At 38.2% G+C, this 50,800-nt stretch overlaps 2 protein-coding genes across 3 annotated transcripts; both read right to left on the minus strand.

Annotated features, from left to right (window-relative positions):
- Window positions 1-12,683: 12,683 nt before the first annotated feature.
- LOC130084066 (holocytochrome c-type synthase) lies at window positions 12,684-15,956 on the minus strand. Its single transcript, XM_056249228.1, has 6 exons — window positions 15,795-15,956; window positions 15,579-15,712; window positions 15,341-15,489; window positions 14,284-14,403; window positions 13,144-13,230; window positions 12,684-13,049 (listed from the first exon to the last, which is right to left on the minus strand). The coding sequence occupies exons 1-6, from the start codon at window positions 15,913-15,915 to the stop codon at window positions 12,851-12,853; spliced, it is 810 nt and encodes a 269-aa protein (XP_056105203.1). The 5' UTR covers window positions 15,916-15,956; the 3' UTR covers window positions 12,684-12,850.
- A 3,108-nt stretch (window positions 15,957-19,064) lies between these two features.
- On the minus strand, window positions 19,065-38,383 carry tlcd4a (TLC domain containing 4a). Of its 2 annotated transcripts, XM_056249229.1 has the most exons (7): window positions 38,300-38,383; window positions 31,709-31,878; window positions 30,142-30,231; window positions 29,937-29,995; window positions 28,619-28,713; window positions 21,455-21,528; window positions 19,065-19,933 (listed from the first exon to the last, which is right to left on the minus strand). In XM_056249229.1, the coding sequence occupies exons 2-7, from the start codon at window positions 31,861-31,863 to the stop codon at window positions 19,618-19,620; spliced, it is 789 nt and encodes a 262-aa protein (XP_056105204.1). In that variant the 5' UTR covers window positions 31,864-31,878; window positions 38,300-38,383; the 3' UTR covers window positions 19,065-19,617. The 2 variants fall into 2 exon arrangements, with proteins under 2 accessions (XP_056105204.1, XP_056105205.1); XM_056249230.1 differs by lacking the exon at window positions 28,619-28,713 and having other exon boundaries at window positions 29,968-29,995.
- Between the last annotated feature and the right edge of the window lie 12,417 nt (window positions 38,384-50,800).

Consider the following 50,800-nt stretch of genomic DNA (forward strand, 5'->3'; position numbering starts at 1 on the left):
GAGAGAGAGAGAGAGAGAGAGAGAGAGAGAGAGAGAGCAGCTTTCTGATTGGCTGAGTCTGCACACATAGTGAAATGAAGCCACTCTGATTGGTTTGTCATTGATTGTTTCAGTGGCCTTCTGTCCCCTGATGCATGATGGGAGGGCACTGACCCTTCTGACAGACATCATCTATCAGTATTAGCGTTATGTCCAACCAAAGGACTCACACTCACACACACATTTGAGTTTCCAGTAGGTGCTGAGACCTTTAACACAGATGTTGAATTCTCTCTCATGCTTAAAGGGATAGTTCAGCCAAAAATGACAATTCTGTCATCATTTACCCACCCTCATGTCATTCCAAACTTGAATGAGTTTCTTTTCTTCTGTAGAGCACAAAAGAAGATATTTAGAAAAATGGTGGGGTACAAACAACATTGGACACCATTGAATTTCATTGTCACAAATAAAAACGTAAGATATTTTACTGGAAACGAAGGCTGTGTCCCCATATACCCTTACATAGGCCACTATATGAGAGGACAGCCACTTGTAGTGGTGTCCGAAACCCTATTGGACGTTATTGATTGCACTCATTCAATCCCACAATGCACCACAATAAAGAGCGTACAACCGATGTGCGCTCAACATCTAGACTTGAGAATACCCATAATGCACTGTGCAACAACCCTTCTGGCGCACTCAATATCCGAATTCACTCACTCGTTTTCATTCACTCTATCAAGTGGACTATATTAGTGGAGTAATGTAGGGAATAGTGTGATTGAGTGTATAGAGGCGATTTTGAACACAGCCTAAGACTTTTTTATTGAGGGCTGCAGTGTTAGTTGCAAAACATAAGCCACTGTTTTATTTCAATAGAGCAGACCTTATAGAAAACATCTGACAAAAGAATGTGACATTTATGCTAATTCTCTCTAGCACACGCACGCCACAACGTTAACGCTATGTTATGAATTTGAGAAAGAAGTTTCTTATGCTCACCAAGGCTGCATTTATTTGATCGACTAAAGAGTAAAACATTATTACAACGCTACCACACTAACCAGTCCTTTTCCTCTTTATGAACCTTAGTGAGTCCATCTGGCTCTTTTCTGTCAAAGTCTTTGACTTCTACATCTGTAAACCGTTTTTCTGCTCACTTGCACTCTCTCGCAGATCTGTTCAGCGCCTGTACTCCTCTGTCCCCTCGGAGCCTGATCTCAGCTGCAAGCTCTGGGAATTACAGGGTCAAGATTTCTGGCCTAAATGCAACAGACCCAGGGCTGAGCTTGGCCATGCAAGGGCACGGTGCCAAACTAACAGAGGCCACTGCATGTGTCAGCCAAGAAACAGAGAAAGCGCAACGCAGAGAGAGGAAACACCACAATTCAATACAATTCAAGAGCCAAGAAAGATGTTTGTTGTAGCAAAACCTGAAAAAGCAAAGAACACTTAAAGGGATAGTACACCCACAAATGAAAATGCTGTCAGTAATTACTCACCCTCATGTCGTTTTAAACCCGTCAGACTTCCGTTCATCTTCACAAATAAAGTTCTTTTTGATTAAATCTGAGAGAAATCTTTCTGTCCCTCCATTGACAGCTACGCAACTGACACTTTGATGCTTCAAAAAGTTCATAAAGAGATCGTAAAAATAATCCATATGAATTGAGCGGTTTAGTTCAAATTTTCTGAAGAGGCTCGATGACTTTATATTGAATTTAGGCTTTTATTCACTTAAAAACATTCATCAACTCAAACATCAGTTGTGGTAAACGAAAGCTCAGACATTCGCTTGACATGCGACAACCAACAAAGTTCATTCTCGTGTTACGCGGCACGTTTGAGTTTACGCAAGAGGTTTGTTCTCGCACATCAGGTTTGGTTACGCTTCTGTTTATGTTCGCTGATCACTGTTTATACTGTTCATTATATAAAGCGATCGAATCTCTTCAGAAAATCCGCTTGATTCATATGGATTAATTTTACGATCTCTTTATGAACTTTTTGAAGAGTCAAAGAGTGGTAGTTGCGTGGACTGTCCTCAATGGAGGGACAGAAATCTCTCAGATTTCATTAAAAATATCTTCATTTGTGTTCCGACGATGAACGAAAGCCTTACGGGTTTGGAACGATTTGAGGGTGAGTAAATGATGACAGAATTTTCCTTTTTTCGGTGAGCCAACCCTTTAAATAATCCAAAACACAATCGAATCGAAGACATTTAACCTTTTAAAAAGTTGCAAAGTGTGGTTGATAAGAGTACAAATCAAAGCCAACGCAAAAGCGACGAATAAAGAAACGCGTGTTTGAAAAGCTTAATCAGATTGCTAATGACAGCTCGGTTAATTCGCTGACAGAAGACCCCATCACTTCATGCAAGAGTGGAGGAAGGCAGAAATAAACATTTCTACAGGCTTATACACAGTCTGACAGTAAGTGTTATTTAAAGAAGCCCAATTAAGCATAATTCAGTGCATAATGTGTCTATCTACTCTCATTAATTTGAGTTTATATTTAAAGGGACTTATGATCAGATGTGACATACATTCACCCACGCAAAGAGAAAGCGGTCACTTTGTTAAAGGGCAACGGTGTCCTCTTGTGGCGGATGAGCAACACTACAGCTCAAAGAAATAAGTTACATCGTGCACTAAAAGTCCTGAATATGCATTATTCAAAAATTGTTTTGAACGAAGTGATTTTTACATAAAGGTGCAGAGAAGAAACAGTTTTATTCATAATCTGAGGTTAAAATGCAACCTGACCATGGCATATGTCTGATTTGACTGACTTCTATACACTAAAAGGCACACTGTGTTTGATTTGACACAACCTTTGACGTTAACAATAAAATATATTGCATCCAATATATCCAGCCACATTAAGCAAATGCAGGTGCTTGTCTCGTTACAACCTGCCTCAACTGAGTGAATACAAGACATCTGCACAACATTGATACATATTTCATGAGTGCACAAGGGTGCATGCTAATGAGCTACTGTAATCTGGCTGTTTTTGTAATTAAGAAACCGTAATGATAATTTGACAAGGGCAGGGGGCTGACTTGTAAGTGCACTAAACTGCACACTACCAGTATAAAAAACACAGTGAGACTCCAAACTCTACAGAAATGCTATATTATATTTCTCAAATATTTCTAGATTATTCAAGATTTGGCTTTAAAATACATACAGTTGTTGTGAGAAGAAATTTGTAAACCCTCCAAATTGCACCTTATAGAAGAAATGTTTTCATTTACATGTTTTAACTTAAACAATGCTTTTTAAAAGCATAATTCAATCCATAATCAGGCTGACCAAAGCAATTCAGCACCATCACATTCTCTCTGGAAGCAAATTTGCTTTTTAATCCATTTTTACTGGCACTTGAATTACTTATTGAATTACTAGTGGCTCCAAAAGTGTTTGCACACTTAAAATGTATGAATTTTTATTTATTTATTTTTTTGTAAAATACATTTATTTTCTTCTTTTAAATAAATACATTTATTTGAATTAGTTTATGTGTCATTTATTTTAAAGAAAGATAGCACAAGCACATTATAAAACTACTTCTACTAAAATAGTCACTGAAAAGTTGATTAAAACCCCTTGTAAAAATGGGTAAAAGTGAAAGTCTCGAGCATTATTTGTTTGCAGCAGTGTTATTTTAGTATCATAGAGATTATTATCATTTTGATTATTAGTGTGTTTGTCATTTCTAATAGTTTTTTCTGTATCTACATGGTTTTATTAATTTTTATTTCAGTTTTAGCACATCAAATTAAACTAAATGAAACTGAAAAATGTTTTGGGGAAAAAATAGGTTTAAGGGTTTTTTGTTTTATTTATTTCGAGTAAGACATTTTTTTAATGGTTTTAGTTTTAGTTAACTATAATAACCATGGCCGTGCAATGACATCTTTACATGTTAGGCATGATTAAGTGTGTACAGATACTTCTGAGGTCACTGTATATGTAAAGGCCATTACTGCAGAAATCTAGATGATTAGTTTTTCTCACAACTTTGTTTAAAATACTTTATTCATTATGATATGTTTTTAATGAGATTAAAGCTAATAACCTAACTAATGAAGTCATGCAGAGAACTTCATGTAAACAAAATAACTTTAAAACAGTAATCACTTCTCAAGTGTTAAATAAAAAAAATAAAAAAAAACTTAATAAAGCACATTAATAACCCACCCACACCATTTTAAAGGCCATCCATCTACAGTCATTTCACAGAGAACAGCAGAAACCTACACTTTAAAGTTAAGTTTTCATTCTACTTCGATGTAGAGCTGAGAAAATGAGTTGAACCTTATCAGAAAAGGTTGGTTTTGAGTTTAAAATCGCTCTGGGAAGCCAAACATCCAGAATCCAACCTACTGACGTGCCGCAGGGCGTCCGTTCATGTACTGTATTGTCTGATTACAGTAATCTCCCCACAGCCTGTGTCTCTCACACACACTGTTATTATTTAAGACCTGCGGAGATAATAGCAGCCGTGCTCGGAAATGGCTATGTGTACATCTTTCCTCCCGGGGGCCACTGGGGCTCCTAACCTGAGGGAGCAGAAGTGTTTTTCCTCCTCTCTATTGTGCTGTTTGTCTTCGGTGGTCTATCTCTCTGTCTATCTGACTGGGTCCCTGTTGAATAGGGTCAGAGGTTCCTTCAGCCTTTACCATTTATCACAGCCACAGAGCTGATATCTGGGAAGTGGGGGGAGGGGTGTCAATCTCACGTTTCCTTTTCCTGAGAAAACACCGGCTGCTCGTCCCCTCCCGTGGCCCCCAAAATCCAGTCCAATCCAGCAGGTCAGGAGCGGATTTATCCCGCTAATGAATCCAACCTGAGCCCACAAACACAGGTAGCCTCACAGGTCACCAGCCAGTAATTGGATAAAGGATCATCATCAAAAGCTATTACCACTCATGGCCAGATAGGAGCACCATGGTCGGCCATTACAATGAGACGGGTATAATTAATCTACTGTGCTCTTCAGACACCCAAAAGAGCTCATTTTAATTCAACATCAAGGATTAATTCAACTAAAACATGCTGGAAGCTAAAAAAAAAAAAAAAGAGAGAAGGATGTGTGCGATTAGACGTATGGTCATGGGGAGATCAATGGAAAAGTAACTTTATTGGAGGTTTTTTATATGGCATTTCTTTTTTTTTCTCCACACTTTAAACTGGAAAATCAAATGTAATTACACTCACTGGCCACTTTATTAGGTACACCTGTCCAACTGCTCGTTAACACTTAATTTCTAAGCAGCCAATCACATGGCGGCAACTCAGTGCATTTAGGCATGTAGACATGGTCAAGACAATCTCCTGCAGTTCAAACCGAGCATCAGTATGGGGAAGAAAGTTGATTTGAGTGACTTTGAATGTGGCATGATTGTTGGTGCCGGAAGGGCTGGTCTGAGTATTTCAGAAACTGCTAATCTACTGGGATTTTCACGCACAACCATCTCTAGGGTTTACAGAGAATGGTCCGAAAAAGAAAAAACATCCAGTGAGCGGCAGTTCTGTGGGCGGAAATGCCTTGTTGATGCCAGAGGTCAGAGGAGAATGGCCAGACTGGTTCGAGCTGATAGAAGGGCAACAGTGACTGAAATAACCACTCGTTACAACCGAGGTATGCAGCAAAGCATTTGTGAAGCCACAACACGCACAACCTTGAGGCGGATGGGCTACAACAGCAGAAGACTCCACCGGGTACCACTCATCTCCACTACAAATAGGAAAAAGAGGCTACAATTTGCAAGAGCTCACCAAAATTGAACAGTTGAAGACTGGAAAAATGTTGCCTGGTCTGATGAGTCTTGATTTCTGTTGAGACATTCAGATGTTAGAGTCAGAATTTGGCGTAAACAGAATGAGAACATGGAACCATCATGCCTTGTTACCACTGTGCAGGCTGGTGGTGGTGGTGTAATGGTGTGGGGGATGTTTTCCTGGCACACTTTAGGCCCCTTAGTGCCAATTGGGCATCGTTTAAATGCCACGGCCTACCTGAGCATTGTTTCTGACCATGTCCATCCCTTTATGGCCACCATGTACCCATCCTCTGATGGCTACTTCCACCATGTCACAAAGCTCTAATCATTTCAAATTGGTTTCTTGAACATGACAATGAGTTCACTGTACTAAAATGGCCTCCACAGTCACCAGATCTCAACCCAATAGAGCATCTTTGGGATGTGGTGGAACGGGAGATTCGCATCATGGATGTGCAGCCGACAAATCTGCGGCAACTGTGTGATGCCATCATGTCAATATGGACCAAACTCCCTGAGGAATGCTTCCAGCACCTTGTTGAATCTATGCCACGAAGAATTGAGGCAGTTCTGAAGGCAAAAGGGGGTCCAACCCGTTACTAGCATGGGGTACCTAATAAAGTGGCCGGTGAGTGTATATTCTTGAAATTTAAACCGTTTAACTGAATCTCTTTGGTGAGTTTTTTTGAATTAATGATTTTTTTGAGTCAAATCTTTTCAGTGAATCATTGATTCAGTTCACACAACCTGTCTGAATGATTCGTTCATTAATCGGACTGATTCTATTGTCGAATTCAACTATTTTTGGCTACGTTTAAAAGTAGGTTAAAACGACATTATAGTGAGTAAACAATGACAGAATTTTAACTATTACATTAAGCCCGATGACAGGCAGTCCGGACCGCGGTGTCCAAATCAAATCACTATTAACGTCCATAATCCTTATCTCAGTTTCAGAAACGTTCACTCGCACAAAATCATGAAGCAGTGGGGCTCCAAATGTCTGGTTACATTTGATTACTTCAACAACTAATCTAAGAAATAATTAGTGTAGGTGAGGAGTATGTTTTGGGTCATGAGCAAAGCCAATCAGACAGGATGAACATCCATCCAATCGTGATGAGACAGAAAATGAGGTCACGATGGCGCAAACAATCGAAACAATTATTCTACAGCTGCTGATATTCCATCTTTTCTGAGCGCGCGATAAGAAGCCCCACATGAGGGTGGGTTTATTGATCTGGGTGGAGTGTGAGATGTCTGATCATTGCAATAGTCATTATGCATGGGCTGGTTTCCCCCCTGCACTTATTAAGCTGCTTCGTTTTCTACCCGTTTCCATCAGAGCTCATTAAAAAACAATGCGGAAGGCCTGCCTATCTCAGCGTGCTGGTTGACTGCACTATAAAAGTCAAGAACTCATCACTTCCAGTGCTGCGATAAGCCCACGGCACAAATTGAAACCGCTTTGATTAGGCCTTGCGGAAGGCTCTCTCTCCCTCTCCCTCTCTTTTTCCAGTGGGCTGCGTATCAAATCTCCCGAGGGTCGTCTGAGATGGATCCATGCCAATCCTTTGGCCACAAACTACTCGGGTCCTTTCAGAACATGACCTGTGGTGCACACACAAACTAACAGTGTGAGGTCCAGTAGTGGCGCCTAATGAATTCAAAAGCCCTCTGGCGGTGTGCTGTGTGCATAAATTATCTGAGGTGAGGAAGTCAGACTGGATGTTGAATGTTGACGTCTTTGGATTTCTGCAGCCTAAGGGCTGCTCGGACTGACTTGATGTTGTAAACGCCTTAAAGACCTCCCAAACTTTCTCGTGTCAAGGATGAATTTCTCTTTTCTAATTCTGGGGCTTTGCTTTTCCTTGTTGCATGGAACCGCACGTATTTGGCTAGAGGAAATTGCCCAATTTGGGGCAAAGCAGATGAGAAAAAATAATTCACAGAGTTAAAGCTTCACAATCACACCTCTATAAGCACCACAAACATTGTTTTGCTACACGCTTCAAATACAAGACGAAATAACAGGTCAAGGATCCCAAAAACTTCCCTCTAAGCTGGCCAATATGCACCTCCTTATTGTAAATGCCTAATTCAAAACTATTGACATCCACCAAGAAGACTGAACATCAAAAATAAAGAATAAAAAGTCAGTAATCACAATCATAAACAGTGTATTTTTCCCCACACAAAGATAAAAAAAGCATCTGAAGCAGCAGAGATGCATATATATATATTTGTGTGTGTGTGTGTGTGTGTGTGTCCGGAGGGGTTATTTGTTTTTAATATTTTGTTGGTTCTCTTGTTTTTGCACGTGTATATAATTTCTTTGTATGACATCCTGGCCAAAAAATTATGTCCGCACAATTTGGCATGTTTCATTAATTTGTGATATCCCAAATAAAACTATTAACAACTCCACAATATGCTTGTTACAAGATGTACATTTTTCTATGCCAGACATTACTTTTGGCCACTACAGTTTATAAAGTTTAGTATTTTTAGCCGTTGATCCGTTTCGTTTTAATCTGCTTTGGAACCATTTAAATAAGCTCTAAATAAATTAGAATTGAATAAATTATACCTAGTTTTATACTGTATAAATCAGCAGAGAGACTATTTACTGTAGGATTTATTGTTATTTTGACAAGGTATATTATTACTTTTGAAAGGTATTATGGCTGCCAACTTGAAAATGCACAATTAATTTGACTGAAATTCTTGAAATAAACGTTGCTTATTTAATTTCATACAATATTTTGACTACTGAAACCTTTACTGAGAACTGTAATTGAAAAAAAAAACTGATGTATAATATAACTGCAAAACAAAATGATTGATGTGTGCAGAATAAACTCACACTGATTGTACAAAATGGTAGTGGGGGTGTCATAAAATTGTCTCCATGGTTACTACATTTTACTTTCAAATAAAACGCTTAAGTGCAGTAAAGCTTCCTGTGGGACTCTTGTCTTCCTGTTGTAGGCCCCAGACTGACAGCCCTTAAACACTCTGCATGCATTCATTTAGTTTTAGCATAACGCTCTTTTCTTTATTATTATCATGTAGAAGAGCACAATTACCTATTCCAGTGTGTGTGTGTGTGTGTTTTTATACTGATGTGTGTTTACCGTAAAGTGTGTGGGAGAAGTGGTCCAGATGCAAATCATGCATGGGATTTGCATTTAAAACAGTTGCTGATAAACAAGCAATTTCACTTAAACTGGGGAGAAGACACAACATTACAAGGATTCACTGCGACAGCTTTTCTCACTGCTCCAGATAGGGCAGATACATATTTTGTATAAATATGCAGTGACCCTAAAACCAATTTCGACACTTATGCCACTTAAAAATGCATGAATGTCTGCATTATGAAAGTGTGCTTGCACTATCCTTCCTTCCAAGAAATGCCACATGGATTTATATAATTCAACGACATTTATACATTTTTAAGTGCGGCCTAAAGATTCAATAGCTTACAAATATGCCTGGTTTTCACAGACAAGCCTTAAAGCAATAGTACACCCAAAAATTTAAATTCTGTCATTACTCACCCTCATGTCATTCCAAACACGTAAGACTTTCGTTTATCTTCGGAACACAAATAAAAATCTTTTTGATGAAATCTGAGAGCTTTCTATACCTCCATTGACAGCTACGCAACTACCACTTTGACCCTTAGAAAAGTTCATAAAGAGATCGTAAAACTAATCCGTATGAATTGAGCAGTTTAGTCCAAATTTTCTGAAGAGACTTGATCGCTTTAACCGATGAGCTTAGGCTTCATGGATTTATCTTCAAACTGGTCGCTTTTAGTCAAGCTCGTCATAACTGAGCCTTTAAAATACAGTAAGTGGGACTGAATCGGCAAACCACAAGCTGCAATCAATACAGTAGCAAACACATCAGCCAACATCTGAACGTCCATGTCAGGTCAGGACCACCACTGACCCGCTAGCTAGAAACTTTCCAGCTGTTAGCCTACTCCTTCCCATTGTTAATGTTACAGTTCTGCAATCTAGACAAGGCCTGGTACTTGGCACAGCTGGGCATCTTTTGGTATGTAAATGAAACAGACTGGAAGGATTGCAGGGGGTTTGAATCCCCCGCCAGACTCGACTGCCACGGGCTGTTTGTATATCTGTTCTGTGCACTACAAGGGGCTTGTCTGGTTCCCTGCCAAACAGAACCCCTGACAAAAAAAACCCCAAATACAAACATACAGTATCTTTGTCGCCACACATACATTATTCAAAAGACTAGGGCGGCACAATGAACTCAATGGACCCCAAAATATAGTGTAATCATAGTCTAAAAACACTGGACTGCTGAGAGATCAGTCAGAATTAAAACTGCTCTCAAAACTAGGCAAAATCAGATTCTCATCTGTAAAGGACGGAGAGGTGGAAACTTACCCCAGAGGATGAGGTTATTCTTGGCCGCTAGTGGAGATTTCTTTCCCACACCTACTCACAGATATGAGGAGCCTCTGCTTCTCCTCTTTGGGGCTTCAAACAGCTCTCACAGGATTGACTTCATCACCTTTAGGGTAAATATACTGTTAAACAACAAGTGGCATCATCTGAAGCTGCTGTTTTTGTTTCCATCAGTATTTTACTATGGACAAAGGATTCAAGGAGGTCTACCAGGTGCAAAAGCACAACTAACAATAAAAACTGGTGGGAAAAAAATATCGTGTGTTCTTTGACCTTCTTACTATAATTCTAAATGTGGTCACATATATATTTTCATCCAGTCTAGATTAGAAGCCTGTAGTTTTAGGCATTGGCAAATCTAACTACTTTTCTCAGAAATGCTCAATGTAGCATCATGCTAACCCCAAAACAAACTTAAAAATTAATGACTCATTGTAAACTGTCAGTGTACAATACACATTGGACTATAGAAAGCCAAAAGGGTCTAAATTAAGGGCTTTTTAAGATACAGTAGGCTTACATTGACACACTGGCTCGGTTTACAAACAAGATTAAGACAGGATTAGGCCTTAGTTCAATTAGGACATTTAAGTAGATTGTATAAACATGCCTGTCATGTTTGCAAAAATGCAATGTGATACTTGATATCAAAATAATGAATTAAAATGGCGTATTGAATAAACCTGTCCTCCATGGTTCCTGTTCTTTCTGACAACAAAGCACTTGAATGAGATGTAGCTGCTAATCGCGATTTGAGAAGCAGGACATTTCCGATACGTGAAGGCAGCATTAAGTGCTTAACGTTAGCTGACTGACCTAAATTTCAGTTAACTCCACAAACAAACCAATGGTTCATGACTATTTAAAAGGAAGCTTAAAACAAGTTTAAATGGTTAGTTCAATATCATCCTTAACTCCTTTAAATCATAGGTGACTTTGGAAATGGTCGGCTTTAATCATTATCACCGATGAACAATAATGAAAGAACTGAAATTGTCTGAGGAAAGTGCACCACCTGCCGGTGTGATCTGGAAAGTGGCAGAAGTGAGGAGCAGACAGGCGTGTTTAATTGGAATTTTAATTTGGTAAAGGTCAGATTTAAAACAATAGAAATGGGTTACAAATTGTATTTAGAGATTTTCTTTTTTCAGGAACACTCACTCAAAGAGCAGTCAGCAACACATTAGCATACACACAGACAAAAAAGCAGTTTGAGCAAAATAAATAACATCAGGTATGAGAAATTACATAATTTTAAAACTGAACCTGACCACAGGATGAATATGAAGAGTTGAAACAATTTTATATGATTCATCAGATCAATTACATTCATGAGCAAACAGTTTCACCAAGCTACAAACGCTAACAGCTGCCAATCACTCTGCATATGAACTAAAACACTCAATAACTAGCCTTTGAAAGAGAAAAACAACCAGCAGATGAGTTTAACCTCTGGGTAAGATCAGATAGCGAGCTTTCAATTTAATAACCATCACTCAAAAAGTAGAAAAAGAGATGATTGCCAGCAATGAATTCAGAAACTTCAACAGCAGAAAAAAAAAACACTGATTTATGTTGCTCTCCAACAGAGGATATTAAAGGAGAACTCCGGCGCAAAATGAACCTTTGGTCTAATTACACATTGTTACCTAGTCAACCGTTATCTGAGATTTGTTTTCATGATTATCGAATGTAAATAGTTTTATCTCTAAAAACAGTTTAGCCTATAAAGCTAGTATAACGCTAGTATATTGGGCATAGTGTAATGACAAATAAAAATCGCTTGTTAATACCACTAACAAGGCTCAAAATAGCCCCACACTAACACGGTAGCATAATGAGGGTCCCTACCTTCAAACCGAGGCATTGAGAACTTTGTCAGTGTCCAGACAGTTTAATAAGAAGATATTTTAAACATACAGTCAACTTCGCATATACAGGCAGAATCCATCTTTGAAATACAGCCTTTACCAGTCGATCTACGAACGCCGATCCAAGTGCGCTGGTGAGATGTGAACGAGCTATAAGTTGTGATAAGGTGAGCGCGAACAGCAGGCTTGGATCGGCGTTCGTAGATCGACTGGTAAAGGCTGTATTTCAAAGATGGATTCTGCCTGTATACGCGAAGTTGACTGTATGTTTAAAATATCTTCTTATTAAACTGTAGACACTGACAAAGTTCTCAATGCCTCGGTTTGAAGGTAGGGACCCTCATTATGCTACCGTGTTAGTGTGGGGCTATTTTGAGCCTTGTTAGTGGTATTAACAAGCGATTTTTATTTGTCATTACACTATGCCCAATATACTAGCGTTATACTAGCTTTATAGGCTAAACTGTTTGTAGAGATAAAACTATTTACATTCGATAATCATGAAAACAAATCTCAGATAATGGTTGACTAGGTAACAATGTGTAATTAGACCAAAGGTTCATTTTGCGCCGGAGTTCTCCTTTAACAACCTGTAAGTTTCTCGCTGTGCAATAACTTGGGACGATTCATGTTAAAGTCAGAACTCAAAGAAGTTGAGAAACAACCAATCTCAGAGAACGTAGAATGCAGTTTCTAGTATTTTGGTACCAAAGTCTTATAGTGGTGCAGAAATGATAACTGTGTTAGGATGGATTCTACGATGTCCAGCGCCACCAGGCCACCTTCATCCGATCCCAGACGGCCCCCATAGAATCGATGGCCGGACGCACGTCCAGGATGGAGAACTGGTAGGTGTCTTTATCGATGTCCCCGTCGTAGTAGTCAATGACATAGCGGACTTCCTTTCCGCACCGATCTACGATCCAATCATGTCGGTCGAACGGCAATTCATATCTACAGAGAAAGTTAGCAGAGAGAAATCAAGCACTCTGCAGTGTTTTAAACACAACATGAGAAGGATCCTTTGGGATTCACTTTTATATCTCACCCCATCCAGTGACGCATTCTGGCTCTGGGTGAAAACTCTTTGGCTTTGCCCCCGAATCTCTTCAGAGATGGACCGCATGGACACTCGCTGCCAGAAACAAACATGTGTTTGAAACTAACAGTAGTCTAGGGCGCTATGATCATTCTTGCATACTTGGCAGTTTGTAACAACAAAGCAGATCACACTGCCAGTGACCATCAAATGACAAACAGAAGGCGACTAACACAATTATCACCTCGTTTATCTGGCAGCAACAGGGCTGCAGAGGTGATGATGCAGCTTTTATTCGTGTTAACAATATAAAAACTGCATTGGAACACATTGTAGAACAGCACGAAGTCTGTTATACTCACCAAGGCTGCATTTATTTGATCAAAACTACAGCAAAAACACTGATATTTTGAAATATTTTAATGATTTAAAATCTCTTTTCTATGGAAACTCGTTTCCGCCATGGAATAAAACATTTAATTGCAGCTTTTTACCTCACAATTCAGAGTTTATATCTCACAATTATGAGAAACAAAGAATCTAAAAAGTCAGTTACCTTTTGTCATTTCGAGTTTATATCTCGCAATTATGAGTTTATGACTTCTTTTCTCAGAATTGTGAGATGTAAACTTTAATTTGCGAGGAAAAAAAGTCAGAATTGTGAGATATAAAAGCAAAAAAAATGTCCCTATCAATTGCGAGTTTATAATCTCACAAATATTTTTTCTCAGAATTGTGAGATTCACACTTGGAATTGTGAGTTAGAAAGTCTGAATTGTGTGATTAAAAAGTCGTAATTACCTTTTTTATTTTCTATTCCGTGCCGCAAACAAGCTTCCGTAGGTTTCTATTTTAATATTTTGAAATATAATTTATTCCCGTGATATATTTTTTCAAGATTCTTTGATGAATATTAAGTTCAAAAGAACAGCATTCATTTGAAATTGAAATCTTTTGTAAAATTATAAATGTCTTTAGTGTCACTATTGATCAGTTGAATGCATCCTTGATGAATAAATGTATTAACTTCTTTTAATTAAAAAAAACACTGCATTGGAAGACACTGTAATACAGCATTGCTCTCCGAATCATACGGTAAAGTGATTTCAGTCACTGATCATGTGAAAATGAGAGTTGTGTTGCAGTCACCTGGCATGAAGGGCTTCCCACTTCAAGATTTCCTGCCAGGCTTGATCGTTGTTACGATTGTGGATCTTGATTATATCGGACATGTCTTTGGGTTCAAGACTGTCATCCTTCCAGCGCCACCTAGCAAAACAACAAATAGCAATTAACAGTAATTCATGACAACAACAAAAAAATATATAAATATATATATATATATATATATATATATATATATATATATTAACATATTTTACACACACACACACACACACACATTATATATATATATATATATATATATATATTATATATATATATATATATATATATATATATATATATATTATTTAAAAACTTTTTAGTAAATAAAAAAGTATGTTTTTATTTAATAATTTATGAATAATAATTAAATTATATATATATATATATATTTATATATATATATATATATATACACATTTTTTATACATTATATATTGATATAGTTCAAAAGATATTAATACTTTTATTCAGCAAGGATGTATTAAATTGATCAAAAGTGATTATTAGAATGATTTCTGAACGATTATGTGATGACACTGAATACTGGACTAAAGGCAGCTTTCCAATCACAATAAATTACTCATTTTAAAATAATTAAATGAATATTTTAAAATATAATAAAATAAAATAAACAGTTATTTTAAATTGTAATAATATTTCACATTATTACAGTTTTTACTGTGTATTTAATCAAATAAATGCAGCATTGTGTTATAATCTTATATAAGCATAAGAGACTTCGAACATTATAACATTAAAATAAATCTTACTGACCCCAAACATTTGAATGGTAGTGCGTACGCCCTAGCTCATGCAAAACCATTGTTGTTGTCTCTTTCTTGACATTGGAGAATAATGTACTATTTTTTCTATCTGGGTAATCAAGTTACAGCACTCACAGACTTCCTGAAACTAAGCCAAATTACATATCAGCTCTTCAAATCATGAACACAGTGTATCTGGTTGTAAAACATGGATTTAGGAATCTTTATGCAAGCGTATACTTCTGTACATAGTACAGCACGCCGAAACTCACCCCTTCCGCAGCATGGCATTCCAGAACATCTGTTCAGAAGGATAGACCCAGTTCTGTTCTGCGCCTGATCGAGGGATTTTAGACTCCTCTCTTTTGATGGACAAAGGGAATGGCTGGTCCGGGGCGGGCACCTGGTTTGGAGGGGGCATCTGTGGTACACAGAAAAGCAACATTAACACGCATAAGCCAAAAACAAAAATCAAAAAGAGCATCATCTGATTCAGGTTATTCAGCTCACCATATTTGTGGGATCGACGGCTCCTTCCGAAGCTCTCATGGGACATTCGACAAACTCGTACGCTCTCTCCTGGTGTGCTGGGCTGGCCGGAGTCGTCTGAGCCTGATGCATCGGGCACTCAGGAGGAGGAGAGCCTGGGTTTATATTGCACATTACAAATTATTACATACAGTCCTCTGATATAGAGCTCATGATTACAGATGGAGTATGACTCACTTTTAGGGATCTCTTGATGCATGGGACACCCAGGGGGTGGGGTCGCCCCACCAAAATGAGTCGCTGACATTGCAGACTCTGCCCGGATATTGGGGGCAAGACTGGATACGGATGCACCCATGACAAACACCAGTGCTGAAGAGATCAAGGACACCCTGTTGCATCATTACTTGTGTTATGATGTTCAAAATCTATATCACATGACTTTAAATGTTTAAAAATATAGCCTATTGCTGAATGATGTTAAAGGGACAGTTCACATTGACTTTCATAGTATTTTTTTTAACACTATGGAAGTCAATGGGGTCCATCAACTGTTTGGTTACCCACATTCTTCAAAATATCTTATTTTGTGTTCAGCTGAAGAAAGAAGTTCATACAAGCTTGGAACAACTTGAGGGTGAGTAAATGATGACAGAATTTATTTTATTTTTAGGTGAACTATACCTTTAATGGAATAGTTCACAAACACAAACACACACACACAAATTAAATTAATTGTTTATTCATACTCATGTTGTTCCATAGCTGTAGACTTTCTTCTGAGAAAAGAATGTCATACAGTTTCCATAAAAAGTCTAATTTGTGGGGTTTTAATATGTGCATCAAATTTGGTGTGTTGTTTTTAGTTATGAAAAGAAGTGACATTTGGAATTATTTGTGTCATAACCTCACGTGAGAGATTGAAGTGTCATATCTAAATATAGGCAAAATATCTATCCCTCATGCAAAGCTATCATAATGTTTCAGATGACTTGGAATATATGGCACAAATGGTATGAACCATTATAGTGCTTTTTATGGTCAATTTTGGAGCTGGTCACTACTCAATTTCATAGTTTGTAAAATAACGTAGTAAATATTCTGTCATACACATTCAGAACAATATTACAATGTTGTTCCGGGTGAACTATTACACCTTTCACTATTCTTAAAAGTGATCTTTAAGAGACAAATCCTAAAATGTAATAGTTACAAAATAAGTTATATAACATCATCCATACAGTCATGTAAAACAATGTTACTGAATACAAAATCACATATTCCACTACAAACTCCATTATAACAACCAGCTTTTTAAATATCTTCACATAACAATCTCGATTCCTGAAGGTCTACAGATTTGAGAGCATAACTCACCTTTCTGTGGCTCTTATGTGAAGATCGGATCATCGGACGCTCTGCAATGTCAACGTGAACCACTACTTCCGTTTCACCCAGCATGCAATGCGCGCGGGCGGGACGAAGGCGTATCTCATGAATATTAATTAGTCAATGTCCATGATACACTTTTCAAAGAAGAAAACATTTTATTTATTCTTTTTTTTTTTTTTTAAGTACTTACATTAATAAGAAATATGTGAATTCTTTAAAAGCAATCTCCGTTCTGTGTGCTTTCTAGTGCACTAAAACTATGATTTTGTTGTAAAAATAATACATTAATTAAATGATAAATAGCAAAGGCATATGCCTACAAACCGAACTGAAGAAGAAGGGACATACAAAATGATTATGGATCAAAATGAGCATATTGCTTTATTTAGGCAAATGGCATAGTGAGACAAATTAAGGTGAAAGAATAAACATGTTCAAAAATAACTTGTCATTTCTCATGTACATGCACTTTCGTTCAGTATGTGGGAGCATGATCCCCGTGGCCACTGTACGAACATATGTAAACATTTATATGGCAACAATGTCCTGCGACAGTATATGGAACGTATCAGCAATAAAAACACATACAGTCATTATTGTGCATCTCCACATTTCATAAACTAAAAATAAATGCTGAATACTGAGGGTTTGGACCTTTATGCGTTGAAAGGATTTCCCAAAAAATCATCAGAACTGGAAAAGTACAATTCAATATTGTCTTGGTAAAACAACAAACAAACAAACAAACAAACAAACTCTTGAATGACATATTGCGGTCCATAGATCAATCCTGTCTTGGAAATGACCAGCAACAGATCATTACAATGAATAAACGGCCTTCCCTTGTTTTCCTTTGCTTGCTTCATGTTATACTTGAACAGTGTTATAATGCACGTCTGTAGACCGAAGACATACTGAAACTGTTGGTGTGTGACCACTTATAGGCTACTTAATATGCAAAATTAAGAACAGACTTCAAACAGCCATTCATACTTCTGACCTTTGGTTGCAACATTTGTGAGAACTAAAAAGATAAAACAATCAAAGTGATAATCATTCATCCTTTACATGACTATACAATGAACCATGTGGTATAAAATGACACTAGAAGTAGTAAATAAAAGATGTTTATTGAAGAAAACAAAAAGGCATTTTAAGTGATTGAATGCAAAGGCAAAAATCACAACATGGATTCCTGTATAACTCGTGCCAATAAAAGACAATTCTTCATAGGTCTGTCTCTCAAAATAACGCATTTCAATATTCAAGTACCAAGTTCAATAAAAACAGAATTGTTTCCACGCAAATTGATGTAAGCCATCTCTAGCTGTCTTTCATAATTCAATAAAACTACTCATGCACTCACATCTGTGCCGCCACTGAATGCATGTGTGTACAGCATGAATATTCTACACTATATTTGTCTTACATAGTGACTATGAATTTGAAAATGAATTCATATAAGTATCTCTGTATTGTGAAATCTCTCATATGCTGTATATCTATACTCAGATACATTGATTGTTATATCTTTCTGTTAAAAAATAATAAATATGTCGTACAAACATTACCATGCCTTCCCAGTGTAAAACTGGTTCAATAAATTAGGTACGATGCAGGAAAACTAATCGACACCGGCGTCGAGAACTCTTCGGCTCGAACATTCACGAGCTACAACCCAAAGCTCTTCTGAATTTCCTTTTAAAACCCATTTCCAAATCAAAATCGATAATTTAAGGTCAGTATTAATCGAATATACTGTACACAAACGTAATTAAAATTATTATTATATGTTCAATAAAATTTCTATGTACAATGCAAACATTCAGAGAACAATATTGCCGCATGCAATTAACTGTACAGTGCGAACAAATCTTGACGTCTGTTTCGTGGAAACACAACGGAATCCGAACGGAATCTGGAGCGAGTGTAAACCGATTTCATTCTTAAAACAGTTTCGCATTAATGTAATCGCAATGAGAAGAGTTCACTGCTCGTATCTGGTATACATATAAAATATTTTGGCTATTTAAACCCATATTTGACCACATCGACAGAAGATCTCAACAGGCCATCATTTCCTCAGACAAAATACGTCGAATACGTCGCAAGTACAGCATGACGGTGGATTTTCCAAGAGATTCGTCTCGAGTACACCGTTCCCGGTCGCTGCTTTTCCTCGTTTAGTGCAGTGCAGTTGTGTGGCTGAAACGTTCACAGTCAATATACGCGGCTTTGAAGTAAACGTGAACATCAGGTGACTCATGACCGCTTGGCCCCTCTGCACAGTACAGTGATTGAGGGAGACGGACTGAACTTTGATGAATAAATAATGTGGTTTACCTGCCCAGAGTTTGAAATTAGAAACGTACAGAAAAATACAGTTCAGCCGGTGGTCTTGTACAGTGCATCGTTTGCACATCTGGTGTACAGTTTTGAAAACAAACACAAACTAAAAGTGGGCGGCCAGTCTTTTCTGGTGTACTAGAATCTCTATTTGACACTTTGTCAGAGTTTTCAGGTCATAACTCTGTGAAATATTGCTCTGGGGTGGTTTTCATTCCCGACCGGTCACTATCATGCAATAGTGTCCGCTCCCTTGAAGACCGTCAATATGACAACGACCCTGTTTGTGAACAAAATTCGAATGTCCTTCAGGCCCGTTTGCTCAATCGTTTTTTCCATTCTCCTGGATCTCGGGTTTGAGCCTCTGGCTGGATCGCAGGACTTTGTAGCAGCCTCGGGCGATCTTATGCATCCACATGACGTTCATGATGTCCAGGCAGATGCTGGAGAAGATCCAGGCGCTACGGCCACCGAGGGTGACCCTGTAGAAGGCCTCCGTGCCGTACACGGAGAACATTCGGCTGTAGTATACCGGCATGACAGCGATCCGCACCAGGAAAAACACAGCCGCCATCAGGACCCCGTTAGCCATGTTGGGCTTGGACACTTTGGGGTAACCTAACACTTCAAAGAACCAGCTGGAAAACACAGGTGAGCAGAGTGACATGCGGTAAAGTAATTTACTAACACAACATTTCTGTCATTTCTTATTAGTGACAGCATGAAATGGCATTTGATACATTTAATTAGGGATGTCATCATGTCTCAAACAAGTTTTTTGTGCCCGCTGATCCGAGTCAGTGAATATACCGATACCGGGTGCCGATCCGATACTTGTATTTTACTACTGCTTGGTGCACACTTCAAGTAGAATCTTTAATCATAAAATTGCTATTGTTTTGCATAGTAAGTGCAGTTACATATAATATTGCATGTTTGTTTCTCGGAAAACATTTGACAGTAAAGCTTATTAAAGCACTTATTAAAGTGTTCTTCTATATAGCATTGTTCCATCTATAGTATCATACTGAACTGATCAACAAGCTACAGTGATTATAAAAGGAGCGCTCTTTGCTTGCTTTCTGTGTAATTCTTTGCAATTTGAAGGTTTTGTTTTTTCGTGAGACTTTGTGACTTGTCCCATTTCATACACACAAAATTATTTCTTGATTTCTTTATAATAGGGATTTCATAATATCTATTGCTAATAAGCCAATAAGTGCTCCTCTGCCGCCATCTACAGGTTATAGAGGTAATTTCATGTCTTAATTATTTTTAAATAAAAAGCGTTTATTGCCAAGTTTTGGTTTCCCAACATCTTGAAACTTTTAGTTTTGCAAATGGGGACAATCTTTGATAGATGAACAAATAATGTTTTTGGTCATCACATTAAAAAAAAAACCATTAAAACTGGATAATATTTAGAGTGTTGGAAAAGCGTGGAGCTAGCCTGGGAAAACCCAGACAACTTCCGGCAAAAGTAGATTGAGAATGGTCTGGTTTTAACCAGGCTAGCGTGAAGCACTTCAAGGCTTGAATTTCACTCTCAAAAGGTTTTACAAACCAAGAAAAAAAGTCTTGCCGGTGCAGTCTGGATCCCTAAAGTAGATTAAAGTTCTTAAAATCAATCCAATGTATACAGGGCCGTGCAGTGTTTCTCAGGGATAGGGGCACAAAAAAGGGGCGTCCATTACTAAGAAGTAATTCCAATATAACAATTATAACCAATCCTTGAGAAACTCCTACAAATGCATATGGATTTTCATTGTTAATTTCACACTGAAATATTTTCCTTAAATTTCACACTTAAATTTTGTGTCCTTAAATTCCGTTAGGCGGTTATTTATATTATAAGCTATTTATTTTGTTTACGTTCTGATCTCAGAAAAGTTAACACAATGTTTGCAAGCTTTATGCATGCGTGTGCTTGTTTCGAGCACTTCATTTATATTTTAAATGCTCATTATTATGGTTTAGTATTTCTCCCCTGGCCCTGACTAATACTAGGCTAGTCGACCTTTATTCAGGAACATTTACTGAAAGGGTAAAGAGTGTTAATTTAGATGTTGTGTTGTCTTTAATGGCTTTAAGACATGGTGGGCAACACTAAAAAGTTTACACTAAAAATATTTTGAACTCTAAATCAGCCAAATACCTACCGTTGGTTTACACACGGTGTGGAAAACTCAGCAAGCAGACGGAAGTTAGCAAAATAAGGCAACATTCCTTGACCCTGGAAACACAAGGCAAAGAACAAACAAACAATGACACAGACACAAGTTATATAGAAAGGCACAGGCTCATGAATCAGCTCCATGAACAGTCCCAATCTCTCCTGCTGTCAAGTACCACAGTAATTGCTTGGGTGCTGAGTTATGATACTTCACTCTGACAGACATAAGAAAAAAAGAAAAGTAGAACACAGAAAGGAGGTTGCATGGACACTGCTATTCTATTAATACAGGATGTATTTTTTAGATCAAATAATGCCTTTTAGTATTTACTGCCTATATTTAGCGTGTTATTTTTAGTGAATATGTAAAGGTGATAAATTACTTGCATTGTGAGTAAAAATAATAGATTCATGATAAGTGATTATCCTAATATATCAAATTTATGATTTGTTAAAGTCACACATCATTAACGAATGTCTATTTTCCATAAATAAATAATCTGACTTTAACAGCGCGGTCAAACTGAGCCGAACAAGTTTTTTGTTGATATCACTGATATTTGTCCCTGTAGTAATTACTGTAAAAGGTTAACAGAAACAGATCTAACAAATGAAAAGTTAATTATGAAATCAATAACCAAAACCTTGTTGTCAATAATAACAGTCATCATTTCAAATAAGCCACATATTGTCAGGCACATACAGTCTGAGTCCAAATATCTGAGACCACTAGTGAAAATTCTATTTTGATTTATTCACTATAAATTATGTCGGATAATATTACTGATATTAATAAACAGTATTACACACACACACACATATACATATTAGGGCTGTCAAATGATTAATCACATCCAAAATAAAAGTTTTTTTTACATAATATATGTGGGTGCACTGTGTATAATTATTTTGTATATATATATATATATATATATATATATATATATATATATATATATATATAAATACACACACATGCATGTATATTTAAGTAAAAAATATCATTTATATATAAAATATTTATATATAATATAAATTATATATAAATCTATATACAGTATATACATGAAAATATTTCTTAAATATATACAAGCATGTGTGTGTATTTATATATATAAAATAATTATACACAGTGCACCCACATATATTATGTAAAAAAAACTTATTTTGGATGTGATCAATCACGATTAATCATTTGACAGCCCTATTACATATATAAATATATAAAATAAGAAATTTTTCAATTGAATTTACTTAAAAAATGTACATAATATGACGTCATGTGCATGGACTCTACTCATGTGTTCAGACTAGGCACATAGCGTTTCTTTACAAAAGTGGTATCATCAAAATACCGGCATGCATAGTAGTGTTTTTATTTATTTTCGTGGATCCGTGTGAACGGTAGGGTTGGGTACCGAAACTCGGTGCCAATAGGGAACCGGTTCCGACGTAAACGGTAGTAACCAGACCGAATAAGAAAGAAAATTTCGGTGCCTGATTTCGGTGCCTAACTTCATTAGGCACACACGCGCACACACACACACACAAGGTCTCTCGCTCTCTCTCTCTCCGCCGTGCGTGTGCTACACAGTTTGGAGCACAGTTTCTTCTGTCTCGCATGCGCGCTCTTTCTCGCAAGGTTTGGCTGCATTTCACGTGTAAAATTACGTGTCAGAACGCCCTCTGGGTGTGCCGATAGTCTGAATCCCATATAGAATCAAGCCAATTCATTGGCTGATGGCGCCGCATCGACGCACTTACGTCGTCATACTATGCTGTCGCGCGCGCGCCATCTGCTCCTCAGATTTCTCTGCCGAAAAAGGAAGCTGGTCGGCAGCGCGAGGAGCTTGGCTGCGTCCCGTTCCCTATTGAGAGATATGTTACACCAACCAGAGATGTTCTCTTTCATAGGTTCACTCAACGCTGCGTAGCTAAGAAGCAGTGGATTTGTATTTGTAGGCTGCTGTATCACGTACCGTTTGAACTGACGCGCTACAGCGATCTGTCACATTTCAAAGAGCCAAAACGTTATTTATTGTGTGAATCTCGTAAAAATATTGACAGAATCTGACAGCTGTGGATTTGTTCCATATCAAAAGTAACCTTCTCTGTCTTGTCTGTCAGTGTCCTCTTTGTCCGCGATTTTTCTGTGTGAAAAGGGTCATTTGCGTGAGTCTCACGGTCAATGCGTGAGAGTTGGCAGCTCTGCCTGCTAGTAATCTCTATTAATCTCCAGTATTATTACATTGTTTGATACAATATTGTTTCATTTGATATTATGTAAATATGAATTTTTATTTTATATTGGTTTTATTATTACCATATGTTACTTGTATTTATATTGTTTAAAGATTTAGGTTAATATTGTGTCCAGTTTGGCCCTGTAAATTAAAGGGTATTATTTTTTGATAAAGTGTGTGCGGTTTCATTTTCTTAAGTACCGATTTAAGAACCGTTTAAGCACCGGAACCGTTTAAAAAATACCGAGTAGGTACTGGAATCGGATAAAACCCAAACGATACCCAACCCTAGTGAACGGGGATCATTTTGACAACGTTGTCAACTGTACACGAAAAAAGCAAAGAAAAACCTTTCCGTTTTTAGTACATCGTTGTCATGTAAACGTATCCCTTAAAGGGATAGATCACCAAAAAATTTAAATTTGGTCATTTATTTACTCACCCTCAAGTTGTTCTAAACCTGTATGAAGTTCTTTCTTCAGTTGAACATAGGAGAATAGGAAGAATGCAGGTAGCCAAACAGTTGATGGACCCCATTGCCTTCCATAGTATGAAAAATAAAATACTAACGGGACCAGAAACTTCTTTTGTGTTCAGCACAATGGATACAATGAATACAGTTATGGAAGAACATGAGAGTGAGTAAATGACAGAATTTTAATTTAACTAACAAAATCCCAGGTTTTCAATGTGGTCTCAGACTTTTAGATCCCACTGTATCAGTGCAGCAATGGTCAGCCATGCATGTTTTGTCAGAGAATGAAGCCTTTCCTTGAGTCTGTGCCAATGAAACATTAAAATAACATCATCATTCCTAAACATTTTTGCATCTCGGTAACACGCTTACCTTGAGGACTGCAATTAAAAAACACATTAGCATACTTACTGCAAAATGGACCACATATTATCAATAAAATAATAAAATAATAATCAGGTTGGCTAGCAGATGCATGCTGGTACCCCTAGGTACTGGTAAGTCCATACTGTAACTGGGCTTCAGTAACTGCTCAGAGTTCCATAACAGCAGAACAGCAGACAAGACAGGAGAGAGTCCATCTAGATCAGCCAAGCCTATAGCCCTCATCTCCTAACCCGACTAAAAGTGACACTGGTAGTTTTTGCATGAAGGGTTTTGCTGGTCAAAGGAAGTGAGGCTGCGTTATTCAAGAAGTCATGTTAGGTGGGACAGAGACAGACTGACAGACAGATTCTTGGAAAAAAAGGTGCAGAAAAAATGCAAAAAGAACGAACGACAAAAGCAGCAACAACATTTAAGACTCGTTGGACATGCACTATGAGGAACAAATCGCACGACACACTGACAAATTAATTCAATCTTACACTACTTCAAAATAATAACGTTTGATAGACTGTTAAGGTTATGTGCCAGCACTAAATATAGCGGAACGCTTTGTTCTTAATATGAAGCACAATTATTAAACGCTGAAAAGATTGAGGGGGTTTATTATGCTTTAATGTTCTAAAAAGGCGGCGAATATTATCATTTTGCCTGGGAAGTGCGTAATAACAAAAAGACACTAAAACGTTCTGCTTTGAACACTAATAGCAATTCTAAACACAGGAAACAATAACAACGAATGACATTTCGAACGACAGACTTGACTACTCAGTGAGACCCAACAGAGACTTCCAGATCCGTGTTAAAGTACATCTATTATCATGTAATAATTTAGAAAAAGGCTTGAAAAGGCAGTCATAAAAGTGACCAGTGACAGTATGGTCTACATCCTGACAACAAAATGCATGTTCAGGTTGAGGCGATCCTCAGCTGCATTAAATCAAGGTAACTAAGGTATACAAGCAACAAAGCCATGAATATCATCAGTCGCTGTCCCAGATGCATATTTAGGAATCAGATTTTCTTTTTCTTTTTGTGCAGCTGATTTTTAGAAATGTACACACTAAGACAACAAATTAAGCCACCAGAAATCATTTGTCATGGTCATTCTACATAACGTGTGCCTTTTGAGTCCCTGTTGTTTAGTAATATATCAGTGAAATTTTTAATTATTGTTATTATCATCATCATCATCATCAAGGCAGATAGTGGAATTACAGCTGATCGTAAGTAATAATACGCTACAGTATATAACAATTTTTTTTAACAATTCATGCGTTAGTGCACACAACGTGCAAGCATGACACAGAAAAATATATGTTAGTTATGTCAGGTCACTAAGAATTATATATAATGACTTGAACAAATAAAGGCTTATGCCAACTATATGTATATACTGTTTATTAAAAAGATTTTTGTCCTAACATCAGCAGAATATATAGATTTTTTAATATAAATTACCTTTCTAATTCCAGCGTAATATTGTAGCGTCATGGCTTTGAATGAAAGCTAGTAATATCTTAAAAATAATGATCTATCCTGAAAGTGAGCTGTGCTTTGCGACACATGTAATGGGGCTGATGCAATATGACAAAACAAGATCATGTCAATTAAAAGCATAGTGAGTGAAGTTGGAAATCTTCATTCATTTTAAAGGGAACAATCTAGTCACATTGCATCAACCCTGTTACCTTGCTGGAATTACAAACATTAATATATTTATCAATTTAGCTTGAAATGGCACAATACAATTTATTAACATTTCAAGACATTTTTTGTCTGATATACTGTTAAAAATATTACCAAAGGCACCCATTTCACAGAATCACCTATGCCAAACAACTGAGCATCGACTGATGCTGTTTTAGGTGTTGTTTGTTTTCTTTCAAATTTCTATCAAAAAGCACAACGAACAACTTGTGCAACAAGTTTCCCAGTTGTGCAACAACTTGTGTCTCTAAATGCGTAGTTATTTAGAATTCAGTTGAGGACCAGATCAACCTGTTATTCTGCAAAACCTTAGTGTGGATTATAGAGAATCTCAACACAGCGCCAACAAACAAGTGCTTTCTCGCTGTTACTCATCCTGCAGTTGAGATGTGGATGTTAGGTTTCAGAAGAGAGAGTTTTTAGGAGGAAGATCGGCTCAAAGCAGGGGAAGGTATCAGAGCATGCACACGGGAAACCCTCCAACGGCACCACAGGAGCAGCGAGCATCAACACATGCACACAATCCGGTGCAGTCTGGCCCGAGACCGAGACCCGGGCCACAACTGACCGTTTAGAGTTGCTGAGAGTGGGTCAGTGAGGTAGAAGAGGAGTTGAAGAGGAGAGAATGGACTTCTGCATAACCGTCAATGAGCATTCCATGCAAAAAATACCATCATCATCATCAGCTACAGAACTTGGTGACCTAGAGGGTAACCGTACAACTGAACCAAGAGTGAACAGCAGTGGCCTCAGTGGGTGGTGTAGTCTAGTGGTTAAAGATCTGGGCTGGTAAATGCAAACATTTGGAGACCATTTTAACAATAAACTAAGGATATAGTAAATAGGGATGAGCAAAACAATACAAGTTTCTTAGAAACTGCTTACATAAGATGTGTTATTGTGCTCGAAACTAGACTGGATAACTTAAAATGCAAAAAAACTAACTCTTTAACAAAAATGTTAAAGACATCAGCCTGAATGTGTTGTATGTAACGGAGGCGCTTTAAAAAAATTATCAAATGCAACTTTTCCAAGACAGCTGTACTGTGCAAACTAATAAATGATACAAAAAAAACCTCACAGAATCAACTAGTTAGTTGGATTGCTCATCCCTAATTGTATATAAATTTTTTTTTTTTTTACAAATGAGAACTTTGCATACATTAGTAAGAAGAAACAAGGCCCTTATTTCTTCAGAGAAGGTCAAAGGCCCAATATGGGGTCATATTTTGTTTGAAATATCCAAAGAAGATCACTAAACCAGAATGACAGTGTGCGGTTATTTGTACAATAATTCCTGCACATTTAAGAAATATAATGTACAGTCAGTCTGTTATTATCGCTAATTGCTAAATAAACCCTATACCGTTGATACAAGATTCCCCTGTTGTGGTTTATGCTGCCAGACAGTTCATTATCCTGCTTATTACACTGCTACTTGCATGCATAGATAAATAAATGCATCAATAAATGCATAAAGATTGGAGTTTAAATTATGTGGGGAAAAAGACAGACCACAGATTGTAATGACAGACATGAAACTAGCTCCTGGTGGCCTGCTCCTGTCATTATACAAATATATTTGCTGCAATTTGCCTGTGGTGCCACAGAAATGACCAATCAGAAGTATTCCAGTAAGCCAGCAGCTAACATTCACCTTAAAGGGTTAGTTCACCCAAAAATGAAAAATTCTGTCAGTCATTTCAACTAATGCATCACCTTCTCAGTTCTCGCGCATGCGTCGTGGCGCTCTCGTGAACTCACTCAGAGGCCCACACGGAAGAAAATTAATAGTTGAATAAAGTCGTTATTTTTGGGGGGGTTTTGCGCACAAAAAGTATTCTCGTCACTTGATAAACTTAAGGTTGAGCCACTGTAGTCACTTGGACTTTTCTGGGCCGGCAGATGCAATTACCTAGCAGCCAATGGAGGAGTGAGACAGCTCTCAGATTTCATCAAAAATATCTTAATTTGTGTTCTGAAGATGAACGAAAGTCTTACGGGGTTGGAACAACATGAGGGCGAGTAATTACTGACAGAATTTTCATTTTTGGGTGAACTAACCCTTTAACAATGTTGGAGGAGTGCTCTGAATGCTCAACGTGTGCAATACATTTTAAACAGGTGACACGTGTATAGTGAATGGAATGACACAAATGGGATAAATCCTTCTGAAGAAAATGACTTCCAGCTGAATTCTGTTCATTATGTTCCTCTGTTTATAGGGAACACAGATCTTTCAGCACCAGCTGCACACCTGACACTACCACTGCTCACTCTTGGTTGTCTCTTTCCCATCTTGCCTGCATGTTCTGTTATGGGATAACAGGGAACTCACCAGTACAAAGTAGTAAGCATACAATGCCGCCAGGTGGTGGATTACAAAAAACTTGTCTCCTATTGCTCTCCAATAGTAAAATATAAGCAGCAGATCTGAAAAACACACAGAACAAAAAGGCGAGAAGAGTCAGAACTACTTTCAGGAATATGAATTTCGCCAGTTTTAATTTAGCATGTACACAAAACACTGCCACAAAAGTGACTTAATACATTCAAAGAGCTACTTTTTTGGTTTCCATGTGAGATGAGGCCATATTATTGTTTAATAATATGGCCTCATCTCACATGGACATTTATCTAGGGACTTTTGAAGCACCAAAAATTTTAACCTTGTTTCAGAGTATTCCTTAATGGGATATTTCACCCAAAAATGACAATTCTGTTATTAATTACTCACCCTCATGTCGTTCCAAACCTGTAAGACTTTCATTCATCTTCGGAACACAAATGAAGATTTTTTTGATGAAATCTGAGAGCTTTCTGTCCCTCCATTGACAGCTACACAACTACCACTTTGACACTGAATAGAATAAAAGCCTAAATTAAATCGGTTCATCATATAAAGCCATCGAGTCTGTTCAGAAAATTTTGACTAAACCGCTCAATTTATGTGGATTAGTTTCACAATCTCTTTATGAACTTTTTAAAGCGTCAAAGTGGTAGTTGCGTTTGGAACGACATGAGGGTAATTAATGAAAGAATTAAAATTTGTGTGTGAAATATCCCTGTAAAGTCTCTGCCAACATCGGATGACTTTGATGGCTGTGAAGCGGTTATTTGGTTGATTATTTTTTTTAGAGAATTTTTAATACAAATATTACATTACGATATCAATTTACATGCCCCTTACCCAGCATTACAATCATAAGAGTATAAGCATTTTCATAAATTGAAATAAAATAAATAAAAATTGAAATAAAATAAATAAAAATAGAAAAACTGAGACTAAAAGCAAAATACATTATAATAAAAGTATCATTTGAAATTAAAAAACATTGGTAACACTTTTTTTTAATAATGTCTTGTTTGTTAACATTAATCATCTAAAACCAGGTTAAAAAGGCCACATAGATGGTGAAATGTTCCTGAAGTGACATTTCTTTTGTGAAACTGGACTGACCAACAACTTAAATGTGTATATCACATATATCTTTAAATATATCTATCAGAAACTCCCAAAAATGCAATATCAAGATGAAATCACATGAATTTTCAAATCAAACTCTTATTACAATCAAAAATATTTCTATGCACGATGCAGCTCTCAAACAAAAACCCTCCACCTCCAAAGTCAGACATCTGCCGTAAGCTCTCACCAGATATGAGGTAGCCTGTAGTAATGCTCACGTTTATCTTCACCAGAGTAGGATCTCCCCTGTTGTGGTAAAGATGAGAACAAGGCACTGAGATTACTGCAAGACCATGTTACAACAGTTACTGAAAGCGTCCTGCTAGTCTGTAAAGAGCAGTGCTTTCCCAGCATGCAGTGTGGCGGGTCGGTCTCGAGGGCAGGGCGCTCACCATACGGGGTCCCGATTGACGCCCTCATCGAAGAACAGGATGTAGAGGCAGAAAAGGCCGACCAACAGGGCGTGGAGCGTGGACACTGTCCTGCAGACACACACACCCAAGGGAAAGGGTTTAATCACACATGACAGCAGTCTTTATAGTGGGTTGCTTCTCCCATAGAACCATGTCAAGTTGAAACAATCGAAACAGAGCAATTGACTGCTGTCAATCAACCAGATGCTGTGTGCCCTACATCTAAAGATCTCCTCCAGCTGGCTGTTCTCTTGACATCCGCTGAAATGAGCAAATGATCACTGCTATCTTCCCTCAGTTTCTTTCTGCATACACAGACATTAGTCATTTTGAGTGACAGCTTACAACCTGCTCTCCGTAGGTTCTCCTGATAAGACATTTAACAGGGAAATAGTGCCACTGCGAATCCACTGACTATATTCAACATACTGCCTGTTAAGAATGGCTCTTAGCCTATAGTTTGACATTATTGCAACTGTATGTATAATTGTAATTTTACTGTAGTGTGATTCCTAAACAAACGACTCAGTTCTTCTCAGTGAATCAAAAAACAGTTCCCTAAATGATTCCTGAACAAATGAGTCTGAGTCACTTGTTTTTAATGTCTCAGCAAAGTCCAATTCCTAAACGAATTACTCTTATGTTATGAGCCAGTTTTTTTTTTATAGAGAATCAAAAACAAACAGCGCATGCAGTGATTCTTTTTAGCGATTCAAAACAATACGGTGCAACCAGTGTAATTTGATTCCTCAACAAATGACTATTACAGAATGTAAATATTTTTTGCGAATTTAAAAACACAGTGCAACCAGTTGTCTAAATGATTCCTGAACAAATGAGTATTTCGAGTTCTTTTTAGTGAATCAGAATTCCTATCTGATTCCTAAACAAATGACTCTTATGAGTAAATCAAAAACATACAGTGCAACCTTACCACTTTTGTCGAAATTATTCCTGAATGTCTTTTGATTCAGTTATTTTTAGTGAATCAAAACCACACAAGCAGGTTTATCCAATTCCTAAACAAATTACTTCAGAGCGTTTTTTTGTTTTTTTTTGTGAATCAAAAACCATACATTGTGACCACTGAATGATTCCTGAACAAATGAATTATTCGAACCAAATCATTTTAGTAAACCAAAAACATACAGTGCAACCAGTTCACAAATACCTAAACAAATGACTATTATGAGCCAGTTCTTTTAAGTGAATCAAACCATGTGTCTAAATGATTCCTGAATGAATGAGTCAGTTCTTTTTACTACAGTCCATTTCCTAAACAAATGACTCTAATGAAGCGGTTCTTTTTAGTGAATCAAAAACATACTGTACATACAATGAGTCTTTTGAGTCAGTTCTTTTTAATGAATCAGTCCTGCACAGTGCAACCAGACTAGGATGATTCCTAACCAAATGACTTTTACGAACTGATACGTTTTAGCGAATCAAACACAGCTATGTTGTACATAAGAAACACTGAATATCTACAGATATATCTGATCACGAGAAGACAACACATACAAAAAGAACAAGCATGCTTCATTACCTTGAGTTCCACTCGATCTTCTGTTTGTGGGTGAGTTTGAGGAAGCCAGGGCTGATTCTGGACGACACCCAGGGGCTCACGCTGTGAAAGAGCCACTGGAAGGTGCAAAAACTCACCACCGAGATGAGCAGGATCAGCTGGCTGAAGGGGTCCATGGCCACCCGACCCCACTGCAAGAAAAAGAGCACAGGAGACAGTTGAAGTTGCTTTCGAAAAAGACATGAACATCAATGTGCCGTTGAGATCACACAACGGAAAACTCTAGCCAGGAGAAAAGCTAAGTAAATGTTTAACAGACATGCCCTCTTCCATTACAGTGTTAGTGAGGAAAACCAAATGAGGTGATATAAAGCCCATGTCTCTATCTCACACTCAATCATTGGTTGATGATATTAATGCAGCCAGGCGTGACGTAAGAGTTTGTTGACCATTCCAAAAGACTCCAAAATCTCAGACATTCTGGTTACACAACTGTTCTGGAAATCAACAGTGGGCTTTTGTTTGTAATAAATGACAATACGCACATAATCCTTGATGGCAGCGCTGTAGATACACATCATACTGAGCTCAGATCTAAATGTCAACCTTCTCCTAAAGGTGAAATCATTCTAGTGTTTAAAAAAAAAGCAAGAGTTTAAAAGTTCCTCTTTTAAGCCTGGCTCATTGTGCACCAGAAAAACAAGTCTGTCCCCTTTGAAGCACATAAGGAAGCAGTGATCCATAATGATAATCCTTTGGCCAAAATAATCACAGCATTCCAGCTGGGTTTAGCAGGAGTAAATCGGCACAGAGCAAAAGACAGACACTGTATTCATGCTCACCTGAGCTATTCTCACTTCCTGTCACAAGCGCTTTTACTTTCTTCCATATATGGTGTGGTTCAGTAGAAATAAAAGCCACAGGGTTAACATTCAAATTGTCAACTGGACTAAATCTAGGTCAAGGCTATACCTTTAAAGTCATTGAGGTGTTTTTTGTTTTTTTTTCATTTGTAAACAAGTATGTAATTCACCGAATTAAGTGTGTTTAACGTCACTGCCTGGAAAAATGAAATTTGCTAATTTGATCTATCTAGTGATTTTAAATATTTATTCATATAACAGTATACTTACTTAACACTGATTCAATATTTTTGCTGAAAAATACTGTGAAATAAACTGTTATATACTAATACATAAGACATACAAGTATGTCCTTGACAAATAGAAATTCTAAAATACTCATATAAGAAGCATTATTTTACAAGACATCTTCCACTGGCCATCTAAGTGCTCATAACATTTCCCGCTGATCTACTTTCATGACCTCTGGCCCATAATGGCTAATGGAAAACATGATTTGCACTCTTACCTAAGGCTATACAAGTGTTCAAAGGACGATAGAAATATACAAAACATGAACCCTTTGAACTGAGAATGTAGTGAAAAGAGACTTGACACAGATTTGAAAACCATAAAATTGCAGTTTTGTGGCTTTTAGACCATGTGTACTAGCTTTGAGGTCATCTACACTGTAGAGTACTAAGTCCACCGGAGATACACATTTAAAATGTATTCTTTCAAATATTAATGATCCATCTTGTTCACAGGGGTGTTTACTTAAACGTCAGCCACTCATAACTGACATGCTTGCTAATTATTGTTACAACAAACAGTGCCTAAATAAATCTCCCAAAAGAAAAGAGTATTCCAACGACCTTAAAAAAAAAAAAAAAAAAGTGTCCTACTAGCGGTACCAGAATTGCAGGTTTCCCTAACCTATCTTCCGTTGATTTGTAGTTCCACCCCAAACTAATGTTTAGCAACTAACGTGGCTGTCTGTAAATCAGACGGCTCATTACCATACGATCTGATATTGATTCTCGTAGCCAGCGAATTTAGTTCTCTTTCGCGTCTTTTTGCGCTTGAATAGTTAAATTAGCAACAAAGTCCCTTTAAGACAAGTAATTTCACTCGGCGGCCATCTTTGAAACTCCTCTCGGGCATGAAAGTGCAGCTCCACAGCTAGCTAAAGAAAAAGGGGGTTGGTGATTACCTTCTTTAAGAGATTATTATTTTGCAGCACAGATGAGAGCCGTGATATGTAGGTGCAACCCATCCTATGAAGCCCATGAATGGAAAAATATAGTGGAGAAACTATCCTCCATCCCTATACAGGCAATCCTTGCTGATTTACAAGGTCACATAAATGTTATTGATAATCCATGGGTAAAATGCACTCTTAATGTATGGAAAACTATTATAATAGAATATAAATTAAAAAAAGGATATTGAGCCTCTTAAATGGTGTGCATACGACTCAGAGTTTACACCAAATAGATTAGATACTAGATTTAAGGACTGGACAGATAAAGGATTAACAGTTCTATGTAATAAAAGGTGGCACAATAACTAGTTTTGAAAAACTCAAAGAGAAATACTCATTAGAAACACAAGACTTCTACCGATATTTACAGATGCGACATTTTGTTAATATGAAGATGAAGAATGTGGCTGGGACAGGGAAAGTTATAATAGAATTGTTCAGAAAAGCATACAACTCAGATGTGTTTGGTAGAATTATTATTTCATGCATATATAAATGTCTGTTAAATCTTAAAACACACTCGACTTCCTATATTAAAACAAAATGGGAGAAGGAAGGAGGAATAAGTATATCTGAGAAAGAATGGACAATAATATGGAGGTATTAATGGAAATGCTCCAGGTCACAGAAATGGAGGGAGTTTGGTTGGAAAAACTTGATAAGATATTTTAATACACCCTCTCAGAAATCATATCGTGGTAGGAGAAACTGTGGAAACCAAAATGCAAACCATTACCATGTTTTCTGGGATTTTGTATATATACCTCAAGAATGGTTAAAAAGAGATAAATATTTAATGAATATATTGCTGGTGGCTGTAAAGAAGAGCTTTACCAAAACATGGTTGTCACACGAGAGCCCTACCCTAAACGCATGGATGGAAATTACAATGGACATTTACAAATTGGAGAAGATAACAGCATTTGTAAATCATAAACTGGAACAATTTGCTTTGTGCTGGGATAAATGGACCAAATATGCAACATCTCAAAGACCTGATTTTATTTTCTAGTTAATATCCAGAATGCCCAGAAAAACTACTCCCTACATGTACATAGTTATTTTCTCGTTTTTGTTGTTTTCTTAATTTTTTTTTTAAAAAGTTTATATTTCTGATGAATAGATGAACGGCACAACTATATGGTGTATGTATGGGCATATATTTGTATGTTGTGTGTGTATGTTTTTTGATATGAGGATACTCGAGACAGTATCTGAGGTACATCTGATTGAAGTGTTGTTTATATGAGAAAAAGTAAATAAAAAAAATAAATAAAAAAATAAAGTGCAGCTCCTTTCTCTTTGAATGGGGTAACATCAAATTCTCCAAAACTGTTCGCCAAGCTTATGATTAAATTTCATATTTGAAGTCACCAATGAAATATGACAACAACAACAACAACAACAACAACAAAAATCCTTTTTCAGGCTGGACCAAGCTAATGTGCAATCGTAACCGCGCGTCTCTGAACACTGACACTCCCATTCATAGTAATACGAGTCCACCATCTTTCTAAATAAAGTCTTTGTTAGCAAGGCTTAAAACACTTTCAACTGTCCTGAGCATCTTTGTGTTGTTTGACAAGGTGCTTTCATTGCATGAAGATGTGGTGACTGTCCAAATAAAGGTGCCTCAAATATATATACATGTACTAAAAGATTGATTCTTGGGATTTAAAGGTGCAGTGTGTAACATTTTTGAGTATCTATTAACAGAAATGCAATATGACATCCATAACTATGTGTTCAGTGGTGTATAAAGAACTTACTTAATAAACCGTAATGTTTTTATTACCTTAGAATGAGGCATTTATATCTACATAGGCGCGGGAATCCCCTTCTATGAAGGTCGCCATATTGTGACGTCATGTTTCTACCGTAGCCGACAGCGAACAAACAGCGTTACAGAGCGCGTTTCGTCACTACCTTGAAAGAGAACCCGCAGGAAGCTAGAAGAAGCTAGTCATAAACACCGTGAGTAGTGACTTTTCCCTTGTCAGTGGTGTAAATATGTAGTTGGATTGTTTCATGTAACTTAATTCTTCTCCCTCGCTGTGTTATGGCTTTGCTATGTGGGGATAAATGTGCTGGTTAAGTTCGTGAGACAGCTGATTAGTAGGCTACTCTTGTCATTGACCGTAAAACAGTTACAGGAATCACCAACTCGTCGATCTTGGAAGCATTTTAAGTCGATCGAGTTTCCAAAATCAGAGAAAAAAAGCCTATTGTGTGTAGTAAGTGTGTCTAGGGGATGCGGAGGCGCGCGCGCTGTTTCAATCACGTCATTTTTGCCGCGCGCACCTTTGGGCTCATGCGGACCATAGACGGACGCGTCGAGTTTAAACAATGCTTTACGCTTTAACCAGCTCAGCCACAGTAACAGCTCATATTAGCCAGCTAAACTTTTACTACCCTGTTAGAAAAAATATATAGTTGCATAGTTTCATGTGGTTCTTCTCCCTCGCTGTATTATGGGTTTGCTATGTGGGGAGAATGTGCTGGTTACGTTCGTGAGACAATCAGCTGATTACTATTATTATATTATGTATTAAGACCCTTGATCCTCACCTGAAACTTTATCCATGATGTGGTTTATAATGGGCTGTGGTACAGAAACTTGGTTTACGCTGGCTATTCTCTGCTGTCTCAGACGACGATGTTTGTCCCGTTTTAGCCACCGTAGCTTCTTCGAAAGGGAGGGGTGAGCGGCGGGCTGAGCCCTTAGTGTAAACTCGCAACCGAACCGCTAGATGTCGCTAAAAGTCACACACTGCACCTTTAAAAATTGATGTCGGTTCATAAAAATGAGAATCGATTAAAATCAAGAAATCAAATTTTTTTTTTTTCACCCAGCCCTAATTGTAACAATACAAAAGCCGGTTGAAAACTGCATCAGCATTTAAGATGATATAAACAATTGAGTTGATAGTAAGCGAACATGATTCACTTACCATCTATATTTTTAAACATGGCCAAAGAACTGAATGAGATGTGCTGTGACGTCACATCAGCACATCTCCTCATGGGGTGATGGGAGTCAAAAAACAAGCTGAGACTAAATTTAGATGTTCTTTATGTTGCAATAGGCTCCGTGCACACATGTCCACCCAGTCAGGGGGAGGGGTGGGGGTGAGTGTATTTACAGTCCCTATACAGGTTCATGCTGGTTGTGAAGGGCAGGCATCCAAAGAGGTCACGAAGCAATGTATGGCAATGGCTGTGACACAACAGGAAGTTCAGCAGTTCTCACAGATGAACACGTGTGATTGCATGTCTTCTGCTGTGTGTGCTGTGCATGTATCATGAAAAAAAAAAAAAAAAAAACAGTATAAGCCTTCAGTGGCGGAAAAGTCTTGGGTAGATTAAGATGCTTTCCATTCTGATGTACAGGTTTATCATGTAGAAGGCAGCTCACAGCATTGATAAAGCTGCACTGCTGGCATGCTTTAGTGAATGCATCATATATTAAGGAAAGCAGTGCCGCCTTATGAATGAAAGATTAGCTGAGCAAAGCAGGGCTCATACAGCAGCAGAATGGATAAAATGGATGCTTTAATGAATCCACGAGGAAACTGCAGAGCAAAAGCAAATATAAGTACATACTACATACAAAATGATAAGTCATGATTCAAAAACTCATGATATTTGTAAAACTATGTTTGTCTTGAAAAGCCGATAGAGGAAATGTTTTACCATTGCCTGATGGTTGTACCACCAGACATTAACATCAAAACTTTTGTTGAAAAATGGCATTAAAGTTTTTTTGAAACAAAACATGACTACAAATATTACATATCTACGAGATTGGCAAGTGTTTTAAACTATATATATATTTTTTTAAATCTCTTTTCATTGGTTATTTTTTATACACACGCACACAGCAGCTCTCAAAACTGAAAGTACACCAAATAAGGAAGAGCAGAATAAAAGACCCCAGAAGAAAGTTTTTAGAAGTCAGAAACACAGTTTAATGAAAAATCTCAAACACTTCCGCAAAACCTGTGCTGCATTTAATATTTTCATTAGATAAAGTAAATGTTAATGTTTTTCTAGTCACAAACCTAAACAAAATGTTTTCCTTCAAACTGACATGCATCTTCAGTGCAGAGTCGACCATATAGCCTTTTTAAATGTTAAACTCAGGTATTGTCCTTTAAATGTCATTTTATAGCCTTCATTTGTCAAAGTCGGTCATTTAACTTCGACTGATATACTGCATTGAACCGCATAGCTTGTGTAACAAATGCACATATCTATATTTTTGCTTAGATGTGCATTTTATGAAGATGGGCGCGTGTCAAATATACATCGACAGCAATTCAGCACTGACTATTTGATAAAATAATGAATCACATCTCTATTAAGGTCTCTAAAAACATTGCTATGAACGGAAATCGACTCGTGTTGTTACCGACATGCCTTTCTTTAGGCCATATCACACCGCAATGCTGGCTAAAAACACAGCGCGTTTGATATCATGCAATACGTATTAACCCATATGCTTACCTCTTATCAATCATCAATAGTCTCTGTTGGTTAGTTGTGCATGGTGTCTGAAAACATTGGGCTGATAAAAATCCGTGTTTTTTCGTCAGTCAGACACATGAATGATTCTCCTCTCTCCACGGCGATATGAAATGCATGATTTCATATCGAACAGAAACGGAAGGTCCTTATAATATTCTCAATCTACGATGCGTGTGGGTTTTATAAACGCGCGTCGGTGAGAACATGTTGAGGATGATTGAAACTGATGATGGCTGTATGTGATGGTGGTAAAAGGATCCAATTTCAGCTTCATTCTTAAAGAGATATTCACACACAGGATATAGACTGCCACTCTCTTCTGGTGGGAATTTTGATTCATCAGTGAGTCAGACTTTTTCTCACTTTATAGGCTAAACAAACATTTTTGGGGGACTTATGGTGCTGTGGTGGTAGGCTATATCATTGTATTTGGTTACTTTTAATAAGTGGGTCTACTTTTAAATTGAATGATTACCATATTATCAACCAAAAAATCTGATTTGGATAATTATCTAGAAAGATTTTAAGCTATTTTTGTCCCACAAAGCTAAAAATAGCTAGGTCAGAAATATATTTCATTGACACACCATCCAGTAGGCTACTCCTCTAATCACCATTCTCATTATTAAGATATTTGAAAGGGATACTCCACCCAAAAATGAAAATTCTGTCATCACTCACCCTCAAGTTGTTGCAAACCTGTATGAGTTTCTTTCTTCTGCTGAACACAAAGGAAGATATTTTGAAGAACGATTGGAACTTTGGCACCATTGACTTCCATAGTATTTTTTTGTTCTACTATGGAAGTCAATGGTGCCAAACAACTACTCGGTTACTATCGTAACCTCAGTTCCCTGAGATAGGGAACGAGTATTGCGTAGCTATACGCAGTGGGGAAACTCCTTTTCCTCGATTTACTGAAGCCTATATGCAGGGGCGGATCTAGAAAAATATTTATGGGGTGGCAAGAGGGGGGCAGGAATTTTTGAGGGGTGGCAACATGGCAGACGTATATGTACTTAATTTAATTTGTGAGTACAGGGCTGGACTGGGACAAAAAATCGGCCCGGGCATTTTGGCCCAGACTGGCCCACTACATATAATCATAAACACAACCGAATGTATACCAACTCCTATAAAAACCACTGAGTTAGAGTTAATAGATGAAATAACTACTAAGTTGAACTATACTCCACAGTGATGAATCCTAAAACAAGCAATAAGCTGCATTGGGATAGCAATACCGTTTTTTCCCATAGGATTTTGGTAAATCTGTGGTGAGTGCAGAGTGCACCTCTGTCCCTCTAGGGGGGTTCGGGGGCATGCTCCCCCGTAAGAAAATTTTGTGCTTTTTAATGTTAAATTCATCAATCTGGTGCACTTTGAGAGTTCAAAATAAAGAGCTCCAACCCATATGCAGTGTGCAAATTGAACAAAGAAAAACTCAAAACTCTTTTTAGTTGTGATAGTGTCTGTCTACATTACACTACTATATAATAATAGTTATAATATTATGGCCAGTCCAGCCCTGTGCTGTGTGAGTATAAAGGCAGGGGTGCGTTTAACTTTTGGAGCCAAGGTGTGCCGACCTTTTTCCCTTTTTTATATATAGGCTATTATTTTGTTGAGCACCCAACAAGAATCAATTTATAGAATCAATTATATCATTTAAATACTTCTAAGATCCATATTACTATCACACGAGCCAATGGCAATTAAATGCACGGATGCATAACGTTAGTCAGATTAATGAATGAAATACAACTGTTCACGAACAGAAGATTGTATTGGACTCATGCTGCATACATACGCAATGACAATTATGCCTACTGTAAATATAGAGTTACAACTACGATTAGAGTTGTTAAATAAAATACCCTGTGAACATTCACACGTTTTCTTTATGATAGGCTAAAATTTATCTCCATAAATATTAAATAATATTTTCTTAATTCTGCGCATGTATTTTTACTTACTTACATCAATTGCTCGATCAATATTATTATCACATATTTTACATTTATATTTTTAACTGTACACAAACAACTTAATATAGCTAAGTTTGTGTATATTTTACACGTAGTAAAATACTGTAGGCTACTGTTTATAAACACCAGACAGATAATGATATATGAAACTGATGTTCTTTACTCATCTCACTTGCACAAAATAAATGCAGTAATATAAAGCATAGAAACGCACAGGTGAAATACACTGAAAATGATATGCATTTAAAAATTTGGTCGGGTTGAAAACTTATCTCTCTGGTAATGGAACTCGGTCGCTGTTGTCTCTTGCTCTCGCTGTCTCCCGCTCTCGCGGTCAGATCACCGCGGACGTTTTCGCCGGAAGTATTTGCCCACACAATAAAGTACGAACGTCAACGGTCGTCATATTATGCACGGAGCGAATTCACTGCAGTCGGACATTGGAGATTCGCGTTCGTAAATTGTCAAATTGGCCATAACTTTTAATTCGTTGCTGCCAACTGGGGTGGCAGCAGGGGTGGCAAGGCTTTCTTTTAGGGTGGCATTTGCCACCCTATGCCACCCCGGTAGATCCGCCCCTGCCTATATGTAAAACGCATTTGCAGCTGCACAGCTAGCATACTGAGCGTCTGACCCGCTCATAGGCTGTGCTGCAGCAACTGCACATCCAATGGCGCGGGCGAATCTGACGCACGACCAATGAGCTAGCCCAACGTCAGAGCCCGTCGAGGGGGCGTGGCCCAGCCTATATAGACCCCCGAATTCGCCATTATAGCAGGTTTATACGACTGAAGCGACAACTTCACTAGTTACCATAGTGCGGCCGGCTACGCAATACTCGTTCCCTATCTCAGGGAACTGAGGTTACGATAGTAACCGAGTAGTTCCCTTTCGAACGGTCACTTCGTATTGCGTAGCTATACGCAGTGGGGACACCATGCAAAACGCCGCACCCTGAGTAACTGGTTGCCCTGCCACTCAGGACCCTTGAGCTAACAGAACAAGCCAGAACCCAATAACATATGCATATACATGTATATATAACAGACCAGACACAGTCGGGTCTGAATAATATATATATAAGTCAGTAACAACTAACAGAATATACTAACAAAACCAGACACCGTCGGTATTATTAGTATAACCTTACTACCGGCCGAAGCGGGTTTATATAATATGTATGTGATTATGCACAGTAATTTTTGTAGATAAGACCAGCCACTGTCAGGTCTCAATCATACCGAAAGCACCTTCGCCTGCAGGGAAGGTACCTCCATATTATAGAACTTCATAAATGTGGAAGGCGAGGACCAGCCGGCAGTCCCAGTGTCAGAAAATGTAACAAAAAGGCACAATATTTGCTCTATTGTTTTAATTCTAGAGCCATAATATAAAAACAACTTTTTGTCGCTTTTGGTGGCTTAATTTATAGCTACCCTTTATAATTTCTGACCCATGCAAGCCACTTCCCAAAAGACTAAACTGAGGGCAATTCTCCAGGTATTTTTCACCAACTTGGATTATGATATAACTTGAAGTTTGGTACATATGTAACAGAGGCCAGCTAGTGAGAGCTAAATCTCGCTTCCCTGATCTAAAGAGGCGCTCTACGGTCTTTAGCTTCCTTGTAAGCTCGTAGGGGGGTGAGAAGGACCGGAGGGGTTACACATACACACAAAGTTCACATTATATTGACCATACAAACAGGTGGGATGTTCAAATTTTGACCCCTGCCCTGTGATGGTTGAACTAGGGCACTAGAACAGCTCTCCCACTTGGCAGAATGTTCTTAACACACATGCCAAATTTGCATCACACATGTTCCCATGCATATCTCAGGACAACAGACAGGTGCCAAACCATCGTGACAGTCGCCAAGTTGTTTTACATGACACCCAAACACAAATAATTGAAAGTGCAACTTCTTTACTCACCACCAGAGAGCAGTCAGTCTACAGTGGTGTGATTGCGATTTTGAGCAGAACTAGAATAGCACAGATTTGATACAGCATTCTTATTTTCCACATTATCACGCAAATTATTACAGTAATCAGATTAATACAGTACATTTCATTTTCTTGTTGACTATCCAAAAAACTAATTTATGGTTCCAGGATTATTCATGCTGTTTAAATCAGATCCATCAACATGATTTTCCTGCGTGTGTGTCACTCTCTTCCCTCCACTTCATTAGGCCCCATGCGGAAAGGATTCCATTCTCCAGACCTTTTCCTGAGGAAATAGAGAGTGGGCTAACTTAGCTAACACGTACAGGAAAAATGAAACAGGCCTGACTAATAGGAATGTGATTATGTAAAAGCTTCTTTGAGCTTTAATTTTTATTAATAGCCTGTGCTGTCTGCCAATGTACAATGTGAAATTTCTAGAACTCCAGCTGCCTGAAGTCAATTATGAGTGTCAAGTTATAATTCTGGAATCAATTTTGGGGCCTCAGGAGGGAAACATTATGTGTGGATAGTGTTGCATAAATCAGGCTCAATTTTATATTTCACCAGCACTTACTTGGTCATGTAAAAAAAAAAAAAAAAAGATAATACCTAATGATAATTAATATTCTAGTTTTTTAATATATAATTAATATTTTAATTTATAATATATATATAGCTTAAATTAAATTTGTTCATCATATAAAGCGACCGTGTCTCTTCAGAAAATATGGAATAAATCGCTTAATTCATATGGATTACTTTTATGAACTTTTTGAAGCGTCAAAGTTTCAGTTGCGCAGCTGTTCTCAGATTTCATCAAAAACATCTTCATTTGTGTTCCGAAGATGAACGGGTTTGGAACGACATGAGGGTGAGTAATTAATGACAGAAGTTTCATTTTTGGGTGAACTATCCCTTTAAGTATGAGCACTAACAAATCAAAACTACTTCTGTTCATTCATGACAACCTAAGCAAAAACCGATTGTTTAACCAGAGGAACATTCCTCCCTCCAAGGAGAACAGGCTCAAAGTTACAGACAACCCTCTGTTTGGATCAACTCAGTCCACCACTCTGAAAAAAATACTGATGTGTGTGTAAAAGAAAGAGAGCAGTGGTTTATGCATTCATAGCAAGGTTATGTAATGTTCCAGAACCTTTGCATTACTTAGACCAGAGAGGTCTGGGTTCTTCAGCTGGATTCCTCTTCAATAAAGCCGTTCAAAATGGCTCTCATGCAACAGACTGGACTCTTTGGCAAGATGCCAGCCAGCCACCCAAAAAAAAATACAGTAGGAAGGTCTGTTTTTCTTCCAGTGGATTCACTGCCAAAGTGAACGGCGATTTCCTTTCTACCACCGTGTCTCAGATTTTGTTCACATGTGTGCTAGTCTTCCCTCTCGACGTGCGAGGACATTCCTCACTGGTTGGTGATTTATCTCAGAGTACTTTTATAGAAATTGAGAGCATGTCATAATCCCCAGGGCCATAAATGCCTGTGTTGTTGTAAATCTAAAGTTAATGCATCTGCAAATGTGCTTCCATTGCTTTCAGATGACATCCACCAATGGGTTACATCTAGTTCCAAATAGAACCGAAAAATGATTTGCAGTCAGTAGAGAACACTCTTAATAATTTCTCTAATGAATACGGTCCAGTTCTTTCAAAAACCATCTATGAGCAGGAAATAACCTATCAATCAATATTTAAAGAAACTATAATGTATAGGATCATGTAAGTTTAAATCCTAAGAACCATATAACTAAAAAATCAATTGGCCTTCAATGAAAACTGTTCCTAAAAAACATCTTTACAATGAACTTTGAAGAAAAAAAAAAGATTTTCCTCATCAGTATTTTTCTCTTGTTTTCTAGTACAAATATCTAAACATTCTTAAAGGTGAACTGCAGGTTTTTTACCTCAACCAAACAGCTTCGGAGTCATTGGAATGGTTAAATTACTCTTTTCGGGTTGAATGGTGGTCGTTTCGCACCCCCCTAACGCATGTGAGCGGAAAAAACACACTTGCAACTTTGAGCCGGTGGGACGCCGGCCGCAGCATCAGGAAGTCTCGCGTGATATCAGGTCTCGCGATGTAACAAATTGCTTTACGCAAAAAAGATCTGATAAAATTCTGATGAAATAAGCATCAAACAGGAATAACCCGGCGCCGTATACATGTGGTGTTCGAGGCGCACATACAATACAGACTGCCGACAGTTAAACAGGGCGCGCGCAGCTCTTAAAGGGGCCACAACTTCTTTCAACTCTTAGCTTCCATCCTACAGGTACCGGTGTACAGGGGGAGGGGATCAGGCCGTGAGTGCAGAGCAAGGGGGTAATCCATCGACCGGAAGTTGAAGCCGGCCGAGTGCCTCCATCTTGTAGCAGAACTTTACTTGCGTTAGCATTTCCATTGACTCCCATTCATTTTGCCGTCACTTTGACAGCGAATAACTTTACATCTGAGGCGTTTAAAGACTCCATTTGTCCATTATTTATTTCTAAAGAAACACGACAATGTATAAAGGGCTCCATTACCTTCTACATTATGGCCCCGTAGAAACAGTTTTAGTAAAAATAGGCTAACGATTGCGTCATAACTAGGGTGACCAGACGTCCCGTTTTTCCCGGGACAGTCCCGTATTTCAACTCTAATTTTAGTGTCCCGACTTATTATGAAAAAATCATGTTTTGTCCCGTATTTCATCGTTAATATATATTTTTATATATTATAGGTTTCGTTTTCGAAAGGCTACGTGAATATGTATGTATGTTATGTTCAAAACCGTGTAGCGCGCGAACGATAGAGAGGGAGAGAGCGAGAGACCTTGCGTGTGTGTGCTATAGTACGCATTGATACGCAATACCCCCCCCCCCGGGTTCTGTGTCGGTCCCGTATTCAACTCCGAGAAATCTGGTCACCCTAGTCATAACCACTCGACTCTTTGTCGCGCTGTACAGAAATTACCGTACAGACAAGAGGAGAAGCTCGCAGGCAATCGGGGGGACGTCCCGTCAAGGGAGAAGCCCATAGATAATGAGTCCATAAAAGCAATGGAATACTTACTCCTGCTCACTCACGCCAAAGAACTCTTTGCTCAAGTTCCCCGTCTCTGCAAGATTAACGTTGGCAATTTTCACGCACAGCTACTAGAAGATTTACGTCTGTCAGACAGGTTGCTCACGTCAAGCTTAGTTTGAGTCGGTTTGAGTCTGCGCGTCAGGAACGGAAGTGCTCAAAAATCGCTAAAAATGGGCTTCAACTGTCTCAACTGAGTTCCAATGAGATGGCTCTGTCCACTTCTTATACTGTCTATGGTGCAGAGCCATCTCTGCGTGAGTGCTATTTACGACAGTACAAGTACTCCACAGCGACTCTAGGGGTCGCTGTTTGACAAAAACGGAATTCCTGCATAGTGCACCTTTAAATCGAGATAAATAAATAAAATATGCACAAGACAAAGTGTTTAGAAAGTAAACACGGTCAATTGATCGATTTCACGCTTACATAAACTGAAAGATATGTTATTAAATATTCGTTTTTATGTATATTTTTTACATATATTCCAAACATTACCCATGTGGTTTCCACTGTATGGCCCCTGATGAAGTCCGGGATGATTATAATTCAGGCCTGTTGCTGTTTTCCGCCCGTTAATAGAACAAACTATTTGACTAATTGGTTGTAAAACAGAGGAAGTCTTACCTTCTCTTTTATAAGCTGACTAAATGTGAGAAGGTTCACATCATGCTGGAGAAATGTGGCCTTCATTGTTCAGAAGCTGATGTCATAAACCTACAGTCCAGAAACCAGAAAGGCTTTAAATTTGCAGTAAATTCACCTTTGTCTGCTTGGGCGTCACTATGAAAATGACTTTGGGCTTCATAAAGATAACATATGATTCTCAACTCAAATCCAGCTGTTTTAGATTAACGGGAGGTACTGTAACAGAAACTCCTTTTAATTAATAAAGAAAACCTTTGTGCATTCCAACATACAGCATGATTTTCCTTCTCTCCACTAAGAAAAGATCCCTCCCTTTCGGAGTTGAATATCTGGGGGATGAACTGAGATGGCTAGAGGCCACTGGTTTGGATTTGAAAGCAGAAGAATCAATACTGAAGTCTTCGTTCTGAAAACTGTAGAGTCTGAGCGGCCAGGGAATGTGAGGGTTCTGCAGCAACAAACAAAAAAATATCCACAGGCATGTGAGGAAGTCTCAGATGTCACAGACACATGGTTTCAGCTTGTATCCAGGGAAATTTAAACTGGGAGAGCTGCTATAAAGCATCTGCGGTTCTCATTAAAGCCCACTTCTCAATCTTTCACCTACAATAATGGTCGTAATAATGTGTAATATACTTTTAAACTGATGTAATGGTTTGGGTAAAAGAAAACTGAGGCAATCTGAACACAGACAAAACATTTTTATGCATTCCTAGAGCAAACGCAGCCAGATTTGAGAAAAATGGGCAGCTTTGATCAGATTTTTTTAGCTTGAACCCATTTCATAGTGGGCCAGAGAGTCACACAAACAAACAATCTTCGCCCACGTATCCTCACTGATCTTTCATCGGGCCTGTTTTCTCACCAGCGAGGATTGAAGTCCATGGTGATCAGTAATTCCTCCAAGCGTGCTTGTCTAAGGATCAGTATATCTTCGTCCTTCATCCTCTCTCCCCCTCGGTTCATTCCAGGCTGGTTGCAGTGAGGCTAAGAAATTGCTAATGAACTCCAGGCTGTTTCCACTTCTTTTATCCTTTATTGTTTCTGGGTCCACAACATGCCTCTGACCACCTTTGTTATATTTCATTTTGGGACATAAAAATCAATAGACAGCTACTTTTATATGTGAAACGTACCATTTAGCAAAGCTTATATCTTATGTTACCTTTACATAATTTATAATCAGATATTTCATTATGGGTTTTGGTTTGCTATGCGTAGGAGTTCTGGTTGTTTTTTGAAGTGTTCTGAATGGTTTTTGGTGCATTGCTATGCTGTTGCAAAGTTGTTATGAATAGTTTTTAGTGTGTTGCTATGTGGATGCTATGACATTACATGTTCAAGTACAAATTAAAATTCTGTCATTAATTATTCACCCTCATGTCATTCAAAACCTGGGAGACTTTCATTTATCTTTGGAACACAAATGAAGATCTTTTTGATGAAATCTGCGAGCTTTCTGTCCCTCTATTGACAGCTACACAACTACCACTTTCAAGCGGTAGTAAAGACATAATTAAAAAAATTCACGTGCTTTGTTTGCCCAAAAAAAACATTGGTCTAATTTACCACTTTATTTACAAAATATTAATCTCCAACGCACGTTCACAAGAGCACCACGACGCATGCGTGTTGTATAGCTTGTTTTCATATGACGTCACGCCACTGCGTTGCCATGGCGCGAAATGCAAATGGAGGGCAGGAAGTGATTTGCTGTATTTAGAAAGCACTATAACAAACTCAAAATGCCTATGTTTTGCATCGTTTATGGTTACTTAAATCGATCAAACCACGAGGAGTTTTTATCGTGTACCAAAAGTTGTTGTTCATAAGGGGGGAAAATTAAAGAAATTGACTGAAAAACTCCGTGAAAACGGCTTGCAAACTTACGTCTGCGGTCGGGAGGAGCCGGATGGGAAAATGCCCGTGTGTGCAGTGATCACTTCGTCAAAGGTGAGTTAATACAACTTAAGTGGCTATGTTTGTGTAACGTGTAACGTTTCCGAACTTTGTAAAGTCAAAGTATGTCTGTAAGACAATGTAGTTGCTGATATCTACCGCCTCGATGTCAGGAAAATCTTTCAATTCAGTTGAAAAATCGCTCCTCTTCATAACGCAAGGATCACGTCCAACATATGTTTGATTTTTTGTTTATATCTTTCTCTTGTAATAGCGTGTAAAGTAGTACAGTACGGACTTTCCTCCATCTCGTCCATTGCGCTCTTCACTCCCTGCCCTCCATCTGAATTTCGCGCGTCATCATAATCACGTGACTGAAACCCAGCTATTGACGCAAAAGCAGATGCTGTTGCGTGAACGCGCGTTGGAGATTAAAGTCCCCGTGAACCGGAAGTTGCAAACGACTTTTCTCCAGTGTTGTGACGTATTTCCGAGAGAAACGGAATACTAAATGAGGCAAAATAGCAGGCGTGGCTTTTTTTTCCAACTAGCACCTGATTGGATCTAGAAAAGTAGGTGTTGTCATTCAGCCTAGGGGCGTGGTTACGAATGTTAAGCAGACACCCAAACCGGCAAACCTACGTCATCAGGGAAGGTCCTCCAACGCAGAGGGGAGGGGAAATTTCAGATTTTGATTAAAGATTACGAAGCCAAAAAATGTTTTTGTGTGGATTGACTTGCATGGATGAACTGTTCACCACAAAACGATCAATTTAGGCAAACAAAGTAAGTATGGTCAATTTTAAATTCATGGGGACTTTAAAGTAACACCAGGTAACTTTTCAACCTTCATAATATATTTCCAAGTCTCTTGTGATGGTACATCAACTTACAATAGGTTGAATGACACGTCTGCCATAGCCTGACGGGGTCTGTAGCGTTTTCAATCGTACTTTTAAACTTCGGGTTTCGGGTAGTAACCGGCGAACAAAGAGAACTACAAAATTCAACTGCTTTACGGCATATACGTCACTTCCACCACCACCCCCACTTCCTTAAAATCGGACGTGCGAGCCAAATGTTATAGTCATGGCCGAAGCAGCACAGAAAAACAAGAAAGCAAAGGTTTTATTGGAGCAAAGCAAATAGAGAAAAAGAGAAAGTGATCGCGTTAAAGGCAGAACGAGGATCAATATTGGGCCAGCATTTTCTCGCTGGCGTGAGCTGAAGGAGGAGGAGGGGTGCCCGACCGATGCGGACTTGGCAAAAAAAAAAAAAAAATCAAATGAAAGCCTATGTCTAAACGGCGTGTACAAGTTTGGTAGGGGCTACATTCTTGCAAAAAAATAAGAAAAAAATAAAACCCATGAAATTATATTCATATGACATGCTGAAATATATGCCACTATACCTGGGATGAAGACATTTCAGACAAGACGCAAGCAGAACACCTGCATGTGACCTCCTCCTACAGTGTTCAGGGCTATCATGGTTGTCAACAATTGCACGTGCATGTAGGATGACAGAGGTCTAGAGGACAATACTGTTTCCCAACTGTAGGGGGACCCCACCCCGAAAGCAAAAGTAACCTGGTGTTACTTTAATATTTTTTTAAACATGGATTACTTTAATGATGACTTTACCACCTTTCTAGGGCTTGAAAATGGTAGTTGCGTAGGCTGTCAATGGAGAGACAAGCTCTCAGATTTCATTAAAAAGATCTTGATTTGTGTTCCGAACATGAACGCATGTTATGGGTGAGGGTGAGTAATTAATGGAAGAATTTTCATTTTTAGGTGAACCCTTAAAGACTTCGTATTCGGGGTTTGTTCGAGCAATAATAATAGCGATGCTTGCCTTTACAAACAGCACTAACTCATGACAAACTCTAAAGCTTTGGCACAGTGATGACTGCACATAGTTTTGGGCCCGGGCTCGTCAATAGCAGCGTGACTCAGTATACAAAAGCTGCGGCACCGGTTAAGTTCACGTCTGCCTTTAAAGGCTTTCTGTGGTTGCTGGGGTAACAGTCTTTTTCGGACCTTCTCTATAATTGAGTCTTGTGTTTTTGTCCCGGATTCCACAGCCAGCACAAAGCACTGATTATGCCGGAGTAACTTAGTCGGGAGGGGCAGGGGGCAGCACTTGAGTGAATGCCATTGCTTTCTCATGAAGCCGATTGTCCTGTACCCACGGTTATACTTTTATATGGTCCTCCCCTCATGTGGACCCACTTATAGCAGTTTAACAAAGTTCACTGACACCTAATTTTAGCACTAACATGTTATTTAAATTAGTAGACTCAGTTCTTCATTTATGACTGGAACCACGAGTGCTTTTCTGAAGCAATGAACTACGTATTGAAGAGAATTCTTACATATTATTGGCCCAAATCACTATGGAATCCCAGAATGCAACATGCAGCATGTTATTTGATGCACATATAAATCCTCTTCTGCTCTTGATTCGAGCCTGCAGCCTCAATCCAGCTCAAACTAGTCCAATACTTCTGGAACGTTCCATCATGAGCCCCATCACACCATTTTACCATTCCGTCATGTTTCGGTTGACCATGCGGCCCATGAGAATGGAGAAAGGTCACGGCATGGGAAGCGTAATTCAATTCAGTGGTGCGCTAACCACTCCAAATCCCTCCACAGACGTCGGCTGAACTCGGTAAAGTCATCAAGTGCAGCGTTTTATTCACTTAATTGAAGGTTTCGAATGCAAAGACGCAGAGCATAATCCCCCCCCCCCCCCCCCCCCAAACAAATGTTTTCAGTAATTCATTTAAATACATCACATACAAGCACAAAATGCAGTAGTTCCACAAATTGCTGCACAGACACCGACTTGCTCTACTTTAGATTCTGGTTTTCACCACTTTGTGTGGTTATATAACTGTTTCCAGAAAC

The sequence above is a fragment of the Rhinichthys klamathensis genome, unplaced genomic scaffold, assembly GCF_029890125.1.
Source record: "Rhinichthys klamathensis goyatoka isolate OS25496 unplaced genomic scaffold, OSU_Roscu_1.1 h1tg000059l_1, whole genome shotgun sequence".
In the NCBI taxonomy this organism is placed as follows: Eukaryota; Metazoa; Chordata; class Actinopteri; order Cypriniformes; family Leuciscidae; genus Rhinichthys; species Rhinichthys klamathensis.

Coding starts and splice junctions, on each gene's coding strand:
- LOC130084066 (XM_056249228.1), bottom strand. CDS start 15,915: ATGGGTGCATCCGTATCCAGTCTTGCCCCCAATATCCGGGCAGAGTCT. Junction 14,404..15,340: donor AATGCCATGCTGCGGAAGGG/GTGAGTTTCGGC, acceptor TTGTTTTGCTAG/GTGGCGCTGGAAGGATGACA. Junction 13,050..13,143: donor AGAATGCGTCACTGGATGGG/GTGAGATATAAA, acceptor CTTTCTCTGTAG/ATATGAATTGCCGTTCGACC.
- tlcd4a (XM_056249229.1), bottom strand. CDS start 31,863: ATGGACCCCTTCAGCCAGCTGATCCTGCTCATCTCGGTGGTGAGTTTT. Junction 30,232..31,708: donor AAGATCGAGTGGAACTCAAG/GTAATGAAGCAT, acceptor GTGTGTCTGCAG/GACAGTGTCCACGCTCCACG. Junction 28,714..29,936: donor TACAGGCTACCTCATATCTG/GTGAGAGCTTAC, acceptor TGTGTTTTTCAG/ATCTGCTGCTTATATTTTAC.